At 40.3% G+C, this 72,089-nt stretch overlaps 2 protein-coding genes and 2 pseudogenes across 4 annotated transcripts; all 4 read left to right on the top strand.

The window, feature by feature from the left end:
- Positions 1 to 2,676: 2,676 nt before the first annotated feature.
- On the top strand, positions 2,677 to 3,542 carry LOC110308470 (putative vomeronasal receptor-like protein 4; annotated as a pseudogene).
- Positions 3,543 to 24,653: 21,111 nt separating this feature from the next.
- LOC110288697 (vomeronasal type-1 receptor 4-like) lies at positions 24,654 to 29,223 on the top strand. Of its 2 annotated transcripts, none has more exons than XM_085830788.1 (2): positions 24,654 to 24,676; positions 26,901 to 28,369. In XM_085830788.1, exon 2 carries the CDS (start codon positions 27,142 to 27,144, stop codon positions 28,078 to 28,080), a length of 939 nt encoding a protein of 312 aa, XP_085686914.1. In that variant the 5' UTR covers positions 24,654 to 24,676; positions 26,901 to 27,141; the 3' UTR covers positions 28,081 to 28,369. The 2 variants fall into 2 exon arrangements, with proteins under 2 accessions (XP_085686914.1, XP_085686913.1); XM_085830787.1 differs by lacking the exon at positions 24,654 to 24,676 and adding an exon at positions 28,986 to 29,223 and having other exon boundaries at positions 25,345 to 28,107.
- A 4,772-nt stretch (positions 29,224 to 33,995) lies between these two features.
- Positions 33,996 to 45,290, top strand: LOC110288696 (ATP-binding cassette sub-family F member 2-like; annotated as a pseudogene).
- Positions 45,291 to 50,800: 5,510 nt separating this feature from the next.
- On the top strand, positions 50,801 to 57,989 carry LOC110288698 (putative vomeronasal receptor-like protein 4). Of its 2 annotated transcripts, XM_085831244.1 has the most exons (3): positions 50,801 to 50,880; positions 53,026 to 54,358; positions 55,443 to 57,989. In XM_085831244.1, exons 2-3 carry the CDS (start codon positions 53,639 to 53,641, stop codon positions 55,725 to 55,727), a joined length of 1,005 nt encoding a protein of 334 aa, XP_085687370.1. In that variant the 5' UTR covers positions 50,801 to 50,880; positions 53,026 to 53,638; the 3' UTR covers positions 55,728 to 57,989. The 2 variants fall into 2 exon arrangements, with proteins under 2 accessions (XP_085687370.1, XP_085687371.1); XM_085831245.1 differs by having other exon boundaries at positions 53,026 to 57,989.
- The last annotated feature ends 14,100 nt before the right edge of the window (positions 57,990 to 72,089 follow it).

Here is a 72,089-nt window from a genome sequence, read left to right as displayed (position 1 = left end):
TTATACCACACCCCAAATTTTTGTGGGGGTTCTGGAAATGGAACTCAAGTTCTCATGATTCTACTTCAAGTATTTTACCAACTGATGCATCTACTTGGCATACTAAACTTTATACTTTTAAAGTTCAAGGTACTTCAGTGTATTTGTAATCCAATCCCATATTATTTGCTATAAAAAAAAAAAAACCTTGACTTCATTAGAGTCACACAGACTAAATTTATTGTTACATGCTGGAGATGAGAAGCATGTAAAAACTTACTAAAATATGAAGATAGCAGCCCTGACTTAGACATGTATATATAGACATTAAACTTGTAGTTCTTTCAGTCCAGAAGCAGCCCTGTTAAAGAAAGCAAGCTCTGTCATTATTACAAGTTCTAATACTGGTGGCTTCATGAACTGAGAAGTATATGTAAAACCTCACCAAATCATCAAATAATTACTAAAGAGATGTGGCAAGTAAAATTAAATCATTGTGAGTTTCTTAAATGATAATCCACATCATTAACTAGATTGGCGGAAGCCTGGAATTCATTTACCAAATGTGTCACCCAAACTAAATTGACTTTTTCAGGCTATTCAGTTTTTAAATATCATAAAGAAAGAGACCAACTCACGTGTCTCTCAAAAGTGGCTGCCAGCTTTTCTCTCTGCTTAGTGTAAGGTTTTGAGAAGAGCCTCATTTAATAACTCATTAATATACTATTTTTGAGTATGCATTAGCAGCAACGTAAATCATTGAGATTCTACAAACAAAAGCAGTTTCTCTGAGGCATGTTCACTATCCAGGGAGAAGGAAAGCAGATACACAGGCAACACAGACCGGAGTTCAGAGAAAGCCCCAAGGATGGAACCTGAGCTGATATGTGAATGATGGACAGCCACAACTCACGTGATCTGGCAAAGATCAACCAGGGTGTATGTGCATAGTCCTGTGGCAAGGGAAGCACCGATGTTACATTTGAGGCAGGGGTTGAGGTTGAATATAACTCAGAAATAACTTTGATAAGAAAAGGATAGTAATTATGAAGGACAAAGTCAGTTAAGGTTTACGTTTCTGAGTGTTTTGTTAGATGTGAAGTATATAGAATAGTTTGTTGTTTCAAAAGCATTGTAATTGTTGTGTGTATATGTCAAAGGGGTTTACATGTATATGTATGCAGATATGCACACGTGTGTATGTCAGCAGAGACCAGAGACAGCATTGCTATCTGCTTCAATAGCTCTGGCCTTAATTTTTTTCAATTAACGTCTCTTTCTGAACATAATGTTCATTGATCCTGCTAAGCTACCTTGCCAGTGGTCTCTAAAGACCCACCTCTCTTTACACCAAACCCCTTCCAAACAACATTCAGGTTTAAAAACCTGCACTTCTTTGGCCAGCTTTTATTTGGATGCTGGGCATCAGAATTTGGGTTCTCATACTTACAGAGCAAACCTTTTATAGACTCTGCCATAGTCCCAGCTATCTTATCTGCCTGATCAAGTTGACCTAGCTCTCTAGCTAAAAATATTTAGCTGTTGTTTTAAGTGTCTCAGCTCTAGAGCTGGCTTACCTGGAACTATCAGTTTAGACCTGGCTCACCATGACCTCATACCCTGAGTATATCAAGTCTCTTGCCTCAGCCTCCTGAGTAGCTTGGTTTAGGAATATCAGGAATGGGGCCTTGTCTTTCTCCCTAGTCTGGGTTCATTCTGTCCTGAGTTCAATGAGGATGAACTAGGGTGGAGCTCTACCAATTCAGTGAGGTGGCAGCCTGTGGTTGGCCAGTTTGGCTGCAAAGGGAAGGTGTGAAGGGAAGGGTGCATAAAAGGCTCAGGGAGTCAGAGAAGACTCTAGGAATCTTGAGGTTTCCTCCTCACCCTCCTGCTCTAGGAGACCTTTCACCAGTGTCTGTGTCAGGTAAGTTGGAGCAGAATTCTTAGTAGAAACAGACAAGGACAACAAGGTCTGTGGGAGGAAATGTAAATCACTTTCAACAAGATTTGACACATGTAGAAAACTGGAAACATGCCACAAATTGGATCAGACTTGCTCCCCACCTTGACAAGAAACGGAAGGACTTCTGGCCCTTATCTTCCATAAAAAATGTAAGCTTTGTGCCATAAATAAATATGGGAAGTCATTTACCCTGAAAAACAGATCCATTTGGCCAACCAGAATTTTCTGAGAAGCTGCGCGCTTTCTATGAGTTCAATATCATTTGAGTGATGGTTGGCTATGGGACAGTGAAGAGGATCAGGATGAAGCAAACAGCACTGTCCAGTAGCCTGAGGTCACAGTGGGTGAGATGAAGGAAAAGGCAGAAGCCTGCCAGGCTAATCCTCAGGACTGTGTTGACTTGAAAAGTGCCAAAGTGATGCCATGCATTTAGCTTTTGTTCTGGATAGAGCATGGTCATATGAACTTGAGGGATGAAGGATTGTCATGAAAGGCAGGAAACTATCAAATTTATGGCCTGATTGTACCTATCATTATTTTTATGGGAATGAAAGAAGAAAAAAACAGAAAACAGAAGACAATCAATCAAAATACCCAAAGAATATGATTAGACATTGTCCAAAAAGAACCATATACGTTTACATATTTGGAAACCATCCTTTTCATCAAAATAAAGAAAAATCTTAAATCTATTTCATAAATGATATTTCATAGTACTGCACATTAATCAGAAGATGAAGTTGAATAACATCATCCAGATCATAGTCTTTTTCTTACTGTACTTAGAATTGTAGGGAATATTCTAATATTTTTGAGATAATCTGCCTTTGGGACTGAGAAAAACCTGTAAATCTTATCCTGCTTCACTTGGTAATTATTAATATAATCATTATTTGCATTACAAGGAATAGAGATATAGCCACAGAGTTTAATTTCAGAAATAGGAGATATGGGCTGCAAAGCTGTGGTTTATCTGGCAAGGATAGAACAGAGCTTTTCTATCTGCACCATCTGTCTGCTGCCACCACCAGCCCCAGGTCCAGCCTTTGTAGAAAGCTCAGACCACAAACAGGATGGCAAATTCTTACCTACATCTTCCTCTTTGGGATCTTTAAAGTTCTCTCAAATCAAGCTTGTCATGATATCACAGCAGGCAGTGATTTGTACAGATTTGGAGCTGGAATGTACATTGGCTATTGCTATATGCTGCCTTCCAGGCACATAGTTAAGTGGCTTTTCCTCTTGCTCATGGCTGTTTATGATCTCATCTTCTAGAGTCTCATGGGCTGGAGCAGTGGATACATTTCTTTTCACCTGTATAAACATCACAAGCATATCCTCTCCCTTTATAGCTGCAGGTTTGTGAATAGTTTCAGTCCAGAAGTCAGAGCTGCACAGAGTCTTGTAATTATCATGAGCTGTATACCTTTCTTTTATTGGGCATACTTCATTTTATCCTTTTTATACAGGTTCCATGATGATTCATCATTCCATTTTAGTAAATATTAAAACATGTCTAATGCTCAGTTATGCTATTCTCAGTCCTTTTGTCCTGATGAACAGTGATGTCCCTATTGCTAAATTCTTGAGTTCTCATTGAGAAATGCTAGGATTCCATTCCTCTGTGACCTTAAGATACACATTGTCATTTATTTCCCTTAAAATTTAAGAGGGTATGTGGAGGGTGTGTAGTTTTGCTATGTCGCATCAGCTGTCCTAGATGCCACCTTATAGTCCAAGTCTTGGCCTGGTAATTGATCTGCCTGGACATTACCAGCACTTTCCACCTCACAACACTTATATATCCAATCATTAAGTCAGTTAAGCTTTTAATAATTCACATTAACAAATGAGACTAATACAAAACCATCTAAGGCTAGTTTAGGGTTTCTAGAAAGGTGGAAAGCATATTCTTACCGACTTCCCATTCCACCATCCTTATCATGTGACTTGTAGCTTCTCATTAGCACTGGTAAAAATGCTTCAGGAAACACTTTTGTCAGGAATCAGTATTTATTACCCCTCAAAGCCAGATAAGGAGAAAAGGATAGGGTAGGTGGAGGTGAAGACATCACCCTTTTCTGGGGTTGGTCTGCACAGCAGAGTGGAATGACAGTGAGACAAGTGACATCTTCATAACACAGCAGATTTTGTCACTAACTGATTGATGTTGCCAGATTCCAAACCTGCTTGGACACTATTGACAATGTGTGACAATTCTAACCATGTTAGATCTTAAATAATTACCATGAGAAGTTCTTGAGAACGGGCTCTCTCAAATGATGCATTGCAGATCTGATCAATCACAGGCTCCAGGACAGAGTCTCATGGGTATACTGATGATTAAATACCTCACTAACAGACTGTTAACACTGGAGCTCCCCCCTGACACCACCACCCCGACACACACGCAAAATGTGTCAGTCAAAGTGGCTGACACTGGACATTTGGTGTTAACTAAGCCACTTTGCCCATACCAGGCTCCTTTTTCCTGATGCTATACAGGAGCACACGGCTGAGCTGTGGGCTAGGAGACCTGGGCATGAAGGACACACTGGAGATCGTCTTGGTGATGGCCAAGGACTGCCTTGCCAAGTGGAAGGACATTGGTGGTGCTGAGAACTCACAGCCTGGGGCAGTTAATTCTCCAGTGTCTTGCTTGTCCATAGTTTGGGCAGGGTCCTGGCAGCAGGCAAGGCATGGGGCACTTCTTTAACAGCAGTTAGAGTTAATTAGGCAAAGTCACTTATACCCCATAGTCTTATACCCCAGAGATTACCAGATGGCAAAAGGTAAACGTAATAATCTTACTAACAGAAACCAAGACCACTCACCATCATCAGAACCCAGCACTCCCACTTCGCCCAGTCCAGGGCACCCCAACACACCGGAAAAGCTAGACACGGATCTAAAAGCATATCTCATGATGATGGTAGAGGACTTCAAGAAGGACTTTAATAACACACTTAAAGAAATACAAAGGAACACTGGTAAACAGGTAGAAGACAGTAAAGAGGAAGCACAAAAATCCCTTAAAGAATTGCAGGAGAACACTGCTAAAGAGTTACAAATCCTTAAAGAAAAACAGGATAACATATTCAAACGGGTAGAAGTCCTTACAGAAAAACAGGAAAACACATCCAAACAGATGATGGAAATGAACAAAACCATACTAGACCTAAAAAGGGAAGTAGACACAATAAAGAAAACCCAAAATGAGGCAACACTGGAGATAGAAACCCTAGGAAAGAAATCTGGAACCATAGATACCAGCATCAGCAACAGAATACAAGAGATGGAAGAGAGAATCTCAGGTGCAGAAGATTCCATAGAGAACATCGGCACAACAATCAAGGAAAATGTAAAATGCAAAAAGATCCTAACTCAAAACATCCAAGAAATACAGGACACAATGAGAAGACCAAACCTACGGATAATAGGAGTGGATGAGAATGAAGATTTTCAACTCAAAGGACCAGCAAACATCTTCAACAAAATTATAGAAGAAAACTTCCCAAATCTAAAGAAAGAGATGCCCATGAACATACAAGAAGCCTACAGAACTCCAAATACACTGGACCAGAAAAGAAATACCTCCCGACACATAATAATCAGAACAACAAATGCTCTAAATAAAGATAGAATACTAAAAGCAGTAAGAGAAAAAGGCCAAGTAACATATAAAGGCAAGCCTATCAGAATTACACCAGATTTTTCACCAGAGACTATGAAAGCCAGAAGATCCTGGACGGATGTTATACAGACACTAAAAGAACACAAATTCCAGCCCAGGCTACTATACCCAGCCAAACTCTCAATTAACATAGATGGAGAAACCAAAGTATTCCACGACAAAACCAAATTCACACATTATCTCTCCACGAATCCAGCCCTTCAAAGGGTAATAACAGAAAAAAACCAATACAAGGACAGGAACCACGCCCTAGAAACAACAAGAAGGTAATCCCTCAACAAACCTAAAAGAAGACAGCCACAAGAACAAAATGCCAACTTTAACAACAAAAATAACAGGAAACAACAATTACTTTTCCTTAATATCTCTTAATATCAATGGACTCAACTCCCCGATAAAAAGACATAGACTAACAAACTGGCTACACAAACACACCCAACATTTTGCTGCTTACAGGAAACTCATCTCAGAGAAAAGGATAGACACTACCTCAGAATGAAAGGCTGGAAAACAATTTTCCAAGCAAATGGCATGAAGAAACAAGCTGGAGTAGCCATTCTAATATCTGATAAGATTGACTTCCAACCCAAAGTCATTAAAAAAGACAGGGAGGGACACTTCATACTCATCAAAGGTAAAATCCTCCAAGAGGAACTATCAATCCTGAATATCTATGCTCCAAATACAAAGGCAGCCACATTCATTAAAGAAACTTTAGTAAATCTCAAAGCACACATTGCACCTCATACAATAATAGTGGGAGACTTCAACACACCACTTTCACCAATGGACAGATCATGGAAACAGAAACTAAACAGGGACACAGTGAAACTAACAGAAATTATGAATCAAATGGATCTGGCAGATATCTACAGAACATTCTATCCTAAAACAAAAGGATATACCTTCTTCTCAGCACCTCATGGTACCTTCTCCAAAATTGACCACATAATTGGTCACAAAGCAGGCCTCAACAGATACAAAAATATTGAAATTGTCCCATGCATCCTATCAGATCACCATGGACTAAGGCTGATCTTCAATAACAAAATAAATAATAGAAAGCCAACCTTCACGTGGAAACTGAACAACACTCTTCTCAATGATACCTTGGTCACGGAAGGAATAAAGAAAGAAATTAAGGACTTTTTAGAGTTCAATGAAAATGAAGCCACAACATACCCAAACTTATGGGACACAATGAAAGCATTTCTAAGAGGAAAACTCATAGCTCTGAGTGCCTCCAAAAGGAAACTAGAGAGAGCACACATTAGCAGCTTGACAACACACCTAAAAGCACTAGAACAAAAGGAAGCAAATTCACCCAAGAGGAGTAGACGGCAGGAAATAATCAAACTCAGGGGCGAAATCAACCAAGTGGAAACAAGAAAAACTATTCAAAGAATCAACCAATCAAGGAGCTGGTCCTTTGAGAAAATCAACAAGATAGATAAACCCTTAGCCAGACTCACTAGAGGGCACAGGGAAAGCATCCTAATTAACAAAATCAGAAATGAAAAAGGAGACATAACAACAGATCCTGAAGACATCCAAAACACCATCAGATCCTTCTACCAAAGGCTATACTCAACAAAACTGGAGAACCTGGATGAAATGGAGAAGTTCCTAGACAGATACCAGGTACCAAAGTTGAATCAAGATCAGGTTAATGATCTAAACAGCCCTATATCCCCCAAAGAAATAGAAGCAGTCATTAATAGTCTCCCAACTAAAAAAAGCCCAGGACCAGATGGGTTTAGTGCAGAGTTCTATCAGACCTTCAAAGAAGATCTAATCCCAGTTCTTCACAAACTATTCCACAAAATAGAAACAGAAGGTACTCTACCCAACTCATTCTATGAAGCCACAATTACTCTGATACCTAAACCACAAAAAGACCCAACAAAGATAGAAAACTTCAGACCAATATCCCTTATGAATATTGATGCAAAAATCCTCAATAAAGTTCTTGCTAACCGAATCCAAGAACACATCAAAACAATCATCCATCCTAACCAAGTAGGTTTCATCCCAGGGATGCAGGGATGGTTCAATATATGGAAATCCATCAACGTAATCCAGTATATAAACAAACTCAAAGACAAAAACCACATGGTCATCTCGTTAGATGCGGAAAAAGCATTTGACAAGATCCAACACCCATTCATGATAAAAGTCTTGGAAAGATCAGGAATTCAAGGCCCATACCTAAACATGATAAAAGCAATCTACAGCAAACCAGTAGCCAACATCAAAGTAAATGGTGAGAAGTTTGAAGCAATCCCTCTAAAATCAGGGACTAGACAAGGCTGTCCACTTTCTCCATACCTATTCAACATTGTACTTGAAGTCCTAGCCAGAGCAATTCGACAACAAAAGGAGATCAAAGGGATACAAATTGGAAAAGACGAAGTCAAAATATCACTTTTTGCAGATGATATGATAGTATATATAAGTGACCCTAAAAATTCCACCAGAGAACTCCTAAGCCTGATAAACAGCTTCGGTGAAGTAGCTGGATATAAAATTAACTCAAACAAATCAATGGCCTTTCTCTACACAAAGAATAAACAGGCTGAGAAAGAAATTAGGGAAACAACACCCTTCTCAATAGTCACAAATAATATAAAATATCTTGGCGTGACTCTAACTAAGGAAGTGAAAGATCTGTATAATAAAAACTTCAAGTCTCTGAAGAAAGAAATTATAGAAGATCTCAGAAGATGGAAAGATCTCCCATGCTCATGGATTGGCAGGATCAACATTGTAAAAATGGCTATCTTGCCAAAAGCAATCTACAGATTCAATGCAATCCCCATCAAAATTCCAAATCAATTCTTCAACAAATTAGAAAGTGCAATCTGCAAATTCATCTGGAATAACAAAAAACCTAGGATAGCAAAAACTCTTCTCAAGGATAAAAGAACCTCTGGTGGAATCACCATGCCGGACCTAAAGCTCTACTACAGAGCAATTGTGATAAAAACTGCATGGTACTGGTATAGTGACAGACAAATAGACCAATGGAATAGAATTGAAGACCCAGAAATGAACCCACACACCTATGGTCACTTGATCTTCGACAAGGGAGCTAAAAACATCCAGTGGAAGAAAGACAGCATTTTCAACAAATGGTGCTGGCACAACTGGTTGTTAACATGTAGAAGAATGCGAATCGATCCATTCCTATCTCCTTGTACTAAGATCAAGTCTAAGTGGATCAAGGAACTTCACATAAAACCAGCGACACTGAAACTTATAGAGGAGAAAGTGGGGAAAAGCCTTGAAGATATGGGCACAGGGGAAAAATTTCTGAATAGAACAGCAATGGCTTGTGCTGTAAGATCGAGAATTGACAAGTGGGACCTCATGAAACTACAAAGCTTCTGCAAGGCTAAAGACACCATCAATAAGACAAAAAAACCACCAACAGATTGGGAAAGGATCTTCACCTATCCTAAATCAGATAAGGGACTAATATCCAATATATATAAAGAACTCAAGAAGGTGGACTCCAGAAAGTCAAATAACCCCATTAAAAAATGGGGCTCAGAACTGAACAAAGAATTCTCACCTGAGGAATACCGAATGGCAGAGAAGCACCTGAAAAAATGTTCAACATCCTTAATCATCAGGGAAATGCAAATCAAAACAACCCTGAGATTCCACCTCACACCAGTCAGAATGGCTAAGATCAAAAATTCAGGTGACAGCAGATGCTGGCGAGGATGTGGAGAAAGTGGAACACTCCTCCATTGTTGGTGGGGTTGCAAGCTTGTACAACCACTCTGGAAATCAGTCTGGCGGTTCCTCAGAAAATTGGACATAGTACTACCGGAGGATCCAGCAATACCTCTCCTGGGCATATATCCAGAAGATGTCCCAACCGGTAAAAAGGACACATGCTCCACTATGTTCATAGCAGCCCTATTTATAATAGCCAGAAGCTGGAAAGAACCCAGATGTCCCTCAACAGAGGAATGGATACAGAAATTATGGTACATTTACACAATGGAGTACTACTCAGCTATTAAAAAGAATGAATTTATGAAATTCCTAGCCAAATGGATGGACCTGGAGGGCATCATCTTGAGTGAAGTAACACAATCACAAAAGAACTCACACAATATGTATTCATTGATAAGTGGATATTAGCCCAAAACTTAGGATACCCAAGATATAAGATACAATTTGATAAACGCATGAAACTCAAGACGAATGAAGACCAAAGTGTGGACACTGTGAAACCTTCTTAGAATTGGGAACAAAACACCCAGGGAAGGAGTTACAGAGACAAAGTTCGTAGCTGTGATGAAAGGATGGACCATTTAGAGACTGCTGTATCCAGGGATCCGTCCCATAATCAGCTTCTAAACGCTGACACCATTGCATACACTAGTAAGATCTTGCTGAAAGGACCCAAATATAGCTGTCTCTTGTGAGACGATGCCGGGGCCTAGCAAACACAGGAGTGGATGTTCACAGTCAGCTATTGGATGTATCACAGGGCTCCCAATGGAGAAGCTAGAGAAAGTACCCAAGGAGCTAAAGGGATCTGCAACCCTATTGTTGGAACAACAGGATGTACTAACCAGAACCCTGGAGCTCTTGTCTCTAGCTGCATATGTATCGAAAGATGGCCTAGTCGGCCATCAATGGAAAGAGAGGCCCATTGGACTTGCAAACTTTATATGCCCCAATATAGGGGAATGCCAGGGCCAAAAGAATGGGAATGGGTGGGTAGGGAAGTGGGGGGCGCTATGGGGGACTTTTGGGATAGTATTGGAAATGTAATTGAGGAAAATATGTAATAAAAAAAAAAAGAATTTATAACAATGTTCTAGTTACATTATCATTTGGATGGTGTGTTTATGGTAATTTCTACTGCCAATCCTAATTACCAGAAGTTAAATTCATTAAAGAATAATATTTTTCCAAAAAAAAAAGAGTCATTGACCCAGTTCCCTCGATTTTGAGACCAGAGAGGGTTATTAATAGGTTGTCTTTCTAGGGAATGTAGAAATGGTCATATTTCAAACAGGAAGGAAATAGCTAGAATTCATTGTATAGCCATAATCTCATTTGGTAGAAATCTTTATAATTGGTAGTAAGTTGAAGTCATAAGTTCTTATTTGGTACAGAATTTATTTTGATGCAAAATCAAGGTTATCATTGGTATATATTTCTTCTATTAATACTAAATATTTGAAAGTACAGGGTTTAGACCCAGTCCTTCTTTTGCTGTTATTATAAACTGATATGAGATGATTAAGCCTGTGAGTTAAGGGCCAAATAGCAAATTCATGGTTCTGAGTTTATTGTTAGGGTGTTTTCAGTTATTTTAATTAGAAATGGCTGAGAATAGGTAACAGAGAACAGTCCAGATTACTTCATATAGATAGTTGGTTTTCAAAAATGTCATAAGTCCACAGAACGTGACATTGAATGTTATCTATTCACTTGTTGTTGAGACTAGTCTGCTCCTGACCTCTTTCCACATCTTGGATTCAAAGAAGAAACTGAGCATCTTTGAGTTACTCCAGTTGTGGTGAAACAGCCACTAGGCAAGAATTGCCTCACTTCATCTACAGACGAAATACTGTTCGCAGAAAGGACACAATTATAGGTTAGAACAGCTAGCTTGATTCTGCTGAGACAGAGTAGGCTAGTCCTTAATATTCCTGTTTTCCTAAGTCTGTCAGATGACCCTGGTCTGTAGGTTGAAGACTGATGCTCCAATGTGTTAAAGTAAGGGACTGTCCAAGTTATCAGCAGTCTCTATATATTGGCTAAGTTTTAGAACGCGTGTTAGGCTTCCTGTATATTTTCAGGTAAATATCAGTCATTCCTGGATTTCTGGTGGGGTTGAAAAACTACATAGTCTGCTAGCCAACCAAGACTTTTTACTTTGAGAGGAACAGATCTGAGAGGATCATTTTTAGATGACATTCAATCTAAAGCAAAGACATAACCAGGTGCAGAACCATAATCTTTTAAAGTTAGGATAGGTGACAGAGTTTCTATTTAATTAACAAAGATGATAGACTGAGTGCTAGGTCTCTTTTACTTTATAAGTTACAAGATAGTAATAGTTGTGTTCAATTATATTTGAAATAAAATAGTCTTTTAATTGGACAGAAAGCGGTAAGTGTTGTTGATAGCCCTGGGCTAATTATATTTGATGTTAATTCTGTTCTTCTGTAGGGGGTTGTGAACAGGAATGAGTCAGCACTCAGGTGATTTCATGTAGACCTTCTTCCCACCTTAATTTCTGAATGAAGGATAGAGGTGGTGATTAGGTGGAGAAAGAGGAGAAGGTGGAGCTGAAGGTCTTGGGAGAGAAGGAGAGAGAGATAGGACAATGAAGGAAGAGGAGGAAGAAGGAAAGTGGAGCAGAAGCACCTGGCCTGGATAAACCACAAGTTATAAGGGGTCTTTTAAATGGGGAAGATGGTAGTGTAGTGGTAGCTTTGCCCAATCTAGGCACACAGCATGTACTCATATTAACTGAGTTGTGTTTTCATTGCCCAGGCTTATTTGGGTTAGAGATTTACTGCAACAAATAGGAGAGTGAAGATTCCCAATTCAAAGGGCCAGAAAACATCTTTAACAAAATCAAAGAAGAAAACTTCCCTAACCTAAAGAAGGTGATGGCCATAAATATACAAAAAGCCTACAGAACACCAAATAGATTGGACCAGAAAAGAAACTCTTCCATTCGCATAATAATCAAAAGACTGAATACAAAGAACAAGAATAATAGAAAAGGATATTATAATCTGTAAGGTAAAAAAAGGCCAAGTAACATATAAAGGCATACCTATCAAAACTATATCAATCTTCTCAACAGAAACACTAAAAGTCAGAAGATCTTGGACAGTTGTCATGCAGACTCTAAGAGAACACAAATGCCAACCCAGCATACTATACCCAGCAAAACACTAAATCACCATGGATGAAAAAACCAAATTTAAACAATATTTTTCCATTAATCCAGTCCCACAAAGGATAATAGAATAAAAACTCTAATACAAGAAGGAAAAATACCCACAAGAAAAACCAAGAAATTTATCACCTCACAATAAACTCAAGAGAATAGAACCACACAAACATAATACCACTTCTAACAACAAAAATAACAGGAACCAACAATCACTAGTCTTCAATATTTCTCAAAATCAATGGACAAAAATCCCCAATAAAAAGACATAGACTAACAAACTGGATGCACAAACGGGACCCAGCATTTTGTTTTATATAAGAAAGACACCTGAGTTAAAAAGAGAGACACTACCTCAAACTAACAGACTGAAAAAAAATTTCCAAGCAGATGGTCCCAAGAAACAAGCTGAAGTAGCCATTCTAATATAGAATAAAATAGACTTTCGATCAAATATTATCAAAAGAGATGGGGAAGGATAGTTCATATTCATCAAAGGAACTATCCACCAAGATGAACATCTATGCTCCATATGCAAGGGCACAAACACTTGTAAAAGAGACATTACTAAAGCTCAGAGCATACATTGAAACTCACACAATAAGAGTGAGTGACTTAAAAACCCCGCTCTCAGTAATGGACAAATCTGGAAATTGAAACTAAACAGAGACACAGCAAAACTAATAGAAATTATGAACCAAATGAATTTAACAGATATCTATACATGATTTCACCCTATAAGAAAAGAATAAACGTTTTTCTCAGCAATTCATGGTACCTTCTCTGAAATTGACCACGTAATCGGACAAAAAAAACTAGCCTCAACAGATGAAAGACGATTGAATTAATTACATGAATACTATCAAATCACCATGTACAAACAACAAAAACAACAGAAATCCCACATACACATAGAAACTGAATAACTCTACTCAATGATAACTTGGTCAGGGATTAAAGAAAGAAAGAAATTAAAGACATTCTAAACTTTAAAAAAAATGAAGGAACAGCATACCCAAACTTATGGGAATCAATGAAAGCAGTGTTAAGAGGAAAACTCCTAGAACTGAGTGCCTTCATAGAAAAATTGGAGAGGTCCCACAGTAGCAACTTAACAGCACATCTGAAAGCTGTAGAACAAAAAGAAGAAAACATAGCCAGGAGGAGTAGATGGCAATAAATAATTAAGTTTAGAGCTGGAATGAACCAACTACAAACAAAGAGAACTATACAAAGAATCAACAAAACTAAGAGCTGATTCTTTGACAAAACCAACCTGATAAATAAATCCTTAGCCAAACGTACTAAAGGGCAAAGATATAGTATCCAAATTAACAAAATCAGATATGGAAAAGGAGATATAAGAACAGAAACTGAGGAACTTCAAAACATCATCACATTCTACTACAAAAGCCTATGTTCAACAAAACTGGAAAATATAAATGAAATGGAAGAATTTTCTGAACAGATAAAAGTTTAGTAAGGACCAGATAAAATATCTAAATAGTCCAATAACCCCTCAGGAAATAAAAGTCTTTAATAAAAATCTCCCAACTAAAACAAGAGCCTACAGCCAGATGGTTTTAGTGCATAATTCTAGCAGACCTTCAAAAAAGACCTAACACCAAAACTACTCAAACAATCCCACAAAAGAGAAATAAAAGGGATACTACCTAATTCCTTCTATGAAGCCATAGTTATGCTGACTCCTAAACGACACAAAGACCCAACAAGGAAAAAGAACTTCAGACCCAACTCGCTTATGAATATCAATGCAAAATTGCTCAATTAAATTCCCACAAACTGAATCAAACTGAACACATCAAAACTATCATTCACCGTGATCAAGGATGGTTCACCCTAGAAAAGCAAGGATGGCTCAATATACAGAAATCCACCAATGTAGTACACTACATAAAGAAACTCAAAAAAAAAAATCACATTATCGTCTTGTTAGATATTGAAAATGCCTTTGATGAAATCCAACACCCTTCATTTTTAAAGTCTTGGGAAGATCAGGAATTCAAGGCACATGCCTAAACATAATAAAAGCAATATACAACAAACCAACAGCCAACATGAAATTGAATTGAGAGAAACCTGAAGCAATCCCATTAAAATCAGGGACGACACAAAACTATCCACTCTCTCTCTATTTATTCAATATAGGACTCAAAGTTCTAGCTAGAGCAATTAGACAACAAAATGAGGTCACTGGATACAAATTGGAAAGGAAGAAGTCAAAGTATGATCATTTACAGATGATATAATAATACACACAAGCGACCTCCAAAATTATACCAGAGAATTTCTACACCTGATTAAAAAAAAAAAAAAAACTTCAGCAAAGTGGTTGGATATAATATTACTTCAAACAAATCGGTAGACTTTCGTGACACAAAGGATAAACAGGCTGAGAAAGAAATTATGGAAACAATGCACTTAACAATAGTCACACCAGACACTATAAAAGCCAGAAGAGCATGGTCATGCAGATTCTAAGAGAACACAAATGCCAGCCCAGGCTACTGTTCTTAACAAAACTCTCAATCAACATTGATGGAGAAACCATAATATTCCGGGACAAAACCAAATTCAAACAGTATCTATACACCAATCTATCCCTAAAGAGAATCCTAAAAGGAAAGTTACAACACAAGGAAGATACCTGCACTGAAGAAAGGACAAGATATTAAGCATCTCACAACAAAGTCAAAAGGAGAGAACCACAAGCACATAAAGCCACCCACAAAAATGAGCATATCAGGAACTCTCTTTTTAATATCTCTGAATATTACTGGACTCAACTCACCTATAAAAAGACATAAGCTAATAGACTGGATTTGCGAACAAGAACCAGCATTGTGCTGCATACAAGAAACACACCTTAATAACAAAGACAGACACTATTTCAGGGTAAAAAGGATGGAAAAATGTCTTCCAAGCAAATGGTCCCAGGAAACAAGCAGGAGTTGCCATCCAAATATACAATAAAATAGATTTTCAAACAAAAGTTATCAGATGAAGAAGGATACTTCATATACATCAAGGGGAAAATCCACCAAGAAAAGTTTCAATTCTGAACATCTATGCCCTCAATGCAAGAGCACCCACATTCACAACAAAACAAAACAAAACAAAACAAAAACAAAACAAAACAACAAAAAAAAACTTTACTAAAGCTCAACAAACACATTGAACCCCACACAATAATAGTGGGAGACTTCAACACCCCACTGGACAGGTCATTGAAACAGAAACCAAACAGAGACACAGTAAAACCAAAAGAGCTTATGAACCAAATGGACTTAACAAATATCTACAGATTATTTCACCCTAAAACAGAAGAAGACACCTTCTTCTCAGTACCCCATGGTATTTTCTCCAAAATCGACCATATAATTGTTCACAAAATAATCCTCAACAGATATAAGAAAATTGAAATAATACTATGAATCCTATCAGATCACCATGACCTAAGGCTGATCTTCAATAACAGCAAAAACTACAGAAATTCCACATACACATGGAAACTGAACAATTCTCTACTCAGTGACAACTTGGTCAGGGAAGAAATAAAGAAAAAATTAAGGACTTCCAGGAATTTAGTGAAAATGTTAACACATCATACCCAAACTTATGGGACACAATGAAAGCAGTGCTAAGAGGAAAGTTCATAGCACTAAGTGCTCTGGTAAAGAAACTGGACAGATCTTACACTAACAACTTAGCAGCATACCCAAAAGCTCTAGAACAAAAAGAAGAAAACTCATTCAAGAGAAGTAGAAGGAAGGAAACAGTCAACCTCAGGGCTGAAATCAACCAAATAGAAACAAAGAAAACAATAAAAAGAATCAATAAAACCAGAAACTGGTTCCTTGAGAGAATCACCAAGATAGATAAACCCCTAGCCAAATTAACTAAAGGGCTGAGAGGTAGTATCCAAATTAACAAAATCAAAAATTAAAAGATAGATGTAACAACAGAAATGGAGGAAATTAAAAAAAAACCATCAGATCCTAGTATAAAAGTCTATACTCAACAAAACTGTAAAATCTAGATGAAATGGATGGTTTTCTAGACAGATAGTATATACCAAAGTTAAATCAAGAGCAGGTAAACTACCTAAACAGGCCCATATCACACGAGAAAATAGAAGAGTCATTAAAAACCTCCCAACCAAATATAGCCCAGGACCAGATAGATTTACTGCAGAATTCTACTAGATATTCAAAGAGGACCTGAGACCAATTTCCCCAAAACTATTCCATAAAATAAAATGAGAAGAAACACTACCTAACTTGTTCTGTGAAGCCAAAATTACTCTGATACCTAAATCACACAAGGATCCAGCCAAAAAGAACTTTAGACCAATCTTGATTATGAATATTGATGCCAAAATCCTCAATAAAATTCTAGCAAAATGAATCCAAGAACACATCAAACCTATCATTCACCACAACCAAGTAGGCTTCATCCCAGGGAAGCAAGGTTGTTTTAATACATGAAAATCCATTAACATAATCCACTATATAAGCAAACTTAGAGAGAACAATCACGTGATCATCTCCTTAAATGCAGAAAAATCACTTGACAAAATACAACACAACTACCTGTTAAAAACAATTGGAGAGATGAGGATTTCAAAGCCCATACCTAAACATACTAAAAGCAATTTACTACAAACCAGCATCAAACATCAAAATAAAAGGAGACATACTTGAAGCAATCCCACTGAAATCAGGGACAAGACAAGGGTGCCCACTCTCCCCATATCTATTCAATATAGTACTCAAAGTGCTAACTAGAACAATAAGACAAGAAAAAGAGATCAAGGGGATACGATACATATTGGTAAAGAAGAAATAAAGGTATCACTATTTGTAGATGATATGATAGAAAATTGGACATAGTTCTACCAGAAGATCCAGCAATATCACTCCTGGGCATATACCCAGAAGATGTTCCAACTTATAAGGACACATGCTCTACTATGTACATAGCAGCCTTATTTATAATAGCCAGAAGCTGGAAAGAACCCAGATGTCCCTCAACAGAGTAACTGATACAGAAAATGTGATACATTTACACAATGGAGTACTACACAGCTATTAAAAACAATGAATTTATGAAATTCTTAGGCAAATGGATTAATGTGGAGGACATCATCCTAAGTGAGGTAACCCAATCACAAAAGAACACCCATGATATGCACTCACTAATAAGTGGATATTAGCCCAGAAGCTTAGAATCCTTCTTAGAAGGGGAAACAAAATACCCATGGAAGGAGTTACAGAGGCAAAGTTCGGAGCAGAGACTGAAGGATCATCCATTCAGAGACTGCCCCATTTGGGGATCAATCCCATAAACAACCACCAAACTCAGACACTATGACAGATGCCAACAAGATTTTGCTGACCGGGGCCTGATATACCTGTATCCTGAGGGGCTCTGCCAGTACCTGGCAAATACAGAAGTGGATTCTCGCAATCATCCATTAGATGGAGTACAAGGTCCCCAATGAAGGAGCTAGAGAAAGTACTCAAGGAGCTGAAGGGGTTTGAAGCCTCATAGGAGGAACATCAATATGAAGTAACTAGTACCCCCAGAGCTCCTTGAAACTAAACCACCAATCAAAGAAAACACATGGTGGAACTTGTGGTTCTAGCTGTATATGTAGCAGAGGATGGCCTAGATAGTCATCAATGGGAGGAGAGGCCCTAGGTCCTGTGAAGGATCTATGCCCCAGTATAGGGGAATGCCAGGACCAGGAATAGGAGTGGGAGGGTTGGGGAGTGAGGAAGGGGATAGGGGATTTTTGGAGGGGAAACCAGGAAAGGGGATAACATTTGAAATGTAAATAAAGAAAATATCTAATAAAAATAAATTATAAAAGACAATAAAAAGAGATTAAGGGGATATAAATTGACAAAGAAGAAATAAAGCTATCACTATTTGCAGATGATATGATAGTATACATAAGTGACCCCAAAAATTCTACCAGAGAACTTCTCCAGCTGATAAACAACTTCAGCAAAGTGGCCAGATATAAAATTAACTCAAATAAATCAGTAGCCTTCCTTTATACAAATGATAAACAGGCTGAGAAAGAAATTACATAAAATATCTTGGGGTAACTAACCAAACAAGTGAATAACCTGTATGACAATAACTTCAAGTCTCTCAAGAAAGAAATCGAAGAAGGTCTCAGAAAATGGAAAGATCTCCCATACTTATGGTTTGGCAGAATTAACATAGTAAAAATGGCCATCCCACCAAAGGCAATCTACAGTTTCAATGCAATCCCTATCAAAATCCCATCACAATTCTTCAAAGACATGGAAAGAACAATTCTCAAATTCATCTGGAAAGGCAAAAAATCCAGAATAGCAAAAACAATTCTTAACAATAAAAAGAACATCTGGGGGAGTCACTATCCTTGACCTCAAGCTTTACTACATAGCACTGATAAAATCTGCATGATATTGGTACAGTCACAGACATGTTGATGAATGGAATAGAACTAAAGACCCAGAAATAAAACCACACACTTACACTTGATATTTGACAAAGAAGCCAAACATATACAATGGAAGAATGAAAGCATCTTCAGTAAATGGTGCTGGTCTAACTGGCTGTCTGTATGTAAAAAAAAAAAAATAATAATAATAATAAAGACCCATATTTGTCACCCTGCACAAAGCTCAAGTCCAAGTGGATCAAGGACCTCAACATGAAACCAGATATGCTGAATCTAATAGAAAAGAAAGTGGGAAAGAGCCTTGAACTCATTAGCACATGGGAAAATTTCCTAAACAGAACTCAAATGGCTCATACTCTAAGATCAAGAACTGATAAATGGGACCTCATGAAACTAGAAAGCTTCTGTAAGGCAAAGGACATAGTCGATAAGACAAATCAGCAACCTACAGATTGGAAAAAAAAAACTTCACTAACCCCAATAGAGGGCTGATACCCAAAATATATAAAGAACTCAAGAAGCTAATCACCAAAAAAAGCCAAAACAGCCCAATCAAAAATGGGGTATAGAACTAAACCGAGATTTCGCACCTGAGGAATCTGGAATGGCTGAGAAGCACGTAAAGAAATGTTCAACAATATGAACTAACCAGCACCCCCAGAGCTTGTGTCTCTAGCTGCATATGTAGCAGAAGATGGCCTAGTTGGCCATCATTGGGAAGAGAGGGCCCCTGGCCTTGCAAACTTTATATACCCCAGTACAAGGGAAACATCAGGGTCAAGAAGTGGGAGTGGGTAGGTAGGGGAGCAGGGGTGGGCGGAGGAAGGTATAGGGCACTTTCGGGATAGCATTTGAAACGTAAATGAAATAAATACCTAATAAAAAATTGGAAAAAAAGAAAGAAATGTTCAAATTCCTTAATGATCAGAGAAATGCAAATCAAAACAACCCTGAGATTCCACCTTACACCAATCAGAATGACTAAGAGCAAAACTACAGGTGACAACACATGTTGGAGAGGATGTGGAGAAAGAGGACCACTCCTCCATTGCTGGTGGGATTGCAAACTGGTACAACCACTCTGGAAATTAATCTGGAGTTTCCTCAAAAAATTGTAAATAGATCTACCTGAAGACCCAGCTATACCACTATTGGAAATATACCCCAAAAATGCCCTACCATGCCACAGAAGCTGGAAACAACCCAGATGTTCCACAACAGAAGAATGAATACAGAAAATGTGGTTTATTTACACAATGGAATACTACTCAGCTATCAGGAATAAAGGAGGACATCATGAGTTTTGCAGGCAAATGGATGGAACTAGAAAATATCATCCTGAGTGAGGTAACTCAGATCCCAAAGGACATGCACGGTATGTACTCACTAATAAGTGGATATTAGCTAGAAAAAAAAGTACAGAATACACAAGATACAATCCACTGAACTCAAAAGGTCAACAAGCTGAAGGGCCTAAGTGAGGATGTATCAGTCCCACTTGGGACAGAAAAGAAGCAAAGAAGGGTGGGAGGGAGTCACCTAGGATGGAAAGAGGGTAGGAAGGGGGGAGAGGGGAACATGATCTAGTATTGGATGGGTGAAAAGGACTCAACCCCAGAGGGCCAGCAGAAAAATGTAAACAGGCAACCTTGGGAGGTAGGAAATTGTGGGGACCCTCCAGAATGTACCAGAGACTGGAAAGTGAGAGACTCAAAGGGAGGCACCCTGGAGGAAATACCCTACAATGGGGAGAGGGAACTTGTACAGCCTAGCCTTCAGCAGAAAGACAGGGCATCAAGTAAAGGATGGAGTTGCTATCACAGAGTCAAAACTCTGACTCATAATTGTTCCTGTATGAAAGAACTGCAGTGATGTAAATGGAGAGGATCCTGAGGAATAGAAGGTCCAGTGACAGGCCCAAAGTGGGATCCAGCTCAAGGGGAGACCCCAAGTCCTGACACAATTACTGAGGCTATGGAGTGCTCACAAAAAGGGACCTAGCATCACCACACTCAGGAAGACCCAACAAGCAGCTGAACGAGTCAGATGCATATATTTACAATCAACCAATGGATAGATAGAAGCTGCTGACCCCTGTGGTTGAATTAGGGAAAAGCTGGAAGAAGCTGAGGAAGATGGCAACCCTGTAGGAGGACCAGCAGTCTCAAGTAACCTGGACCTCTGAGATCTCTCAGACACTGGATCACCAACCAAGCAGTATACACCAGCTAATATGAGGCCCCCAACACATATACAGCAGAGGATTCCTGGGTCTGGGTTCAGACAGAGATGAAGCACCTAACCCACAAGAGACTGGAGGCTCCAGGGAGTTTAGAGGTGTGATGGGGTGTTGGGGGTGGGGATATCCTGGTGAACAGAGTAGGGTGGGGAGAAGGTATGGGTTGTGCAACAGTTGGAGGATGGACTGGGAGGGGAAGAAAATCTGGAGTGTAAAAAAAGAGAACAACAATAATAAAGTGAAAATGGAAGCTAAAAAAAAAAATCCTCAGATTCCTATCAAAATTCCAACACAATTCTTTACAGACCTTTATGGGGAAAAAAATGAACAAACAAGAAAACCTCAGAATAGCTAAAACAATTCTGAACAATAGAAGAACGTCTGGAGGGAGTTTAGATAAAATTTAATGGAATCAAATTGAAGACCCTAAAATTTACCAATACACCTATGGACACTTAATTTTTGGCAAGAAAACAAACCTATACAATAGAAAAAAAGAAAGCATCTTTGACAAATGGTGCTGGTATAACTGGATGTCTGCATATAGTAGAAGGCAAATAGATCCATATTTATCATGCTGCACAAAACTCAGGTCCAAGTGGATCAAAGACCTCAACATAAAACTAGATACACTGAACCTGATAGAAGAGAAATTGGGAAATAGCCTTGAATTCACTGGCACAGGAAGTAACATCCTGAATAAAACACCAATAGCCCAGGTACTAAAATCAATAATTAATAAATGAGATCTCATGAAACTGAAAAGCTACTGTAATGCAAAGGACACAGTCAATCAAAGCAGAAGCTTATAGATTGGGAAAAGAATTTTACCACCTCCACATCCAATAGAAGACTAATATCCAAAATATATAAGGAACTTAAAACCTTAGATATCATAAAGCCAAATAATACAATTTTAAATGGTGTATAGATTTAAACATAAAAGTCTCAATAGGGAAAATTCAAAAGGTGGAGAAACACTTAAGGAAAGGTTAGACATCCTTAACCATCAGGTAAAGGCAAATTGAAAATCCTAGTAAGATATTCCATCTTATTCTCATCAGACTAGATCAATAAAACAGGAGACAGCTCATGATGGCAAGAATCTCTAGCAAGGGGAACTGTCCTTCATTGCTGGTGAAAGTGCAAGCTTGCACATTCACTAAGAAAATCAATATGTCATTTCCTCAGAAACTGTTCCTCAGAATCAATCTACCTCAAGACCTAGTTATACCACTCTTGAGCGTATACTCAAAGGGTGCTCCACCACACCACAAGGACACTTGATCAACCATGTTCACTGTGGCTTTATTCATAATAGCCAGAAGCTGGAAACAACACAGATATCTCTCAACAGGAAAATGGGGAAAAATCTGTGGGAGTATTTACTCAGCTATTAATAAAAATGAGAATGAAAGTTGCAATTGAGTTTAACTTTAAAAAAATCATGCTGAGTGAGGTAACTCAGATCCAGAAAGATAAATCTGCTACACATTCGCTTACAAGTGAATATTTGCCTTTAAATAAATGACAACCAAGCTACAACCTGTAGATTCAGAGAGGCTAGGAAAAGAGGAAGGGCCTGGGAAGGACACAGGATCTACCTGGGTGGACCAAATAGGTTAAATCTGGGAAGGGGTGCTGAAGAAATTACTCAGAGGTTAAGAGCACTGGCTGTTCTTCCAGAGGTCCCAACTTCAATTCTCAGCAAACACATGATTGCCCATACCCATCTATTATGAGTTCTGGTATCTCTTTCTGGCATGCAGGCATACATTCAGGCAGAACACTATACAAAACAAATAAATAAATCTTTTTAATAATTAGATTTTATGGATGTGCTGGGAGCATGAAGAATAGATATTATGGATGAACAGGCACAGGAACAGGTAAATCAGACTGAAGAAGAAATGAGGTGGAGTGAGAAAGTGTGGAAAGCGATGGATAGAATTCCGGAGTACTTGGGTTGTAAAGTGGACCCCCCCCTTTTGTAGCCAAGTGAGTCTTCTTCTTCTTCTTTTTTTTTTTTTTTCTTATTTGTTTTTTTGAGACAGGGTTTCTCTGTGTAGTCCTGGCTGTCCTGGAACTCACTCTGTAGACCAGGCTGGCCTCAAACTCAGAAATTTGCCTGCCTCTGCCTCCCAAGAGCTGGGATTAATGGCGAGTACCACCATTGCCTGGCTCAGGTGAGTCTTTTAGTGGTCGGATTAGGCTGCTTTCAGTTGATGTGTTTGACAAATGTGTCCCACAAAAATGCACAAAGAACAAAGGCTGTTGCTAAGGCAAATGGTTGTCCTCTGAAAAGTGACATCAGTGCCCTGTTGCCAAGGACAATGTGCATAACTCATTGAACACAATTGACATTGAGGTGGTGCCTGTATTGGAACCTTAACTCCACACTCTAAACTCTTTGGTATAAGAAGATACTCTTGCAGGCTTCAGAAATAAGAAAAATGGACATCAACCCAGCCAGAAAGCCTTTGACCTACAAACTTTCCTGCCTTAAAAATATACCAGGGCAAAGATGACACAGAACTTATAGGAATAGCCAATACAATATATAGATTTACTTACTGTCCCACTCCACAAGAATGAACACAACACTGTGTGAGAAAGAACCAGAGACCAATAGCACACAGACCTAGGGTAAAAGCAAACACTACTGACACTACTGTTCTTTTTTTTTTTTTTTTTTTAAGTATCAGTAAAATGACTCCTAATGATATTCTTCTATAACCATACATCAATGTGGTATTTAGGCATCATCAGAGAGGTTTCCTACAGCAGCAGAGAGAAACAGATGCAGAGACACACTATTACATTAGGCAGATAGGGAGTTTATCTGGGAAGTCTACATCAAACGCCTACTCACAGAGATGAGGGAATCTTTTGGAAGAGGAATCAGAAAGATTGTAAGACCCAGAAAGAATGGAGGACACCAATGGAAGAAGACCCTCTGAATGAATCAACTAAGCAAGGTACATATGAGCTCACAGAGACTCAAGCAGCAAGCACAGTGTCTAAATGAGTATAAGGAGGCTCTATGGAGATGTGGGAAACTCACTACACAGAAACTTGGTTAGTTGTTCATTTTCTCACCTCACACCCTTCCTCTCAAAATAATTAAACCCTAATGAAGCTGGAAATATCTTCTGAGCAAAACAGATGCTGTAACTGTATAAGACAGGGTAGCTGTACTTCAGGGACTAAGGCCCTGCAGTGGCCTTTCTTCCCCCTGATGCTGTGACAACATGAAACATGAAGTCTGCAGTATCTGGCAGCAGCCAAGATCCCCACAGATACAGACAGTACAAATATGACCAGGCAATTGTCACCTTCCCAGAGCTGCTTCAGAGACTGTCTTCACCAGAGAGGTCCAGGTGAGTATGTGGAGAGATGTTAGATGTTAGATGCCTTCATCTGTGCCTTGGAGAGCTTCATTAAAGTGGAAGTCTCTCTCTGATTAAGCCAGGAAGTAGTTGAGAGGCTCTGTGAGCCTTGAGCCTTCCACTCTCTTTCTGACCCTGATAAAGCTGGTTCATGAGTTCAGAAAGATCGAAGGAGACAAATTCCTGGAGATACAGAAATGGGACAGATATGATGATGACTATTGCTGTGCATCCTCATGAGAGAGTGCTGGGTGGATCGTTGAGTAATGTTTCCTTGTTTTTTCTTAAAAGAATCAGTAAGATAGAGAAGATTTTCAGATGTCTATTATATATTTGAGAGAGTAATGAAACACTCCATGAACATCAGCACTAGATAGACACGGGCAAAACAATTGGTTTTCAATGGTTTACAGAGTTAGACTGTGTCTCCAAAATAATAAGATAAAAAATTACAAATATAATTATATACAAATATGATTATATTACAAATATAATTACAAATATATAGTTTGCCAGCACTGTGACTCCAACATAGTCACTGCTGTTTGTAATGTTTGTACGTTTCACTTCTGATACATTTCCCACTTTTCAAGTATTGACACTTGTTTTCTTTTACAATAGCATTATAATTCCTCGGATGAAGTTTTTCCTTCTGGATTTATCCTTATAGTCTCTTGATTCTATCACCTAATATTATAAATATTTATCTCAACTTCAGTCATTGTATGCCTGGTGCATGTGGATAACTATAAACCACAAAGTGTAGCAGTTATCAAGACCATCTTGAGAAGTCTTGCTGCAAGGTTCCAGGTTATAAACTAGTACATCCTGAAACAGCTCACCTTAAATTTACCCCAGTGATAACTGCCAAAGGGCTACAATCATTTGTGGTTTGTTTGATTGTTTTCTGGCTTGCTTTAAGAAAAATCAGGATGAATGGATATAATCTATCTCAAGGTTTTAGAGCTTTAACCTATCATGGGAATATCCATCCATCTAAACATAAGTCCCTCCTGTTTTTTAAAATTAATTTCCTTTACCATTCCCAAATAATGGAGGAGAGGAGTCACTTCTCTGTCCTGCAATAGTCTATTTCAATAGAAATGAATGACTTATTAGAAGTACCAGCAGGAAGGAAAGCAGGGAACAAAGGCACTCCAAGTCCTCAGAACACAAAAACCTATGGAGCCACTGAAGCATCTTGATTCCTTTCATTCTAGAAATGGTGCCCAAAGCTTACTAAAAATATCTGAGATATGAAAATGGAGCTCCACAACCTGAACAATAACATCCTGCTGAGGTCTAAGTTCTAAAATCAGCTCAGACGGATACAGAACAAAGCAGCCTGCCTAACAAACAGGTTGGAAAAGAAACAAGAAGAGTAGCATGCTGTAAAGCAAACTGAAATATCTGCTGCTCACATGGCAAATGTTGCCATGAACTCTTAGATGAGAGAGTCCCTGCTCACAACTGTATACCTCAACCTACTGTGGTTATTCAGCCATATTGAGACCTCATAACTCATAAATGGCACTCATCAATTGGAATCAGATAACACTTCATTAATCTCCTCTCCCATCCCTCTCATCAATATGAAGCATCCCAGGGTTCTACAGGGCACTGTCCATGGCTACAACATGGTGGTTACATGAATTTTTCACTCAGGCTTTTAAGAACATCTTCCCATGATTCAGATTTTAATGTGGGACTTTACACAATTTGACATGACACTAAGGACTACTTTTCAAAAGTATCTAGTAAACATTCATACAGAGTGAAATCAATCAATGATCAATATAAAAAACCTAACATATTAAGATATAGAAATTGAAGTTATAAACCTTTGAATTCAAATGCCATTCTAGAAATTGTTGACTCTTCAAGATGCAGATAAGAAAGGAATATTGAACAAAGGAGGAGAGATGTTGCAGGTTTTGACTAGAAGGGTTTCTCAGGGTCTGTGTGTGTTGTGAGGAAGGTAGTCAGATTCAGCATGAGTCTCAGGCTTTGGGAAATGGGTGAGAAAATATGTTCAAAAAGATTTCAACATATATACAGGTGCTGGAATTCAATTCAACAACGCACAGAGGTAACAAAGATAATGCATACTTTTTACAAATGAATACATAAAAAAACATGAACACAGATGAAAAGAAACTTGAAGAAGTCAATGTTTCTAGAGGAAAGCTCAAAAATAATCTCCTTTAAATCTTAGCTTTGAATACCAGTTAACAATATCTTCTATGAGACCATGCAAAATATCCCACAGACCACAGGATAAAAGAGAAGTTTCAGAGACCTAAGCTGCAATATTACCTGTGTCTATGACTGCTTTTTGAACTCAAGAAAATGTTACTGTGCAAATTTGCTGTTCATACACATGTCTAGCATTAAGGAGGCTTTCTTCATAATGTGTTTGCATCTTGTATACAAGTTTTTCACCTCGGAAGGAAGACATGGTTTTGAAGTACATTGAGGAAATTATTTTCCCCTCCATGACAGTGCTTGGCACTCTGGGGAACATGTCTGTTTCTGTGAATTTTATGTTCAGTTGGTGGGGAAGCCCTGAGAAGAAGCCCATATACCTTATTCTCATCCACTTGGCCTTTACAAACATCATACTCCTTCTTACAAAAGGATTGCCCAAGGCAATAGAAACTTTTGGTATTAGAAATTTTCTAGATGACATAGCCTGCAAGATCATTGTTTACCTGGGGAGAGTGGCCCGGGGCCTCTCCCTCTGCACCAGCAGTTTCCTCACTGTGGTCCAGGCCATCAACATCAGTCCCAGAGCATCTGGGTGGAGGAGGTTCAGGCCAAAGTCTACATGGCACATCCTTCCATTCTTGCTTTTCTTTTGGATACTCAATGGTTTAATAAGTATGAACCTAATCCATTCTATCATAAGTACAGGTATGAATATATCACAGCATAAGAATAGTGACAACTATTGCTATTTTATGCAAGAAAGTCAGGAAATAAAATGGATTGTTCTCCCTCTCATGGTCCTGAGAGATGCAGTGTTTCAGGGCGCCATGGGAGGTGCCAGTGGCTACATGGTATTTCTTCTCCACAAGCACCACCAGCAAGTCCTCTACCTTCAGAACTCCAAGCTTCTCTACAGAACTCCCCCTGAGCTGAGAGCTGCTCAAAGTGTCCTCCTTCTGATGCTCTGTTTTGTTTTCTTCTACTGGACAGATTGTGCCTTTTCTTTAATTTCAAGTCTCTCTTCAAGGGACAATGCATTGATTGTAAATACTCTAGAATTTCTGAGCCTTGGCTATGCAACTTTTAGCCCCTTTGTGTTGATTCACAGGGATGGGCTTCTGGTTGATTTTTGGCATACTCAGATGGAGAAATTGAGAAAATGTCACTCTCATTTATTTGTCCAATAGGTGTCAGAAGATGTCAGAAGACTGTGGGTAAGATGAAATCCCAAAGCACCTTGTGCATGTAATTATTCTCAAACACTCTTTCTGGTGACTCACAGCCTTGAACTGAAAGAAAGACCTTAACAAATTACACTGATATAGACATCTCATTCTCTATTTGCCACTCTTGGAAGGATATTTAAAACTTTTCTATGTTTAAACTAAGGATTCTCTGCTTAATTTCTTAAATTTGATCCATGCAATAAGACAGTAGAATGATTCTCATAATCCAAAGAATACATTCTTAAAAATATTTTTTTTGTTTTTACTGTATATAATTATTTATTTTTTAAAATTAAGTCAAATAAATTATTTGAGGAATTTGATTCCTTTGCTGTCCATCCAGGTCACCAGAAGATTTGAGGATTTCTTCAATTTATTTTAGGGACCCTTCAAGTTATCTTTAAACCATTTTAGGGTAGGGTTCACTTGTGTCATCCAAACATCTCTTAGAGTCTTCTCATATCCATTCCTAGAGAACAACACATGACTTTTAAAAAGGCTATCGTTTCAGTTATAAAAACTGCCAAGTTACTATGATTTACCATCTGCAGCCAGTTCTGTCAGAGTTAATGTTAGTTCATGAAAATATTTCTTGATGTAATGATTTAACATGAAATTGATGGATTTTTAAAAGAATGTTTATGTCCTAATTACAAAAATTTCTCAGTCACATCTGACTAGACAGTTGGGTGCTTCATGGCTCTACTTTACAGTAGAATGAATAAGTATTAATATTTTGCTTGGCTGCACTTTACACAAAATATTTAAGTAAATAATATGTATTATTTTGTGCTATAGTCAATTAAATAGCATGATTATATATCTTTTTATTTATGTATATGTATATTTGTTAATGTATATCACAGGTATTTGTACAGGTGCACACATAGGTCTGAAGAGAACTTTAGGTCCCAAGGAGCTAGAGTGACCAGCTATCATGAGTCCTATCATGTGGGTGTTGAGTGAGGAAACAGAGTTCTCTGCAAGAGGATCATGTCTTTCCACCATCCTTTCAGCTCCTTGTCTTTCTGACGTAAATGAGACTTGTGTGTAGGTTACATCCATTGCTCATGTTATCCTCACAGTTCTTATGTTAAACCTTTTTCTAAGTATCTGAAATAAAGAACCAAACCAATAAAGCATCTTCTAAGTCAATCTTTGTCATTTGACTGAAAAGGACATGATATAAAAACATGGAGAAGGTGTGAATAAAGATGTGTTTAATCTGAGTGATGGAGTGGTTGTTCAACATTGAGAATAGACAGAGGACGTGAGAGATGACTCAGAGAGTAAAATCACCTGCTGACACCTAGACAGCCTGATCTATCTCTGAAGGAAAAAACTGACTCCTACATGCTGTCATCTGACATCCACATGCATGCTCACACACACACACACACACACACACACACACACATGAACACCCATGGGAACATACAAAATTAACTTTACATTTCATTTTACAAATTAAAAAAACAGTAGACAGAAGATGTAAAATCATTGATTCAGTATGAACAAGGATGACCTGGACTCTGAGTGGCACACAGAGTTGATATTTTTAATTTCTCTGTAAATTTAGAGTAGATTGGAAAACAATAAAATAGAATCTTGGTCAGAACATAATTTAAAATTTTAATACATGATAAAATAGTAACAATTCTGAATATGCATCAGAGAGTGAAGGCCACTTGGTAATGGAATTAAACTGTACCCTTCAGATACCTCCCCAGAGATTTGGCAATTGTATTAAACATCACCTCACATTTCATTTCTTCATGCTGGATGCATTGTGTGTCACTAGCTTTGAGCTGTGGGGCATTATGGTAAATATAATAACTCAGCTTCTCGTAGACAAATACCAGAAGGCTTATTCCTAATGTGTTTTCCTGAATTGAATGAGTATTTTAACTACTCCTAAGATTCTATTAGAGAACAATTCCTTGATAATATATATTCATGAGTTTGAGACCACAGGATATGCAGAGATGTCTAGAGATGGACATCAGGTAGAATTTCATCATGCACACTTGGAGACACAGACATTGAGAAATGTCTCCTTCATTTACATTGTTAACAATACATTTGAAAGAACTCTGAGTTCTGTGTGAAACAAAATCTCATCCCAGTATCATAATCAGATGATTTTCACTTTGAGCAGACCTAACATTCAGTCACTTAGAGTGACATGGACACCTCAATCTCCATTCTGTCTCATATGGAGTGATTTAATAAAGAAGTTGATATTGCATCTAGAATAATATGAAAGTTCAAAAAGATCAAGGGATTACACAAAGAAAATAAGAATTCAAAGTATATTCATCTGCAGGTGATATGTTTTTATGCATAAAAGACCTTATACCTCTACCAGAAAGCATCTATAACTGATAAACACATTTATTAAAGTAGTAGGATTAAAAAAAATTAACACACAAAATATTAGTCTAACAGGGAAACAGTACCTTTTACAATAGACTAAAAAGTATCTTGTGATAACTCTAATTATGGTAAAGATTTGGTTCTTTCCCTTCTTTTTTTTTTATTAGATATTTTCCTCAATTACATTTCCAATGCTATCCAAAAAGTCCCCAATACACTCCCCCCCAGTCCCCCACCCCCCACCCCCACCCCTTCGCCGTGGCATTCCCCTGTACTGGGGCATATAAAGTTGGCAAGTCCAATGGGCCTCTCTTTCCAGTGATGGCCGACTAGGCCATCTTTTGATACAAATGCAGCTAGAGTCAAGAGCTCTGGGGTACTGGTTAGTTCATAATAATGTTCCACCTATGGGGTTGCAGTTCCCTTTAGCTCCTTGGGTACTTTCTCTAGCTCCTCCATTGGGGGCCCTGTGATCCATCCAATAGCTGACTGTGAGCATCCACTTCTGTGTTTGCTAGGCCCCGGCATTGTCTCACAAGAGACAGCTATATCTGGGTCCTTTCAGCAAAATCTTGCTAGTGTATGCAGTAGTGTCAGAGTTTGGAAGCTGGTTATGGGATGGATCCCTGGATATGGCAGTCTTTAGATGGTCCATCCTTTCTTCACAGCTCCAAACTTTATCTCTGTAACTCTTTCCATGGGTGTTTTGCTCCCAATTCCAAGAAGGGGCACAGTGTCCACACTTTGATCTTCGTTCTTCTTGAGTTTCATGCGTTTAACAAATTGTATCTTATATCTTGGGTATCCTAAGTTTTTGGACTAATATCCACTTATCAGTGAGTACATATTGTGTGAGTTCCTTTGTGAATATGTTACCTCACTCAGGATGATGCCCTCCAGATCCATCCATTTGCCTAGGAATTTCATAAATTCATTCCTTTTAATAGCTGAATAGTACTCCATTGTGTAAATGTACCACATTTTCTGTATCCATTCCTCTGTTGAGGGGCATCTGGGTTCTTTCCAGCTTCTGGCTATTATAAATAAGGCTGCTATGAACATAGTGGAGCATGTGTCCTTCTTACCGGTTGGAACATCTTCTGGATATATGCCCAGGAGAGGTATTGCTGGATCCTCTGGTAGTATTATGTCCAATTTTCTGAGGAACCGCCAAACTGATTTCCAGAGTGGTTGTACCAGCTTGCAATCCCCCCAAAAATGAAGGAGTGTTCCTCTTTCTCCACATCCTCGCCAGCATCTGCTGTCACCTGAATTTTTGATCTTAGCCATTCTGACTGGTGTGAGGTGGAATCTCAGGGTTGTTTTGAGTTGCATTTCCCTGATGATTAAGGATGTTGAACATTTTTTCAGGTGCTTCTCTGCCATTCGGTATTCCTCAGTTGAGAATTTTTTGTTCAGTTCTGAGCCCCGTTTTTTAACGGGTTTATTTGATTTTCTGGAGTCCACCTTCATGAGTTCTTTATATATATTGGATATTAGTCCCCTATCTGATTTAGGATAGGTAAAGATCCTTTCCCAATCTGTTGGTGGTCTTTTTGTCTTATTGACGGTGTCTTTTGCCTTGCAGAAGCTTTGCAACTTTATGAGGTCCCATTTATCGATTCTCGATCTTACAGCACAAGCCTTTGCTGTTCTATTCAGGAATTTTTCCCCTGTACCCATATCTTCGAGGCTTTTCCCTACTTTCTCCTCTATAAGTTTCAGTGTCTCTGGCTTTATGTGGAGTTCCTTAATCCACTTAGATTTGACCTTGGTACAAGGAGATAGGAATGGATCAATTCACATTCTTCTACATGATAGTTGTGCCAGCACCATTTGTTGAAAATGCTGTCTTTTTTCCACTGGATGGTTTTTGCTCCCTTGTCAAAGATCAAGTGATCATAGGTATGTGGGTTGATCTCAGGGTCTTCAATTCTGTTTCATTGGTCTACTTGTCTGTCGTTATACCAGTACCATGCAGTTTTTATCACAGTTGCTCTGTAGTACAGCTTTAGGTCAGGCATGGTGATTCCACCAGAGGTTCTTTTATCCTTGAAAAGAGTTTTTGCTATCCTAGGTTTTTTGTTGTTCCAGATGAATTTGCAGATTGCCCTTTCTAATTCGTTGAAGAATTGAGTTGGAATTTTGATGGGGATTGCCAAAAAGTCATGTCAAAAAAGTTTGTTTTAAAGGAACTGAAAACTCTCCAGCCCTAAATGTTGCAAGATGTTCAACCCATGGAACTCCTGGACTAGAAAGCAATCATGTTTCTGATTTTCCAGTTCTAGACAGTCCCAACCCCTGGCAGTCTTCCTCCCTGGAGGCTTCTCCCGCAGTTGCTCCAGTCACATTTGCATCCATTGTAGAAGAAGAGTGGCAACAAGAAGCTTCCCTCATCAGAAGCCGGGAGAAACCCTTGGCTCTCATTCAGGTCGAGGAGCATGCAATACAAGACTTGTTGGTTTTCTATGAGGCATTTGGCAATCCCGAGGAGTTTGTAGTCATCGTTGAAAGGGCACCACAGGGGACTCTGGCAGTGCCTATGTGGAACAAGCATGGCTGCTAGCTCCCTGGAGAGGGTGCTGCTCCCCAGATGTGGTTGCTCCACCCACATGAAGAAAACGCATGTGCAAGCGTTCTTACAGACTTGTTAGCACATTGTTCTAGTCAGAGCAAGAATGGATATGATTTTTTCCTGTAGTTTATAATGTTTGTATGACTAATGAGAAATTTATCAGAATTGTGATTTTTAGAACTTTCATGTGAAAAATGTGTCAGAAAAAATGTTAGGCTAAGGTTGGTTGGATTGTTTCTTCTAAATTACCTAAGAAAAATGTGAGTGAAAGGTGAAGCTTAGGAATAAGTCATGAAACATAAATTTTTCACTTGAGACTGTGGGGTGATTTAGAAGAGCTTGCCGCATAAGATGTTATGTTAAATAAGACGTTGATGAGCTTAAGGCAGGAGCCTCAATCATTACTTCTGATCACTGATGGCCAGAATGTTGTGTTTGCCTGAGGAGATGTGTCTCTGTTGTTGCTTTGTCACTGGGCTGTTAATTTCTTAGGCTTCTTTACAGTTGCTGGACAGTTTATGATCATAGCTTCTGTGGGATATTTGGATTCATAGATTTTCTTTTTGTTGGGCTGGGAAGGTAGCAAGAGAGGACAGACATTTGAATGCCTAATTGTGAAAGAATCAGTTTCTTAAGGTGTTTTTTCTAAAAACAAGCATAAGATTACTGAATAGTTTACCAGAGTGGTTGTTTATAATTACTTTTTAGTCTCTGCAATCAGAATTTCTGTGAGCCTGGATTATATGTATACATGGAAATTTTGAATATTCCTCTATAGTATGCTGTTTGGTTTGATTTTGAATGTTTAAAATTAAAGGAAAAAATTTTAACATGTGTGTTTCAGTCTGTAGACCAAATGAGAATGTTAATGCTTAAGTTCTGGGAAAGAACCCCTGGAGATAGGTCGGCAGCTTGACTTGAGACGATGGGAAATTGGTTGAAAGTAACAAACTCAGTGTTTCAGTTCAGTTCCACCCACAAGCAGCAGACGTGTAAGCAAACGTGCAATAAAAGTAATGTCAATCCACTTCAATCTGTAGATTGCTTTTGATAAGATAGCCATTTTTACAATGTTGATCCTGCCAATCCATGAGCATGGGAGATCTTTCCATCTTCTGAGATCTTCTTTAATTTCTTTCTTCAGGGACTTGAAGTTCTTGTCATACAGATCTTTCACTTCCTTAGTTAGAGTCACGCCAAGGTATTTTATATTATTTGTGACTATTGAGAAGGGTGTTGTTTCCCTAATTTCCTTCTCTGCCTGTTTATCCTTTGTGTACAGAAAGGCCATTGACTTGCTTGAGTTAATTTTATATCCAGCTACTTCACCGAAGCTATTTATCAGGCTTAGGAGTTCTCTGGTGGAATTTTTAGGGTCATTTATGTATACTATCATATCATCTGCAAAAAGTGATATTTTGACTTCTTCTTTTCCGATTTGTATCCCCTTGATCTCCTTTTGTTGTCTAATTGCTCTGGCTAGGACTTCAAGTACAATGTTGAATAGGTATGGAGAGAGTGGACAGCCTTGTCTAGTCCCTGATTTTAGAGGGATTGCTTCAAGCTTCTCACCATTTAGTTTGATGTTGTCTACTGGTTTGCTGTAGATTGCTTTTATCATGTTTAGGTATGGGCTTTAGGTCAGGCATGGTGATTCCACCAGAGGTTCTTTTATCATTGAGAAGAGTTTTTGCTATCCTAGGTTTTTTGTTATTCCAGATGAATTTGCAGATTGCTCTTTCTAATTCGTTGAAGAATTGAGTTGGAATTTTGATGGGGATTGCATTGAATCTGTAGATTGCTTTTGGTAAGATAGCCATTTTTACAATGTTGATCCTGCCAATCCATGAGCATGGGAGGTTTTTCCATCTTCTGAGATCCTCTTTCCCTTCTTAAAAGCTTTAAGATTTTGAAGAAAAAACTGGAATAATATTGAAAGACTCTCCCATACTTATGGATGTATAGGATTAATATTATAAAAAGTGGGCATCCTGACAAAAGCAAGCTACAGATTCACTGCAATCTCCCTCAAAATTCCAACATAATTCTTCACATAAATTTCTTTTAAATCTTCAAATTTATGTGTAAATTCAAAAAAGACAGGTTAGTTTAAACAATCATAATTAACAAAAGAACTGATGGAGGTATCGCTATCTCAGATTTCAAGTTGTGTTACAGAGCTATAGTAACTTAAAAAATATCCACCCACAATAGTTTGGCATAAAGACAGACATGTTGATCAATGGAATCAACTAGAAGACTCAAATGTAAGGCTACTCATCTAAGGACAACTGATTTTTTTAAAAAATATATTTTCTTTATTTACATTTCAAATGTTAACCCCTTTCCAGGTTTCGCACCCCCTCCTGGTAACCTCCTATCCCATTCTCTCTTCCCCTGCTTCTATGAGGGTGTTCCTCCACCTACCTACCCATTCCCACCTTCTTGTGCTCAATTCCCCTACACTGTGGCATCTATAGAGCTTTCATAGGACCAAGGATCTCTCCTCCCATTGATGCGGGACAAGGCCATCTTCTACTACATATGCAGCTGGAGCCATGTGTTCTCCTTGGTTGATGGCTTAGTCCCTGCGAGTTCTGGGTGGAGGGGTGGGGTCGGGATGGTTGATATTGTTGTTCTTCCTATGGGGCTGAAAACACCTTCAACTCCTTCAGTCCTTTCTCTAACTCCTCTATTGGGGACCCCATGCTCAGTGCAATAGTTGGCTTTGAGCATCCACCTCTTTATTTGTAAGGCTCTGGCAGGGTGTCTCAAGAGACAGCCATATCAGACTCCTTTCAGCATGCACTTCTTGGCATCCACAATAGCATCTGGGTTTAGTAACTATATGGGATGAATCCCCTGGTGGGACAATCTCGGGATGGCTTTTCCTTCAGTCTTTGCTCTACACTTTATCTCCATATTTACTCCTGTGAGTATTTTGTTCCCCTTCTAAGAAGGGCTGAAGCACCCACATTTTGGTCTTCCTTCATCTTGAGCTCCATGTGGTCTGTGGATTATATCTTTGGTATTTGGAGCTTTTGGGCTAATATCCATTTATCAGTGATTGTATACTATTTGTGTTCTTTTGTGGTTGGGTTAACTCACACAGGATGATATTTTCTAGTTCCATCCAGTTTCCTAAGAATTTCAAGAAGCCACAACCTTTACTTTTTTTACTCATCCCCAAGATCTAAATAGTCTTTGCAAATTCTTTAAATTTCAATCCCTTTAAAATATCCAATCTCTTTTTAAAATTCAAAGTCTTTTTACAATTAAAAGTCTCTTAACTGTGGGCTCCACGAAAATACTTTTTTCCTTCAAGAGGGAAAATATCAGTGCATAGTCACAATCAAAAGCAAAATCAAACTCCAACTGTTCAATGTCTGGGATCCACTCATGATCTTCTGGATTCCTCCAAGGGCTTGGGTCAATTCTCCAGGTCACACCTTGTCTTCTAGGCTCCAGCTGCTTGTGCTCTATGGATGCTGCTGTTCTTGGTGATCATCTCATGGTATTGGCATCTAGAAAACACTGATGTCTTCTATTGTAATTAGGCTTCACCAATAGCCTCTCATAGGTTCTCTTCATGGTACCAAGCCTCAACTCCTCTGCATGACCCTTTCAGTCCTGGGCCATCAATTGCAACTGAGAATGAGAAGGCTGTCTTTTCACAGCCTTTCACAGTGTTCTTCATGACCCCTTCATGCCTTCAACCACCTGGGTGACTCTTACACATTACCAAGTCCAGACCCAATTCAAGCTACAACCTTGGCTATCTTTGGAACACAGCCTCTGTGTGCTCTTAGATAACACTTCCCAGAAGATTTTACCTCAATGATGCTTGTCTCTTCTTAATCACTGCTAACTTATTAGCTCCAGCTAACCAGCATCAATAGTCCAAGTAGTGCAAGGGTTTCACTTTAGTAGTTCTGGTATCCTGTTAATCACAGATGATTCTTCAGACCCAGCTAACCAAAACCACAGAATATTCACAATCAAAATAGCAACAGCCCTAATAAAAGTGTTTAATTTTCCCTCTGAAATTTCACAAGCCAAGCCTCCATCCTTTGCACTGTTCTAAACATTATCGTTCAAGAATCTAAAGAACATCCCACAGAGCTCTTAACATTCCAATGGCTCTTCTAGCTCAAAGTTCCAAAGTCCTTCCATGGTCCTCCCCAAAGCATGGTCAGGTTGTCACAGGAATACACCCCTCTGCTGGTACTGATTTGTCTTAGTCAGGGTTTCTATTCCTCCACAAACATCATGACCAAGGAGGAATTTGGGGAGGAAAGGTTTTATTCAGCTTCCACTTCCACACTGCTGTTCATCACCAAAGGAAGTCAGGACTTGAAGTCAAGCAGGTCAGGAAGCAGGAGCTGATCCAAAGGCCATGGAGGGGCTGATAATTCTACCCCTCCAGAAGCAAAGGCAGGTAGGAAAGAGAAGCCAGTTTAGTACTCAGAGCTAAGCTGGGAAGAACAAAGGGGAGCCCTGAGGGGCTGGTAGCATGGACACAGCTCCTAAGCTAAGGCAGTAGAACATTTTTAAAACTACACAACAGGTATGTTCTCCCGAGTACTCCACAGCTCAGGTGAAAGTACAAGTTCATCTAGAAGGGTACCAGGCAAACTTGAACCCTACTGGAAAGTTTTCACAGTATCTCTCTGTCAGTCTCTGGGCTGTGTATATTGACATAAGAGTAATATGAACGAACATTGTTTTATTACCTCTAACGTCCTGACATGGATAATGTCTCCTTTCACAGTTAATGGCATTATCATGTGACCTTCTTTAAACTACTGCTAGAAGGACTTGAGAGGTGAGTCAGGAGTAAAGTACACTTGTAACTCTTGCAGACGATGCTGGCTTTCATTTTTAACTTCAGCTCTTCTTCCACATTTATTTCCATTAGTTTGCATCTGGGAAAAGCAGGGCTTCCTAGGCACCTGAATAAAAACATATGGAAGAACACATACGTTTTAGAAGTTTTATAATAAGTAAGGATTGTTTTTAGAATAAGGCCAGGGATGGAAAGGCATGATATTTCAAGTCTGAAATGACATTTAATATATTCAATGATAAAAATAAGCAGTCAGTTATAGCAAAGACCCCCAATACCAATGGACACCGGTAGACAAGGGATGCTAAACTTGTCCTCATCCATGTCTGGCATTTGCTCAGGAAGCAGAATCCCAGAGTGCCAAGAATCACTTATTTTACTGCTGTCTAAAAAGGGATTTGAGAAGGAAAAGCAAGGCCTGTGTATCAGAAGCTGGTCCCCAGCTAGGACACAGCTTGGAATTTTGAGACAGTGAAAACAAGTCAGGAGATGTGGGAAGCTCAGTTCACAGACACTTAGTTAGTTGTTCATTTTGTTCACCTCAAATCCTTCCTCTCAAAATAACTAAACCCCAATTAAGCTGGAAATAACTGCTGAGCAAAACATGACAGAGTTCTGGGTGGGTCTTTGTCTGAGGTTACCTTCTTTTTTTTTTTTTTTAAGGAATCAGTAAGATAGGGAAGATTTTCAGATTTCTATCAAAAGCTTGAGACATTAATGACACACATCTACATCATCACCAGTGGAGAGACAGAGGCAATAAATGTTTTTCAAGGACTTCCATAGGGAGGCTCTTTCTCAACCATAATGTGACAAAACAAAAACAAACCAAAATCAGTGTTTGGGTCCAGGTTTGCTAACATTGTGACTTCAACAGTGTCACTGGTGTTTATAAAGTTTATACTTTTCACCTTTGCACATTTCCAGTTTTCAAATATTGTCACATGGTTTATTTTATAACTTTATAACTCCCAAAGTGAAGGGTTTCCTTCTGTATCTATCTTTAAAATCTATCCATTCTATCACATGATGTCATACACACTCATCTCAACTATACACATTGCATGTATAGCTGGAATGAAGAACTATAAACCACTTAGAGTTACAGTTAACATTACAGTCTTGAGAACTCCTGGTATAAGGATCCAGGCTGTGAACTAGTACATCCTGAAACAATTTATCCTAACTTTATCCCAGCACTAAGTAGCAAAAAGAAATAATCAGTTTTGTTTTGTTTGCTTTCTTGTTTCTCTTTTAGAAAACAAGGTTGGGTGATTGTAACCTACCTCAGCCTTTTGAAGGTTAGACTTAAACAAGGATCATCCATCTATCTAAACAGAAGTACATCCTATCTTTTAAATTAATTTCCTATAGCAGGTACCAAGATAATGTGGAAGATGAGTCACCTCTCCCTTCTATGACAGTCGACTTCAGTAAAAGGAATAACATATTCGAATATCAGAATCTGTTCTCAAGTATGATATGAGGTTTGAAGAATGGAAGAGAGGACTAGAAAAGTAGGAATCCCCAGGAAAGCAAGCATTAAACAAATAGAACAATGTTAATACTTTCCATCAGAATCTGGAGTGAAATGTTAGCAAGGGTTTTTACAGAGTTCAATCACTGACTGAACACTTAATTTTTATGCTAAATATGTTAATGAATGCTAATGTGCTTGGTATTAATATCTGGAGCATATTTCATTATATGCAGATATTTAGAATGATATTGTGATTTCTAGGAAGCACTGAAATAGGCAATAATTACTTCCTTGATCTAGGAACAGTTGAAAGGCAATGACTGACATTTCCAGAGCTGGACCCAAAGCTGTAAACAAAGCTAAGGTCATGTAGGTCACAGGGAACAGATGCACTCTAAGTGCTCAGAACACATAAATCCTTCGAGTCACTGAAGCATCTGAACTCTTCTTATTTTAGAAAAGGTGTCCAATGCTTATGATAAATCCCTAGGAAATGAGAGCGGAGCTCCCAAACAGGAAAAATAACACTCTGTGGAGGTGTAAGTTCCGAATTTACCTGGGATAGATGTAGAACAATGCAGTCTGCCTGTCAAAATAGCAGGTTTGAGGAAAAGCAGGCTCAGAGCCAAATGTCATAACTTCTGTTAAAGGCTGCACAGAGGAAAATGCAGGCAAGATCTCTTAGACATTGGAATCCCTCTTCACAGAAATAAGGTCCAAGTTACTGTGTTGCCTGGAGCTGACACTGAGGACTCATAATTCAATACCTTCGCTCGTCTCATTGCAGCACTTGACATGTCATTAGTCCTATGCTCCTGTTCACCTCACCATTGTCCCCTGATCGAGAGCTGCTCCTTGCTTCCTTAGATGGCTTGAAGTCACTCATTGGAGTCACAGATGCCCTGAAGTAATCTACTGGGATCACAGCTCCCTGCTACCCCTCTACAGGGATCACAGCTCTCTGCTATTCCCTCTCCTAAGAACCACCACAGGGTCCTACTAGACACCCACCCTGCTGCAACCAGGGGTAGTATGAATTCTTTAGCATACCTTTTGATGATTCAGACTTAACTGCAGGGTCCTATCGGGAAAAGTTATTCAATTTGACTTAACACTCAGGAATATGTTTAAGCAATAACTAGTGAAAATTCATATAGAGAGAAGTCAAAGAATGGTCATTATAAAAAATTAAATATTATGATGTAAAAATTGGAATTATTAAGCTTTGTAGCAAAACACAAACCTAGAAATTGTTATACTTGATAAAAATGAAAGTAAGAAAGAAGCCTCACACTTTGGGAACTGGATGGCCAATATAATAAAATACAGTAGAAAACACAGGAAGAAAATTTGGTTGGACATCCAGGTACCTTCCCCACCAGAGCAGAGGTGTCCACCAGGGCGGGCTCTTTTGGAGCACATGAGGGAGCCATCTTGGGTCTTGTGTCCCTCAGAGACCAGTCTGCACAGGTCAGCTCACTGACTGTGAAGGGTGAGCAAGTAGACTGCAGAAGCGACACAGCTTCTGGGACAGACCCCATTTAGTGCTCCAGATACCTGGGCATCTTCCTCACCAGAGCAGAGCTGTCTGCCCAGGAGGGCTCTGACCACCAGAGCAGGTGAGAGAGTCATCTTGTGTCCTGTATCCCTCAGAGACCAGTCTGTGCAGGTGAGCGTGCAGAATGCAGAGGCAACATATCTGAAACAGGCCCTGTTTCTCTGGGCTGGCAGTCTTGGGTTCTATAAGAGAGCAGGCTGAGCAAGCCAGGGGAAGCAAGCCAGCAAGGAACATCCCTCTATGGCCTCTGCATCAGCTCCTGCTTCCTGACCTGCTTGACTTCCAGTCCTGACTTCCTTTAGTGATGAACAGCAATGTGGATATGTAAGCTGATTAAACCCTTTCCTCCTCAGCTTGCTTCTTGGTCATGAAGTTTGTGCAGGAGTATAAACCCTGACTAAGACAAATGGAAAATGTAAGAATCTTACAAACAGAGACCAAGATGACTCACCATTATCAGAACCCAGCACTCCCACCTCAGCCAGTCCTGGATACCCTGACACACCCAAAGAGCAAGACTCAGATTTAAAATCATATCTCATGATTCTGATAGAGGACATCAAGAAGGTCTTTAATAACTCACTTAAAGAAATACAGGAGAACACTGCTAAAGAGTTAAAAGTTCTTTAAAAAAATACAAGAAAATACAACCAAACAGGTGATGGAATTGAGCAAAGCCATCTAAGACCAAAAAAAGGGATACAATAAAGAAAACCCAAAGAGAGAAAACGCTGGAGAGAGAAACCATAGGAAAGAAATCTGGAACCATAATGAGAGCATCAGCAAAAGAATACAAGAGATGGAAGAGAGAATCTCAGGTGCAGAAGATACCATAGAGAACATGGGCACAACAATCAAAGAAAATGCAAAATGCAAAAAGATCCTAACTCAAATCATCCATGAAATCCAGGACACAATGAGAAGACCAAACCTACAGATAATAGGAGTAGATGAGAATGAAGATTTTCAACTTAACGGGCCAGCAAATATCTTCAACAAAATTATAGAAGAAAGCTTCTTAAACCTAAAGAGATGCCCCTCCTTGTCTTTTCTGATAGCTTTTGGGTTGGAAGTCGATTTTATTCGATATAAGAATGGCCACTCCATCTTGTTTCTTCAGACCATTTGCTTGGAAAATTGTATTCCAGAAACATAGAACACCCAAGATACAATTTGCAAAACCCAAGAAAATCAAGAAGAGGGAAGACCAATGGGTGGATACATCATTCCTCCTTAGAAAAGGGAACAAAATGCCCATGGAAGTTGTTACAGAGTGGTTAGCTCATGAGTATGTAGACTGTGAAAAGTCTATGAAGAGCTGGACACTGACAATGCCAAGATGAGGGCCTCAAGCATCCTATACCAATTGGGTTTCACACCAGCCATGCAGTGCAAGAAGTTGAAAGACTTCAGTATCAGTTGACAGATGAGAGTTGCTTTTGCTAGAGTCTTCTTTTTTTTTCTGGATATTTTCTTTATTTATATTTACATTTCAAATGTTATCCCTGTTCCTGGTTTCTCTTCTGAAAAACACCCTCCACCATTCCCTCCAACCTTGCCCTGCATACCAACCCACCCATTCCTGCTTCCTGGCCCTGGCATTTCCCCACACTGGGGCATAGAGCATTCACAGGACCAATGGCCTCTCCTCCCATTGATGTCTAAATAGGCCATCCTCTGCTACATATGCAGCTGGACCCATGAATCCCATCATGTGTAATTGGTGGTTTAGTCTCTGGGAGCTCTGAGGGTACTGGTTAGTTTATATTGTTGTTCTTCCTATGGGGATGCAAACGCCTTCAGCTCCTTAGGTTCTTTCTCTTGCTCCTTCATTGGGGACCCTGTGTTCCATCCAAGTTATGACTGTTAGTATCCACCCTTGTATTTATCACGCTCTGGCAGAGCCTCTCAGGAGAAAGCTATATCAGGCTCCTGTCAGCAAAATATTGTTGGCATCTATAACAGTGTCTGGGTTTGGATGGATCCCCAGATGGGTAAGTCTCTGGATGGTTATTTCTTCAGTCTCTGCTCCACACTCTGTCTCTCTAACTCCTTCTATGGGTGTTTTGTTCCCCTTTCTAAAAAGAATTGAAGTATCTGCACTTTGGTCTTCCTTCTTCTTGAGTTTCATGTGGTTTGTGAATTGTATCTTGGGTATTCTGACTTTCTGGGCTAATGTCCATTTATCAGTGGCTGCATATCATGTGTGTTCTTCTGTGATTGGGTTACCTCAGTCAGGATGATATCCTCTAGATCCATCCATTTCCTAAGAATTTCATAAATTCATTGTTTTTAATAGCTGAGTAGTACTCCATTGTGTAAATGTACCACATTTTCTGTATCCATTCCTCTGTTGAGGGACATCTGGGTTCTTTCCAACTTCTGGCTATTATAAATAAGGCTGCTATGAATATAGTGGAGCATGTGTCCTTATTACACGTTGGAGCATCTTCTGGGTATATGCCCAGGAATGGTATAGCTGGGTCCTTAGGTAGTACTATGTCCAGTTTTCTAAGGAACCACCAAACTGATTTCCAGAGTGGTTGTACCAGTTTGCAATTCCCATCAGCAATGGAGGAGCTTTTTCAACAAATGGTGCTGGCTCGATTGGTGGTTAGCATGTAGATGAATGTAAATTGATCCATTTTTATTTCTTTGTACAAAACTCAAGTCCAAGTGGATCAAGGACCTTCACATAAAACCAGATATATTGAATTTTATAGAGTAGAAAGTAGGGAAGACCCTCGAACATATGGGCACAGGGGAAAAATTCCTGAATAGAACACCAATGGCTTGTGCTATAAGATCAAGAATGGACAAATGGGACCTCATAAAATTGCAAAGCTTCTGTAAGGCAAAGGACATGTCAATAAGACAAAAATGCAATCAACAGATTGGGAAAAGATCTTTTCCAACCCTACATCTGATAAAGGGATAATATCCAATATATACAAAGAACTCAAGAAGTTAGACTAGAGAGAAACAAATAACCCTATTAAAAATGGGGTACAGAGTTACACAAAAAATTCTCAACTGTGGAATAACAAATGTTTGAGAAGCACCTAAAAAATGTTCTACATGCTTAGTCATCATGGAAATGCAAATCAAAACAACCCTTAGATTACATCTCACACTAGTCAGAATGGCTAAGAACAAAAACTCAGATGACAACAGATGCTGGTAAGGATGTGGAGGAAGAGGAACACTCCTCCATTGCTAGAGCGTTATTTATTCAGTCCTTTATGTTGCACCTGGACAAGCCTACCAACCACCTGGACCTGGAGTCTAGCATGTGGCTGGTGATTTTCAGGTGCATCCTGGTCCTTGGGTCTCATTCTCAGGACTTCTTGAATGGTGTCTGAACTAATATCATCCACATGCACAACAAGAACTAAAGTATTGCCTAGTAATTATGATCAGTATATGAAGACACAGATGGAGCTGGAAGACAACCAGATAAAGAGGTTTCACTGAGAACAGGACAAGATACTACACATGAAGAACTACATTGCCAGGTTTGGCCATGGCAGTGCTAAGCTGGCCTTGCAGGTGCAACACAAAGAGAAATCACTACAGAAAATTATGGCATCTGGACTGACAGAAAGCATTGTGAATGATAAGACACTGACATATTATTTCCCTCCATGTGGTAAGATTGCACCAGCTGTCATTATGGGGCAGAATGCAATCTTCAAGTATGCAAAAGGCAGGCTTTACATCTATAAAAATCTATAATTGGCATTAACCTTGACAAATAAGTGGCTCTGGTAGGACCCAAGAGTACAAGGAAGTCCACTCTGTAGAAGCTGCTAACTGGAGAACTTCTGCCCACAGATGGAATGATCTGGATGCATTCTCCTGTACTTTTAACTATTAGAGTATAGAATAAATTACTACCTAGAGATAAAGTAGAAGATGAGAAAGATCATCGAGAGATATGGTCTCATTGGAAACAGTAGGTAAACCCAATCTGGAACCTGTAGGATAGCCAGAAGTGCCCAATGTGTCTGGCCTGGCTGGTCTGGCAGAAGCCTCACATGCTTTTCCTGGACAAGCCTACCAGTCACCTGGATATCAAGACCATTGTTGCTTGGCAGATGCCATCAATGAGTTTGAAGGTGACCTGATGCTACTCAGTCATGACCTCAGACTCATCCAGTAGGTTGCACAGGATATTTGGATTTGTGAAAAGCAGACAATCACCAAGAGGCTTGGAGACATCCTAGCCTACAAGAAACACCTCAAATCAAAGCTGATAGATGACAAACCCTAGCTCACCAACAGAACATGCAATGTGTGGGCTCTCAGCCAGGCTTGGGTCAATAATGCCACCTGATACTGCCAGTTGACACCTGACCAGCCACTCAGGGTAGGAAACTCGGGTTATGCTCCGACATTGCTGCAATACTGCCCCTATCTTCTCCACTCAGCCTGTCTTCACTGCATCATATCTCCAGCTGAACAGCACCTGTCCATGTCTGACCGTCCTTCCATTTGGGTATATCTGTGTGGGGCATTGGGCTATACACAGATAGTCTGGTCTCCAGTCGAGCTGAGATGCTGAATCCCGGACCCGGTGGTCATAGTTTACCCACATGGAACTGAAGGAGTTCTCTCATGTCTCCTGGAACTCTGGCTCCTGTCTAAATTACCATCCCCCCACAGCCCCCACTAGAGAAGCATGGCTAGAAATCAAGTAGGCAATGTCCCAAGCTTCAGGCTAAACTCCTCCCCAGTTACCTAGCAACAGAAAAGATAGCAGCTCACTTTAAAGGGGGTTGTTTTGCCTCTCCTTACTCTTTCATTTCTCTCATTCCTTTGTTCTCTTACCTCTCACTTCTCTCACTCCTCTCTCATCTCTCTTTGTCTTCTCCTCTCCTCTCTTCCTCTTCCTGTCTTTCTCTCCAGCTCGCTCTCTCTCTCTCTCTCTCTCTCTCTCTCTCTCTCTCTCTCTCTCCTTCTCTCTTTCTCCCTGCTTTTCTACAATAAAGTTTTAAAACCATAGACAGTCTCTGCTCATCAAGATCCGCTGTGCCCACTCTGTCAGGTGTGGGAACGTCTCTTCCCTCTCTCCCATAACCCTGGGGCTACAGGGTGTGGCCCCAGGGCCCCCAGGTTGGGTTGCCCCTTGTCTACCCACCCCCCATAGTGTGGGTCAGAGGCTTGGATGCCCACCCGAGGCTGAGTGGATAGTGTCTGGCAGGCCTCCCACATCCACCTGTTCAGAGCATAGGTGGAAATCTGGCAGGACGTGGGTTCTTCCTCCCCCTTCTTCCCTTTGGCCCCTTTTTAGTTCCTACATATCTGTATATCTGGATCTAGTTGGATGTTCCCTCTGTACTCTTGCTTGTTACTTTGCCCTGAAAGATGAAGCAAGAGGTACCTGGATTAACCCAAGGGCCCAAGCCCTGGCCTGGCCCTGGAAAGATTCAAGTGCCAAAGAAATCAAGAAGTTAGTCTCTAGAGAACCAAATAACCCTATTTTTAAAATGGGGTACAGTGCTAAACGAACAATTCTCAACTGAGGAATATCGAATGGCCTGAGAAGCTCCTAAAGAAATGTTCAACATCCTCATGGAAATGCAAATCAAAACAACCCTGAGATTCTACCCCACACCAGTCAGAATGCCTAAGAACAAAAACTCGAGTGACAGCAGATGTTGTCAAAGATGTGGAGAAAGAGGAACACCCCTTCATTCTTGGTGGCATTGCAAGCTGGTACAACTACTCTGGAAATTAGTCTGGTGGTTCCTCAGAAAATTGGGCAAAGTACTACCTGAGGACTCAGCTATACCACTCCTGAGCATATACCCAAAAGATGCTTTGACACATAACAAGAACACATACTCCAATATCTTCATAGAAGCCTTATTTATGATATCCAGAACCTAGAAAGAACCCAGATGTCCAACAGAGGAATTGATACAGAAAGTGTGGTACATTTACACAATGGATTACTACTGAGTTATTAAAAACAATGACTTCATGAAATTCTCAGGCAAATGGATGGAACTAGAAAATATCATCCTGAGTGAGGTAATGCAATCACAAAAGAACACAGGTGGTATGCATTTTCTAATAAGTGGATATTAGCCCAAAAGCTCAGAATACCCAAGATACAATCCACAGGCCACATGAAGCTCAAGAAGGAAGAGCAAAGTAGGATGCTTCAGTCCTTCTTAGATGGCGGAACAATATACTCATAGGATGTAGCAGGTGGTAGGGAATTGAGAGGGAGGAAAAGGGGTGACAGGATCAGGTATGGGAGGAGATGGGGATGATAAATAGAGGTCCAATAATTTGAACAGAGGTTTATAGCAATGGGAAACCTGTGGTAGCCACCAGAAAGTGCCATATGCCAGGAAAGCAAGAGGCACCCAGGACCCAACAGGAATGAGATTAGCTGAAATGCCTAACAAAGGGGAGGGAGAAACTCTAGAGACCATATCCATATTTTAGGCAAGGCCCCTGGTTGGGGAATGGGTCTACACACTCATTTCCAAATTTTTAACCCGAAAATGCTCCTACTCAAAAGAAATACAGGAACAATGTGAAGCAGAGAATGAAGGAAAGGCCATTCAGATACTGTCCCACCTGGGGATCCATCCCATACACAGACACCAAATCCAGACAGAATTGCAGATGCCAAGAAGTGCTTGCTGACAGGAACTTGATATAGCTGTCTCCTGAGAGGCTCTGCCAGAGCCTGACAAATACAGAGGCAGATGCACTCAGCCATCCATTGGACTGAGCACTGTAACCCTAATGGAGGAGTTAGAGAAAGAACTGGAGGAGCAGAAGGTGCTTCTAACCCCACAGGAAGAACAACAATATCAACCAACCAGACCCCTCAGAGTTCCCAGGGACTAAACCACCAACCAAAGAGTACACATGGAGGAACCCAGGGCTACAGCTGCATATTTAGCAAAGGATGGCCTTGTCTTTTATCAGTGCAAGAAGAGGCCCTTGGTCTTGTGAAGGCTCCATGCCCCAGTGTAGGGGAATGCCAGGGTGGTGAGATGGGAGCAGGTGGATGCATGGGGGATCACCCTCACATAAGCAGGGGTTGGGGGATGGGATAGGGGTTTTGCAAAGAGGAAACTGGGAAAGAGGATAACATTTGAAATGTAAAGAAATAAAATATCCAATAAAATAAAAAACCCTCCAAATCAAATATAAATAAATAAATCAAATAAAAATAAATAAACAAAAACAAAAAAATTGTGAATAAAATAATCCCTTTCTTCCCCATGTTGCTTTTGGTCATAGTGTTTCAGCACAGCTATTGTGACCCTAACTAAGATATACCTCATGTCCATAGATTACAAGACAATATTGCTATGATGTGAATGTTAATAAAGCCTATAGATTCGATGCAAGCCTTTCATATACCCTATGATGTCTTAGGAAAAAAACAGAAAGCTAAAATATAAAGTTCAAAAGGAACCAGTGAAAAATCCAAATGTAATTCATTGATAGAGATCAAACTTGCAGGAAATACACAGATTTTTAAAACATACTTCTAAGTGAGTCATCAAATCGTGAGATGTTTCTGTAATGACAGATGCTCAAAGGAGCATAATTTCATCTCTTCCTTTCTTGTTTTATCTCTCTGTTTTTGTCTTTATTACTTAGTCAAATAATCTAAGCACTATATTGATTATGAGCAAAGAGAGTGGCTACCTTGGTCTCATAGTGTTGAAGATTACATGATGTTACACATACATGAAATTTCTCAGATAAATACAAAACTTACAACAAAATAATAGGATATAAATTCAACGTACAAAAACAAATGCATTTTACATGCTCATGAAAACGACATTGAGATGAAATAAGCAAAACAATACTTGTGGAAATAGTCTCAAAAGAAAGTAAAAAAAAAACTTCAAAAATGCTGCTGGGAAAATTAGAAATTCAGATGTAAATAATGAATTTTGGACCCTACTTCTCATGTTATATAAGGGGCAGTTCTAGATAAATCACAGTCCTTTATGTGAAACCCTAAATTCCAAGTCTATAAGATAGAAATAAAAAGAAAACACTTCAAAACAGACACAGGCAAACATGTTCTGCACATACCATTCCTGTACCAAATCACAAGGGCACTGCTCAAAACTGCTTTTCTTTTTCCCAAGATCTAGCTAAAAAAAATTACAAAAATGATCTGTAAACAAATGTCAAATTTAAATAAAAACAATGCAGGAAAAATACATGGGATAACTTGTGAGTCAAATGAAGTAATTGTGGAGTGTGGAGATGAAATATCAGACACTAAGATTCTACAGAATCTTCCTTCTCCCTCAAATGGTGACAACTTTGAAAACTGAAGTTTTGCTAGTATTTTATGTTAACTGAGACATAAATACCACCAAGCAAACATCACTGGCTAGAATAACTTGGAGAGAGCTTGTCTGCTCTTCAGCCATGATGGAGAGTTGACCTGAGAGTTTATTGGTTCACTTCAATTTAGTTTTCCTCAAAAGCACAAGTGTTGGTCTCTGGATGATCAGAAAATGGGGAGCTTGAGAACCTTCCCTCCTTACCCGAGTGAGATAGGTGTGTACCTGGGCACAGAATGCTGACATTCCACTGACAGATGTCCCCAGCAGTCTTGAGCATCTGTCCCTGTGTTCAGGATCTCCTTTCATCCCAGCTCCAGAGCAGCTTTTGCATGAGGCCATCTCATGCTTCATCCAGAAATTTCATCAAGGTTTCTCAGGGAACTCACTTTTCTACAGTTTCTTCTGTGTCCTGCTTTATGCTGCCTGATATATCCTTGTAGTTTGGAAAGTCTATCTAGCTGATCTTAATGTGTTTCTGGGCAACAGTAGGTCACATTCTGCTTTATTATTTTATTGCTTCATCCCATGTGGATTTGATTTAAATGACTACATTCCTTTATAAATCCATACTATTCAATAAAATAATGAAATGCTTAAAATACTGAACAAAAACATAATCATTTCATTGTTTTCAAATAACCAGTGATATAAAGAGAATTTGGATAAACAGAATGGAAGAAAATACAGTAAATTCAGGACCAAGTCCAGAAAGTCAGCAGTCCATATTAGACATTCGGCAAGAAAAAATGAGATTTTGAAGAAAAAGCAACAAGTAAAAGGAGAAATGAAAAATCTCAGCAAAGAGGGCAGTAGACTCCTCTGCATAAAAGCAGTGGTCAGGGCAAATAGCAGACACAATTTCCAAAAGTCTCCCTGCTGCTCTGCCATGGACACCACACCATAAGACCAGACACTGATTCTGGCCTGTAAACATCTTTTGTTCTGGACATACTAAACTTATAAAAAAAAAAAAAAACCTTTATTTTTGCTAGATTTGTTCTTTTTAATGTGTGTTTTACTTTTATATATTTTGCCTGCATATATGTCTGTGCATCATGTGTGTACTTGATGCCCACGGAGGTCAGAAGACGGCATTGGGTCTCCTGGAGTTATATATGGTTGTAAACCACCATATGGGTGCTTGGAATTGAACCTCTGTAGGAGCAACAAGTGCTTAACTACCGAGTCATTGCTTGAACCCCAGTGCTATTTAGAAATCTTCTCAGTTTCTCAAAATTTTCCCACTGAAGTTCCTGGCTTTGGGAGAGGGAAGAGGAAAAAATCATATTCTCGAGGAAACTCAAGGTACTGTTTGTCTTCACAGCCCTCCTTGACAACACAGGCACCGTAATTAGGACCAGAAAGTTTCTGGCTCAGCAAATGATAGGGCACCAGGGAGAGCAGAGAGCTGACATCTAGAATGGAGATTGCAGAAGGAGCCATTTCCCCAGGAGAAGCCAAACTCCTGCTAGTGACATCCTATTAGCAGTGACAGTTGGTAGGAGCACAGAGCTTGAGGATGATAATAAACAGGGTCTGACTGTTCTCTGAAGACACTCCTGAGCTGCACAGGTTCCACAGGTGAGTGCCCCATCATGTCATAGTGGACTGAAATTGCCTTTTGCCTTCATACAGGTGCTGTGAGGTAGGGATGGCTAGGGAAAGTGGTTGAGAGGAAGGTGACAATTTCCAGGAAGAAAGCAGTCTCTCATTTCCCACCTGCCATTCAGAATTTTTTCCATGTCCATGAGGGAGCTGAGTGCAGCTGTGTGTGATGCACTGAGCCAGAGATGCTCATTACAGTTCATGCAGGTACAGGAGACATGGGCTGAAGTTTCAGCTTGAGTGTAGGGAAGCTTTTCTTTGCAGTTTCTCGAGTTTGTGTTTGTGCTCTCAGGATCGAGAGGTTCTCCTCAACAGTGTCTTATATCAGGTGCCCTTTAGCTTTCTCACAGTGAGGGACTTTGCCCTACTTTGTTGTGGTTTTATTGTCTCTGAAGTTTCTCTCTCCTGATTCAGATCATAGCACAATTGTGCAGGACATGGACATGACACAAAATCCTAGAGCAATGGCTATTAGAGCATGTTTAACACTGGGCAGACACTGTCCTAAGCACTATGTGCCTCTGCTCCATTGAATCTTCACCACACCTAAATGATACAAAGCACTTTATCTACATTAATGAGTCGTAAAGAGGCCAAGTCTGATGTTCAAAGCCCACCATACAACAACTAGAAAAGACAGCATTTAAGAGAGAGGTTACAAAGCTTAAACTTGTCAATTTTGCAATTTATCATTCTCTAGTTTACTGATTGTTCTCTCTCATGTTTCTGGATGTCACATTCTGCCTCTACATTCCAGGAACAATTTTTAAAAGAATATCCAGACTTGATTAGTTTCACAAAGATTGCTTTTGGTTATTTCTTACATTCTAGAAAAATGAGCGTTGAGAAAGCTTATGAAGTATCCATATAAATATCTCTTCCCAATAACCCTGGAATATGTGTGTGTGTGTGTGTGTGTGTGTGTGTGTGTGTGTGTGTGTGCATGTGTAGCTTTTCTAACATAAGTGTCACACTGGGAAACCAAAGGCAATTCCATCTACATTGACATTTCAGTGATCCCATAGAAACATCTGAAAAACTCAAATTGCAAGCAGAGGGATTCTGAGAGAAAAATGAAGGATTGTGAGTAAGTTTCTTGAAGAATATCCCATGCACTTCAGTAAGTTGGTTGAAGCCTGAAAGCTCACATCATTGCACAAGTAAGGAAGTGCTAAATACTTAGCAACTGTGCATCCCAAGTGAATTGACTTCTCTAGGATACTGAGCTGTATCAATATTCAGGAAAGAGCCCAACTCAAATGTTTCTCAAAATTGGTTTGTTAGTTAATCTCTGTGATTAAAGTGAAAATTTAAAACCAACGGCTTCCTTAAGCAACATGTAAACTTTTTGAGCAGGCATTAATTTAATTCTTACGTAAGATACACAAACCAGTGTCTCTGAGGCCTTCTCACTGTCCAGTGAAAAAAGGGAGCAAAAATAGGGACAGCATAGTCTTCTGATAGTAGGGTAAACATAAGAGATAAAGTTCTAAGCAGGAGCTATAAGGGAGAGTAGTTGAGCAAAGATTGGTCTTGGATATTCCATAATCCTGCGGAAAGCTAAGCTCCAATGTTGTATAATAAGAAGAGGTTCAAAGTAATTAAGAAATAATTTTAATGTGTAGAAGACACCAAATAGTAGAGGACAATTTGAATTTAAGGTTTTCATGTCAAGTGCTCTGTTTTAAAAATGAGCCTTCAAAGGCTCATTTTGCCTACAATATAAAAGGTAGAAAACAAACAAACAAAATACAAAACAAGAATAAAGATATCTTTCATAAAAGATGGAGTCACAGGGTGAGATATTGGGAAGTACTCAGAGGTTGGGACATTTCTGACAGAGAGCTTTAATAGATTGACCAACCTTTAAACAATCAGGAGAACATATGTTTGTTAAGACTCTATAACAATTTTCCTAGATTTTTGCTTGGGGAAGTGTTCCCTCAAGAAAGGGTAATAATAGAATTAATAAGAAGTCAAAAGGAAATAACCTTCAGAATAATTCAACTCATGAATATTGGAAATGCAATTTTTACCACACTTACTATCACTTTGAGGCCCTTAATCTAGATGTTTGTACCTTGACTAACTCACTAATCTTGGTATAATTTATGGTCAAAGGACTTAGGAAGAGGACATACCCTATCATCTCACCTGAGAACCTGGTCCACCTGACCAAGCACAACTTTCTGAGATGCTGCAAGCTTTTTATTTTTGTTTTTATTTAGCAACATTTTTAAAGTTCAACATTAACAATCATATGGCTGCATATGGGGCAGTGAAGAGGATCAAGATGAAGTACAACACAGTCCAGTAGCTTGTGCTCACACTGGGTGATATGAAGATAAAGGAAGGAGCCTGCCAGGCCAATGCTCAGGACTGTCCTGGCTTGAAAATGCCAAAGTGGTGCCATGCATTAAGCTTTGGTCTGGGAAGAGCATGGTCATGTGAACTTGAGGGATGAAGGATTGTTGTGAAAGGCAGGAAACTACCAAATTTATGACCTGATTGTGACTGTTGTCATTTCCATGGGAATGGGAAAAAAGGACAACCTGAAAACAAGCCAACAAACAAAATTTTAAAAAAGAACAATGAAGTATGGTCAGGTACCATAAAGTAATAAACCAGGTGTGTTTGCATAGTTGACACCTTTGTTTTTATCAGAATAAGCAGAGAAATTATTGTGTGTGATTCTTAGACGATTTTTTTCTAGTGCTGTCAATAAAATCAGAACATGAAGTGGAATAACATTACACTGGCAATAGTCTTCCTTTCTCTAGCTGGACCTGGAATTGTAGGAAATATCCGAGTGTTTGTGAGATATGTGCACAATTCTGCCTTGCGGACTGAGAAAAAGCCTGTCGACCTTATTCTCATCCACTTGGCATTTTCTAATCTGATCATTATTTGTAGCACAGGGATCAGAGATTTAGCCACGGTGTTTTCTTTCAGAAACTTCCTAGGAGATATTGGCTGTAAAGCTGCAGTTTATCTGGCAAGGATGGCACGGGGCCTTTCCATCTGCACCACCTGTCTCCTCAGTGTGGTCCAGGCTGTCACCATCAGTCTGAGGACAACCATTTGGACAAAGCTCAAACCACAGACATCATGCCAAGTTCTTCCCTTTCTCCTCATTTTCTGGATTGTTAATGTTCTCATAAGCTCCAACTTGCTCTCCTACATCAAAGCAGGTAGTGGCTTGAACAGGTCTGTAGTTGCAATGTACATTGGCCACTGCTATATGCTCCAATCAAGGCACATCATCAAGTGGCTTTTCCTCTCTCTCATGACTCTTCGTGATATCATCTTTCAGAGTCTCATGGGTTGGAGCAGTGGGTCCATGGCTCTCCATCTGTATAAGCACCACAAGCATGTCCTCTACCTTCAGAGCTCCAGGTCTGCAAACAGCTCCCCTCCTGAAATCAGAGCGACATGGAGTGTTCTCATTCTTATGGTCTGCTTCCTTTTCTTCTATTGGGTAGATTTTATTATCTCCTTCTACACAGGTTTCACGGTGGCACATGATTCTATTTTACTAAATATTAAAACATTTTTAGAACTTGGTTATGCTAGTTTCAGCCCCTATGTTCTGATCAGCAGAGATGTCTGTGTTCCTAATGCCTTACATCCTCATTAAGAAGTGTAGAAATTACATTCTATAGTTATGCTCTATGAGCTAAAAAATATGTACATTGTAAACAGTTTTACCTTCATGAATTTTAGAGTTGGGGGTATGTTTTCTAGGTAGCATTGGCAGACATGGTGGCCTGTAGGTAGCACAGTCTGACCTTGAGGTGCCTTGGAATGCCAAAGGATGCGATTACAGACATTTCCCTCAAAACTGACATTTGCCATAATGTTCTAATGTATCACAATATTAAATTAAACATTATAATGATACATTTTATTTTATTCAGAAATCTAGTATCCCATGCTCTTAAGTTCAGGTTTCTAGGGTGGTGGACAGCAGATTCTTATCATTTTCCCCCTCCACCATCCCTGCCATGTGACTTTTAGCCTGTTATTAGCACTGGGGATATCACTTTAGGTAATGCTACTGTCAGAAATCAGTATTTCAGTTTTTACTCCAAAGCCAGAGAAAGAAAGTGTAGGTGGATGCAAGGAGGTGACTTATCTGAGCTGAGCTTGCAGGGCAGAGTGAAAACAACAGTAAGACAAATGAAGTCACTAGAGCACTTGTAGTCAATAACTCCATGACAGAGCTAGGTTACAAAACTGCTATGAAACCTAGTGTTGATGCAGAAGGAAAATCATAACCAGGTAAGACCTTAAAGTAACACAACAGAGCCTGGGAAACAGCCTCTCTCACATGGTGGCATCGCAGCTCCTGGCCAGGCTTCACTGGCACAATGATGTGTAAATACCTCTTTGGCAGATAATTAACACTCCAGCATCTACTCTAGCTCCCAGTTACTCACAACCACCTGCCCTGAACATTCTAGTGCTCACTAGGCCTTTCTGCCCCCTAAATCCCAAACCCCATCTTTCTTTATGTTGTGTACCTTGTTGGCCCACAGGGAAGAGAACCACAGTACTTAGGGAGCACTGGGGATCTGCTTGGTGAAGCCAAGGTGATACATTCTTGTCAAGCAACAGTACATTTATGCTTCCAAGAACTCATAGCATCCAGCCATGGAGAACCCAGAGGGTCCAGAAATTGTATCAGCACTGCATCCTCAAGACTCTGTACTTTAATCAACCCGGGGAGGCTCCTGACTGCTCTGACAGATGTGAGTGCCACTCTTGAAGGGATGCAGAGCCCTGATGGGATGTTCACCAAAGCTGCCAATTTTAGCCTCTAGTTTCTCCCCAGGTTAAACTGAAAAATGCAAACAGATCTTGCAGGAAGTGGGTTGGAACTACTCTCTCTAAAGCTAAACACAGAGAGGAGCCAAGGTTGCCTGAGTTCCTTCCCTGGTCCAAGTGTGAAACTCTGTAGACTAAAGCAAGAGATAGGCCAGACTGTGGGTCTCTGAAATACTGCTTTTTGCTAACATAAAGTAGATTCTTAATATTTTACAATATAGATTGGAGACCACTCTTGTAGTTATATTCTCTATCAACTTGTCACAAATAAGAATCACCTTAGTGGGGCCCCTTACCTGAAGAATTGTTCATTTTGATTTAGTGGGAAGACACACCGGACTGTGGGTGGCCTCTAAATGAGAACATCCCAGGTTAAAAGTGTGTGTCAGCACTGAAATTTATAGAGGAGGAAGTGGGGAAACCCTTCCCAAACAGAACAGCAATGTCCTGTGCTGTAAGATCAAGAATCGACAAATGGAACCTCATAAAATTGCAAAGCTTCTGTAGGGCAAAAGATACTGTCAATAAGACAAAAAGGCCACCAACAGATTGGTAAAGAATTTTTACCCATCCTAAATTTGATAGAGGACTAATATTTAATATATACAAAGAGCTCAAGAAGCTGAACTCCAGAAATTCAAATAACCCCTTTTAAAATGGGGTACAGAGCTAGACAAAGAATTCTCAACTGAGGAATACCAAAGAGCTGAGAAGCACTTGCAAAAATGGTCAACATCCTTAATCATCAGGAAAATGCAAATCAAAACAACCCTGAGATTCCACCTCACACCAGTCAGAATGGCTAGGATCAAAAATTCAGGTGACAGCAGATGCTGGCAAGGATGTGGAGAAAGAGGAACACTCCTCCATTGCTGGTGGGATTGCAAGCTTGTACAACCACTCTGGAAATCAGTCTGACAGTTCCTCAGAAAAGTGGACATAGTACTAGTAGATCCAGCAATACCTCTCCTTGGCATATACCCAGAAGATATTCCAACATGTAATGAGGACACATGCTCCACTATGTTCATAGCAGCCCTATTTATAATATCAAGAAGCTGGAAAGAACCCAGATGTCCCCCAACAAAGGAATGGATACAGAAAATGTGGTACATTTACACAATGGATTACTACTCAGCTATTTAAAAACAATGAATTTATGAAATTCTTGGGCAAATGGATGTATCTGAATGATATAATCCTGAGTGAGGTAACCCAATCACAAGTCACTTGATATGCACTCCTTGATAAGTGGATATAAGTCCAGAAACCTAGAATACCAAGATACAACTTCCAAAACACAAGAAAATCAAGAAGGAAGACCAGCTCGTGGATACTTAATTCCTCTCTAGAATAGGGAATAAAATATCCATGCAAGGAGTTGCAGAGACAAAGTTTGGAGCTAAAATGAAAAGATGGACCATCCAGAGACTGCCCCACGTGGGGGTCCATCCTATAATCAGCCACCAAACGCAGATACTATTGCACAATGACAGAAAGATTTTGTTGAAAGGGTTCTGATATAGCTGTCTCCTGTTAGGCTTTGCCAGTGCCTGGCAAATACAGAAATGGATGCTCACAGTCATCTATAGGATGGAACACAGCGCCCCCAATGTAGGAGCTAGAGAAAGTAATCAAGGAGCTGAAGGGGTCTGCAACCCAATGGGTGGAACAACAATATGAACTAACCAGTACACTCAGAACTCCTGTCTCTAGCTGCATATGTAGCAGAAGATGGCCTAGTTGGCCATCATTGGGAAGAGAGGCCCCTTGGTCTAGCAAACTTTATATGCCCCAATACAGGGAAAAGCCAGGGCCAAGAAGTGGGAGTGAGTGGGTATAGGGTGGGAGGAAGGTATAGGGGACTTTTGGGATAGCATTTGAAATGTAAATGAAACATATCTAATAAAAAATAAAATAAATAAAAGTGTGTGTCAGAGGGAAGACCACCCTGCCTCATGCTTGTTTGCCTTCCCTCCTGTCTCTGAGTTGATTTGTTCTGTTCCTGCTGCTGGAGCCAATTCCTTTGCTGAGAGCGGAAGTAGGAATTAGGCTCTCTAGAAAACTTCCAGGCTTCTGGAGGTACATTGAGACTACTGAGGCACATGCCAGTTATGGCCTCCAGTGAGAGACAGCTATGGTGATACTATTCCATCCAGTGTGGCTCACAGGCTCAAGGACCAAATAAAATACTGAGGCTTACAGGCTCTTCTGTGATTTAGCTCATTACAACATAAAGCTGACTTAATAAATTATATCATTACATATGCATATATATATATATATATACACACACACACATATATATACACACACACACACACACACACACACATTTTTCACCCCCTTGCTTGTGTACTAAAATAGGCACTTTTTCCAGAGTTTCTGAGCCAAATGTACAACTAGGGAGGAGGGTTATCTCTGAAACATCGTGCCTTAACATAGTGTGTTCTGCCATCTTTCTTTTTTTTTTTTTTGATTTTTAATATTTTTATTACATATTTTCCTCAATTACATTTCCAATGCTATCCCAAAAGTCCCCCATAGCGCCCCCCACTTCCCTACCCACCCATTCCCATTCTTTTGGCCCTGGCATTCCCCTATATTGGGGCATATAAAGTTTGCAAGTCTAATGGGCCTCTCTTTCCATTGATGGCCGACTAGGCCATCTTTCGATACATATGCAGCTAGAGACAAGAGCTCCAGGGTTCTGGTTAGTACATCATGTTGTTCCAACAATAGGGCTGCAGATCCCTTTAGCTCCTTGGGTACTTTCTCTAGCTTCTCCATTGGGAGCCCTGTGATACATCCAATAGCTGACTGTGAACATCCACTCCTGTGTTTGCTAGGCCCCGGCATCGTCTCACAAGAGACAGCTATATTTGGGTCCTTTCAGCAAAATCTTGCTAGTGTATGCAATGGTGTCAGCCTTTAGAAGCTGATTATGGGATGGATCCCTGGATACGGCAGTCTCTAAATGGTCCATCCTTTCATCACAGCTACGAACTTTGTCTCTGTAACTCCTTCCCTGGGTGTTTTGTTCCCAATTCTAGGAAGGTGCACAGTGTCCACACTTTGGTCTTCATTCTTCTTGAGTTTCATGCGTTTATCAAATTGTATCTTATATCTTGGGTAACCTAAGTTTTGGGCTAATATCCACTTATCAGTGAATACATATTGTGTGAGTTCTTTTGTGATTGTGTTACTTCACTCAAGATGATGCCCTCCAGGTCCATCCATTTGGCTAGGAATTTCATAAATTCATTCTTTTTAATAGCTGAGTAGTACTCCATTGTGTAAATGTACCATAATTTCTGTATCCATTCCTCTGTTGAGGGACATCTGGGTTCTTTCCAGCTTCTGGCTATTATAAATAGGGCTGCTATGAACATAGTGGAGCATGTGTCCTTTTTACCGGTTGGGACATCTTCTGGATATATGCCCAGGAGAGGTATTGCTGGATCCTCCGGTAGTACTATGTCCAATTTTCTGAGGAACCGCCAGACTGATTTCCAGAGTGGTTGTACAAGCTTGCAATCCCACCAACAATGGAGGAGTGTTCCTCTTTCTCCACATCCTCGCCAGCATCTGCTGTCACCTGAATTTTTGATCTTAGCCATTCTGACTGGTGTGAGGTGGAATCTCAGGGTTGTTTTGATTTGCATTTCCCTGATGATTAAGGATGTTGAACATTTTTTCAGGTCTTTCTCTGCCATTCGGTATTCCTCAGGTGAGAATTCTTTGTTCAGTTCTGAGCCCCATTTTTTAATGGGGTTATTTGACTTTCTGGAGTCCACCTTCTTGAGTTCTTTATATATATTGGATATTAGTCCCTTATCTGATTTAGGATAGGTGAAGATCCTTTCCCAATCTGTTGGTGGTTTATTTGTCTTATTGATGGTGTCTTTAGCCTTGCAGAAGCTTTGTAGTTTCATGAGGTCCCACTTGTCAATTCTAGATCTTACAGCACAAGCCATTACTGTTCTATTCAGGAATTTTTCCCCTGTGCCCATATCTTCAAGGCTTTTCCCCACTTTCTCCTCTATAAGTTTCAGTGTCTCTGGTATTATGTGAAGTTCCTTGATCCACTTAGACTTGACCTTAGTACAAGGAGATAGGAATGGATCGATTCGCATTCTTCTACATGTTAACAACCAGTTGTGCCAGCACCATTTGTTGAAAATGCTGTCTTTCTTCCACTGGATGTTTTTAGCTCCCTTGTCGAAGATCAAGTGACCATAGGTGTGTGGGTTCATTTCTGGGTCTTCAATTCTATTCCATTGGTCTATTTGTCTGTCACTATACCAGTACCATGCAGTTTTTTATCACAATTGCTCTGTAGCAGAGCTTTAGGTCCGGCATGGTGATTCCACCAGAGGTTCTTTTATCCTTGAGAAGAGTTTTTGCTATCCTAGGTTTTTTGTTATTCCAGATGAATTTGCAGATTGCACTTTCTAATTCGTTGAAGAATTGATTTGGAATTTTGATGGGGATTGCATTGAATCTGTAGATTGCTTTTGGCAAGATAGCCATTTTTACAATGTTGATCCTGCCAATCCATGAGCATGGGAGATCTTTCCATCTTCTGAGATCTTCTAGAATTTCTTTCTTCAGAGACTTGAAGTTTTTATTATACAGATCTTTCACTTCCTTAGTTAGAGTCACACCAAGATATTTTATATTATTTGTGACTATTGAGAAGGGTGTTGTTTCCCTAATTTCTTTCTCAGCCTGTTTATTCTTTGTGTAGAGAAAGGCCATTGACTTGTTTGAATTAATTTTATATCCAGCTACTTCACCGAAGCTGTTTATCAGGCTTAGGAGTTCTCTGGTGGAATTTTTAGGGTCACTTATATATACTATCATATCATCTGCAAAGAGTGATATTTTGACTTCATCCTTTCCAATTTGTATCCCTTTGATCTCCTTTTGTTGTCGAATTGCTCTGGCTAGGACTTCAAGTACAATGTTGAATAGGTATGGAGAAAGTGGACAGCCTTGTCTAGTCCCTGATTTTAGAGGGATTGCTTCAAGCTTCTCACAATTTCCTTTGATGTTGGCTACTGGTTTGCTGTAGATTGCTTTTATCATGTTTAGGTATGGGCCTTGAATTCCTGATCTTTCCAAGACTTTTATCATGAATGGGTGTTGGATCTTGTCAAATGCTTTTTCCGCATCTAACGAGATGACCATGTGGTTTTTGTCTTTGAGTTTGTTTATATACTGGATTACGTTGATGGATTTCCGTATATTGAACCATCCCTGCATCCCTGGGATGAAACCTACTTGGTCAGGATGGATGATTGTTTTGATGTGTTCTTGGATTCGGTTAGCAAGAACTTTATTGAGGATTTTTGCATCAATATTCATAAGGGATATTGGTCTGAAGTTTTCTATCTTTGTTGGGTCTTTTTGTGGTTTAGGTATCAGAGTAATTGTGGCTTCATAGAATGAGTTGGGTAGAGTACCTTCTGTTTCTATTTTGTGGAATAGTTTGTGAAGAACTGGGATTAGATCTTCTTTGAAGGTCTGATAGAACTCTGCACTAAACCCATCTGGTCCTGGGCTTTTTTTAGTTGGGAGACTATTAATGACTGCTTCTATTTCTTTGGGGGATATAGGGCTGTTTAGATCATTAACCTGATCTTGATTCAACTTTGGTACCTGGTATCTGTCTAGGAACTTCTCCATTTCATCCAGGTTCTCCAGTTTTGTTGAGTATAGCCTTTGGTAGAAGGATCTGATGGTGTTTTGGATGTCTTCAGGATCTGTTGTTATGTCTCCTTTTTCATTTCTGATTTTGTTAATTAGGATGCTTTTCCTGTGCCCTCTAGTGAGTCTGGCTAAGGGTTTATCTATCTTGTTGATTTTCTCAAAGGACCAGCTCCTTGATTGGTTGATTCTTTGAATAGTTTTTCTTGTTTCCACTTGGTTGATTTCACCCCTGAGTTTGATTATTTCCTGCCGTCTACTCCTCTTGGGTGAATTTGCTTCCTTTTGTTCTAGTGCTTTTAGGTGTGTTGTCAAGCTGCTAATGTGTGCTCTCTCTAGTTTCCTTTTGGAGGCACTCAGAGCTATGAGTTTTCCTCTTAGAAATGCTTTCATTGCGTCCCATAAGTTTGGGTATGTTGTGGCTTCATTTTCATTGAACTCTAAAAAGTCCTTAATTTCTTTCTTTATTCCTTCCTTGACCAAGGTATCATTGAGAAGAGTGTTGTTCAGTTTCCACGTGAAGGTTGGCTTTCTATTATTTATTTTGTTATTGAAGATCAGCCTTAGTCCATGGGGATCTGATAGGATGCATGGGACAATTTCAATATTTTTGTATCTGTTGAGGCCTGCTTTGTGACCAATTATGTGGTCAATTTTGGAGAAGGTACCATGAGGTGCTGAGAAGAAGGTATATCCTTTTGTTTTAGGATAGAATGTTCTGTAGATATCTGCCAGATCCATTTGATTCATAATTTCTGTTAGTTTCACTGTGTCCCTGTTTAGTTTCTGTTTCCATGATCTGTCCATTGGTGAAAGTGGTGTGTTGAAGTCTCCCACTATTATTGTATGAGGTGCAATGTGTGCTTTGAGCTTTACTAAAGTTTCTTTAATGAATGTGGCTGCCTTTGTATTTGGAGCATAGATATTCAGGATTGATAGTTCCTCTTGGAGGATTTTACCTTTGATGAGTATGAAGTGTCCCTCCCTGTCTTTTTTGATGACTTTGGGTTGGATGTCAATCTTATCAGATATTAGAATGGCTACTCCAGCTTGTTTCTTCATGCCATTTGCTTGGAAAATTGTTTTCCATCCTTTCATTCTGAGGTAGTGTCTATCCTTTTCTCTGAGATGAGTTTCCTGTAAGCAGCAAAATGTTGGGTCTTGTTTGTGTAGCCAGTTTGTTAGTCTATGTCTTTTTATCGGGGAGTTGAGTCCATTGATATTAAGAGATATTAAGGAAAAGTAATTGTTGTTTCCAGTTATTATTGTTGTTAAAGTTGGCATTTTGTTCTTGTGGCTGTCTTCTTTTAGGTTTGTTGAGGGATTACCTTCTTGTTGTTTCTAGGGCGTGGTTCCTGTCCTTGTATTGTTTTTTTTCTGTTATTATCCTTTGAAGGGCTGGATTCGTGGAGAGATAATGTGTGAATTTGGTTTTGTCGTGGAATACTTTGGTTTCTCCATCTATGTTAATTGAGAGTTTGGCTGGGTATAGTAGCCTGGGCTGGAATTTGTGTTCTTTTAGTGTCTGTATAACATCCATCCAGGATCTTCTGGCTTTCATAGTCTCTGGTGAAAAATCTGGTGTAATTCTGATAGGCTTGCCTTTATATGTTACTTGGCCTTTTTCTCTTACTGCTTTTAGTATTCTATCTTTATTTAGAGCATTTGTTGTTCTGATTATAATGTGTCGGGAGGTATTTCTTTTCTGGTCCAGTCTATTTGGAGTTCTGTAGGCTTCTTGTATGTTCATGGGCATCTCTTTCTTTAGATTTGGGAAGTTTTCTTCTATAATTTTGTTGAAGATGTTTGCTGGTCCTTTGAGTTGAAAATCTTCATTCTCATCCACTCCTATTATCCGTAGGTTTGGTCTTCTCATTGTGTCCTGTATTTCTTGGATGTTTTGAGTTAGGATCTTTTTGCATTTTCCATTTTCCTTGATTGTTGTGCCGATGTTCTCTATGGAATCTTCTGCACCTGAGATTCTCTCTTCCATCTCTTGTATTCTGTTGCTGATGCTCGTATCTATGGTTCCAGATTTCTTTCCTAGGGTTTCTATCTCCAGTGTTGCCTCCTTTTGGGTTTTCTTTATTGTGTCTACTTCCCTTTTTAGGTCTAGTATGGTTTTGTTCATTTCCATCATCTGTTTGGATGTGTTTTCCTGTTTTTCTGTAAGGACTTCTACCTGTTTGATTATGTTATCCTGTTTTTCTTTAAGGATTTGTAACTCTTTAGCAGTGTTCTCCTGCAATTCTTTAAGGGATTTTTGTGCTTCCTCGTTATTGTCTTCTGCCTGTTTAGCAGTGTTCTCCTGCATTTCTTTAAGTGTGTTATTAAAGTCCTTCTTGAAGTCCTCTATCATCATCAGGAGATATGCTTTTAAATCCGTGTCTAGCTTTTCCGGTGTGTTGGGGTGCCCTGGACTGGGCGAAGTGGGGGTGCTGGGTTCTGATGATGGTGAGTGGTCTTGGTTTCTGTTAGTAAGATTATTACGTTTACCTTTCGCCATCTGGTAATCTCTGGGGTTAGTTGTTATCGTTGTCACTGTTTAAAGATTGGAGCAGAAGCTGTGTTCCACTCACCAGCAGTCCCAAAATCCTGTGGCGGGGGTCGTGGGTAGCTGGCGGGTGTCAGGCAACCCTGCTCTCCCGCTACCCTGGCGCTGATCCGGCCGGATGAGGCCTGTGGCCCTACTCAGGCTGGTTTCTGCTTCCCTAACTAATGCAGTCTCAGGTCCCGCGCAATTGGATTGGAGCAGAAGCTGTGCTCCACTCACCAGAAGTCTTAAGATCCTGTGGCGGGTGTTGTGGGTAGCTGGCGAGTGTCAGCAGACCCTGCGCCCCAGCTGCCCAGGTGCTTTTCTGACCGGAAGAGGGTTGTGGCCCTATGTAGGCCGGATTTCTCTCTCCCCAACCAGAGCAGTCTCAGGTCCCGCGTGATTGGACTGGAGCAGAAGCTGTGTTCCACTCACCAGCAGTCCCAAAATCCTGCGGCGGGGGTCGTGGGTAGCTGGCGGGTGTCAGGCAACCCTGCGCTCTCGCTACCCCTGCGCTGATCCGGCCGGATGAGGCCTGTGGCCCTACTCAGGCCGGTTTCTGCTTCCCTAACTAATGCAGTCTCAGGTCCCGAGCACTTGGATTGGAGCAGAAGCTGTGCTCCACTCACCAGAAGTCTTAAGATCCTGTGGCGGGTGTTGTGGGTAGCTGGCGAGTGTCAGCCGACCCTGCGCCCCAGCTGCCCCGGTGCTTTTCTGACCGGAAGAGGGTTGTGGCCCTATGTAGGCCGGATTTCTCTCTCCCCACCCAGAGCAGTCTCAGGACCCGCGTGATTGGACTGGAGCAGAAGCTGTGTTCCACTCACCAGCAGTCCCAAAATCCTGCGGCGGGGGTGGTGGGTAGCTGGCGGGTGTCAGGCAACCCTGTGCTCCCGCTACCCTGGCGCTGATCCGGCCTGATGAGGCCTGTGGCCCTCCATCTTTCTTATAGAGTGGGCAATGAGGGTGAGAATGAGAGGTCAGTGATTCATGGGACATTTCCAATGCCACTTTATTTTCTGTAATTTGTTTTGTAATATTGAAAATAAAAGCAATGTATAATTAGCATTAAATAGATGTAGTTTTGTTTTTTTATTCTAGCACGGAGATTTATTCCATAATTATTCAGATAATATCTTATAGGCATGAGATTACAAACATCATTTGTAAAATGATTGACATTTCAGAAGTCTTTATTGATTTATTTTTATTAATTATTTTATTTATTTACATTTCAAATGTTGTCCTCCTTCCCTATCTTCCTTCCACACCCCCCATCTCATCTGCCCTCCCCTTTCCTGATAAGAAGGTGATCCCCCACCCACTCATCCATTCCTAGCTCAACCACCAAGTACCCCTGTACACTGGGGCATCAAGCCTCCATAGGACGAAGGGCCTCCCCCCCATTGATGCCAGATAATGCAATCCTCTGCTACATATGTAGCAGGAGCCATGGACCCATCAATGTATACTCTTTGGCTGGTGGTTTAGTTCCTGGGAGCTCTTTGGTGTCCAGTTAGTTGATACTACTGTTTTGTTTTGTTTTGTTTTGTTTTGTTTTTATGGGGTTGCAATCCCCTTCAGCTCCTTCAGTCCTTCCCCTAACTCTTTCACTGGGGTTCCCATGCTCAGTCCAATGGTTGGCTGTGAGTATCTTTATCTGTCTCACTCAGGCACTGGTACATCCTCTTAGAGGACAGCCATATCAGGCTCCTGTCAACAAACATTTCTTTGTATCAGCAATAGTATCATGGTTTGGTGTCTGTGGAATAGGATGGATCCCAGAGTGGGATGGTCTTCTTTACTGATTTAAGTGTTCTGTCTGTCAACTTGGCATGGTCCAGGCTATCACCATCAGTCCCAGGACCATCCCTTGTAGAGAGCTTCAACCACAGAATACATGTCAAGTTCTTGCCTGTTTATTCCACTTCTCAATCTCTAACTTTCTAATAAGCTACAAGTCTGTTGACTTTATCACAGAAGTTAGTAACATGATCAGATCTGAAGTTGCAATGGATTATGGATATTGTACTGTGCTACAGTTACTGTTATAGAGTTTGTGATGCTTGGGAAAAGGCCATAGACTCAGTACAGACTATAATTTATTAAAGCTACTTCGAGAACAAGACTCTCTGAGCCAAACTTGAGGAAGACAGGTAAGAGAAGGATATGTAAATGTTGAAACAGAAGAAGACCTTGAACATCTTCACAAGTTAGGCAAGAGCTGCTCTGCTTTGCCAACTTGATGTAGTCAAGGCAACTTTAGAATATTCCTTGAATGCTGTTATGGGGGTCGCTGAGTCTGAGTACGGGGAACTTATTTTCCAGGGACTGAAGTTAGAGAAAAACTGTTAATGAGTACCATGGCCAATGCCTAGCATAAAATGGAGTTTCTTTAGTCATTACATGACTGTCTATGGGTCTTGATTGAGTTAATTTTCTCTGACAGTTAAAAAAAATGGAGAGGCAGGGGAACGAATATCCAACAAAGAGAGAAACAGTGGATAGAATGAAGAAAGTCTTTCATTAGGGATGAGGATACAGACACACACACACACCACACCACACCACACCACACACACACACATAAACATCCACACACACCACACCACACACACACACACACACACACACACACACACACACACACACACACACACACATACACACAGAGTGAGGTCACACACAGAGAAGGACCCTCTGCCAAGCAAACTGGGTCTTGGGAAGCCAAAGCCAAGTGTCTGCTTGAGAGCTGACTGTTCTAAATATCACTGAGGAGTCCTTCTGTTTTACTTTAATCTTGTTCAGTCTGAAGAAAGATAGGGAGACTGATAGCCTCTAGCTTCTGAGAACAGTCACAAGCAGAGGCCCCTCCTGACAGAAGAAAAAGCCTTCCAGGCCTTTAAGCCTTTGTCTCTGGACTGAATGTTTGCTTTCTCCATTGTCTATTACTGGCCCCTCATCTGTCTGCCAATCAGGGACCAAGCTCCATGACCTCAGTGCCATTTTTGCATATAGTGAGGCAAGGGTTTTCTTTCCCTCTCCTCCCCTCTCCCCTCCCCTCTCCCCTCCTCTCCCCTCCCCTCCCCTCTTTTTGCAACCTTTCCCCTTCCCTTCAAACTTTGCCCTCCTTCTCCCTCTTCACCCTCCCTCTCTCTTCTCTGTGACATAATCTTTCAGAGTCTCATGGGTTTCCACAGTGGGTTGATGGTATTGTGTACAGGCTCATATGAAGTTCAATGGTTTTCTTCCTATATAGATATCCTCTACCTTTACAGATGTACATTAGTGAACAGTTCTGACCCATCCTGCAGGTTCAGTTATTCAAGGGTCTTGAGGGGACCTTCTCCTAAGAACCAAATATGGGGAGGGAGAGATGAGAACCTTGTGAAATGAACGACACAGGCAATCAGTCTGAGTAGCATCAAGGTCTCACTCTATTAGCAAGGCTCAAGGCTTAAATGCACAAGCAAATGGGGAAGTACTTCTCAGCAGGAGGAATGGGGCAGTGGAAATGCACAAGAAAAGGAGGAAGCACTTCTCAGCAGGAGGGATGGGGCAGCAGAAATTTTTCTTTTGGCGACTACACGACTACACGGGGAAGCAGGAACTTGGTGGTATCAGGGTACATCTTGTGGTCAGGACATCCGGTGCTGACTTAGGGCTGGAACAATCTGTGGTTGTTCTCAGAGTGATGCGTTGGTGGCCCGCTTTTGACCCCCTTTTATTTTCGTGTGGAGAGGCCCAATTCAGAGATCAGGACAATAGTGTTGTCTTAATAGCTCCCAACACAGTTCCAGTTCAGATATCAGAGCTGTGCAGTGTTCACACTGTCATGATCTGTTTCCTTATCTTTTTATCAAGTAAGTTTCATTTCATCCTCTTACATGGGTTCTAACTGCTCAACATAGCTATCCCATTTTGTCATGCTCTTCCATTTTGGTGACAATTTCTATAGTGAGGTTCTAGAAATGAGGAAAATTATTTTTCAAGATTCTTCTGTACCTTCTCTGTGGACCCCAAGTAATTATTGACCCTGTTTAACTCTAACAATACCCAACCGAAACAAAGCAGGAAATTTCTCAGTCTCCTTTCTACGCATCTTCCTTAGAAAAACCTAAGAAGAGAGAGCACTCTACCCTCTGGGCCAGACCTCTCTTCAGAGACCCAGCATCCTGCTGTCTGTGCCTGCTATTATAGCACTTCTAGTAAACTTCTTACCATCAAAAGATAATCCACCTCAGTGTCACCCTTGATCCCTAAACCTAAAATGGTTCACTACCTTGATACATGTATCTATAGCACTAAATGATAAGATAATCCTAAACATTAAACAGCTTTGCTGTTCTCAGCCCCTTTGTCCTGATCAACAGGGATGTCAGTATTGCTAAAGAATGAGGAGCACACTGACAAATCATCAGTTACACTTTATACCCATTCTTTCATGAAAGAAAAAATATACACACACGTGTGTGTGTGCGTGCGTGCGTGCGTGCGTGCGTGTGTGTGTGTGTGTGTGTGTATCAGGGACTGGAGTGGCAGATCATCTCTGAATCTAGTGACATCACACATAGGCAACAGGGATCTGAACATCTGTTCCCATGGCAACTGCCATACATTCCCAGAATCCACTTGACTCACCTCTCACCTTTACCTGTGAGTGCCTACATCACAACCCAAATAAAAGACAGACCCTTCTGATTCCCCACTCTGTTTCCCCCTCATCTTTGTCACCACCTTTGCCCTCTTTCCTCACAATAAACCTCCCACTTGGAAATCTATTGGCCTGGAGTGGTCTTAGCAGATGGGAGTCTTGATTTTAACACAACATTGGTGCCCTGACTCTGGGAATCACTACCCAGGAGTGCTACGGAGTCTGGGTGGCCTCCACATGGCTGGCATAACCATTATGGATCTACTTTGACTGCACCACATGTACTGCAGCCACTGCTCCCATCACTGCTACCTGCCATCTCTGCCATACCACATGGACCATAGCTGCTGCCAACTCTGCACTGCATGGATTTCTACCACAGCTGCAGACCACCACCATATACCACTGCGGGACTCACAGACTTCTACTATGTGAGCTGTGACACCATGGTTTATCATGTAGGGCTCAGATGGACCCACACAAAACATACAGTTCCATGTTTCCTGCTACCATACCACAACCCCCTCAAACACACATAAGCATATTGGTAGGGTGTTTCCTCCAGTCAGCAGGAAGTACCCTAAATACCCACCCAAATAGAGCCTGGCCATCCATTTTTGGGCTAAGGGGTTAGTGTTTCATGGCCATGGTCCTTATGGTCAGCCTCTTAACTGGTGTACAAGATAAGACTTTATCCCTTGGGTACTTCCCTTCTCTAAAGCAATTCATAACCCCCTGGGGTCTTGTAGCCATTCACAAAATCCTTGATCGAGGTTGAATGCTTTCTGTTAAGTCCAGGACTTCCCCCTTATCCCCTAGATGTTCTCATGATGACCTTGACATCTGGCCTGGCTGTACATTTGTAACTCATTACTGGACTCTTCTTGGGAAACCAGTACGAATGGTTTAATTACATCCCCATCACTCTGGGTGCTTCAATATCTTGAAACATATCTTTAGGCTCCCCACTAGGACATCTCCTGGAGAATCTCAAATCTCTGAAGTTAACACCCACTTGAAGGTATCAAAACTAGTACACCTCTGCAATAATGTCTGGATTCAATACCCATTAGACAATGGCTCCAAATGGCCACTTAATGGCACACTAGATCCAGTAATTTTAAGGGATCTTTATGCATACTGCCAGTGGTCGGGTAAGTGGAAGGAGGTTCCCTATTCCCAAGCATTTGTCAATCTCTGCTCTAACCCCTCTATAGGTTTTTCTTGATCCCCAACCCAACCTCTCTTAGTCATGAAATCTATACTACCTACACCAGATGATGTCACAACCCTCGATCCAACTAATGATCCTCCTCCTTTCTGCTGCAGTTCTGTTTCCATACCTCTGAAAACCCAAACTTCTGCCTCGGTTTCTCCTTCTCACTAGGATACCCCAGAACCTACTAGCCTGCCTTCTCCAAACCACTCCCTTCTCCCATGCCAGCTTCAGGTCGTTCCAATTGGCTTTCAACCCTCCTATCACTTGCTCTAAGGCCACAGCCAAACCCCCCAAGTCCTCCAGGGACACCTGACCCAGCATCAACCTTTCCTTTAAGGGAAGTTGCTGGGGTAGGTGGCCTTGTCACAGTACATGTTCCTTTCTCACTGAGTGAACTTTCTCAAATAGAAAGCAGACTATGTTTCTATACATCTAAATCCTCTGCCTTTATTAAAGAGTTCCAATATATTACTCTTTCTTATAGCCTGACTTTCTATTATATATATATATATATATATATATATATATATATATATATATATATAAGAAACTCAGGATCATATTACTTCCTGGTGAATGCTGGTGAGTTTGGAGACAGGCAAGAATGCATGCAGACAAAATTCATCAAACAGATGGAACATATCAAATTGGATCTTGTCCTCAATGGATTTATAATCCACAGGTGGTATTTTAGCCAGAGATAGATTCATAACCTACCTCCAGGCTGATCTCCATTAGGGCAGCCTTAAAACCAGTAAATTTTGAAAAACTCCTACAGGTCATCCAGGACAAACAAGAAAACCCATCTCAATTTTTAGAACAACTCACAAAGGCTTTATTTCAATACACTAATCTGGACCCTGAAAAACTAGAAGGTATGCAACTTCTGATGACTTATTTTTTTCCTCAGAGCTACCAGGACATAAAAGCTAAATGTAGGCAGTTGGAGAAGGGGCCCCTAATTTCACAGGCAAAGTTTTGGCACTGGCCTTCAAGGTGTACCATGAGAGAGATGAGAAAGTGCACAAACAAAAATACCATACGCTGGCGAAGGCTGTCTGACCAGCTCCAGTCACTGCCCCAGACTACTGGTCTTCTAAGACTCAGAGACCACCATGTTCCTGCTATAGATGTGGTCAACAAGGTCACTGAGCACGGGCTTGCAGTAATCCCCGCAAGCCAAGGGGGGCATATCCTAGGTGCCATCAGGAAGGACATTGGGGCTGTTGATTGCCTCACATCATGCAAGACAGAGGAACATTACTCCCAGGTAACCCTCAAGCTTATCTCTTAGGCTTGGCTATGGGTGACTGAAGAGGCCTGAGCTTCCTTGACCTGACCACAGCCATCACTAGCAGGGAACCTCAAGTAGCCATCATGGCATGTGGGTGGCCTATCTTCTTCCTCTTGGACACTGGGTCAATTACACTGTCCTGATTGATTTTTTTTTCTATTTTTGGGATAGGAGGACAACCTTACGTTCCTTACCAGGCCCCACCACTTAGTTGCATTTTTAGGGGTGTACCTCACACCCATTCTTTTTTGGTAGTGCCAACATGTATTGTTCTCTTACTGGGAAAGGATCTTCTAGCTAATTTGGGAGCCTCTATTTCCTTTGCTCCTCCCATTCACTTAAACCATGCTCTCTAGCAGTGTCTCAGATCTTCTTCTAGCCAGTCAAACTACTAACACTAACATGTTGTTTCTTTTACCAGATTCTCAGGTGAACCCCAGAGTCTGAGATGTCCAGAACCCCTCTGTTTCTAAACAACATTCCCCTGCGGTCATCTAGTTACTGGACTCTACCAGGTTCATCACCCAAACTCAATACCCTCTTTCTCTTTCCAGAGCCTCAGGGGACTTAAGCTTATCATATCATTTCTTACTTCTTAAGGAAAAAACTCCTTTGCCCCACCTCTTCCTCCTTTAACACCCCTATACTAGAAGTTCAGAAAGCTAATGGTACCTATCACCTGGTTCAAGACCTTGGGTCCATTAATTCGGCAGTAGTTCCCCTCCATACTGTTGTTGCTAAAGCTTATACACTTCTTTTCACTATCTCCTCAGAGACTTCCCATTTCTCAGTCCTAGATCTCAAGGATGTATTTTTCTCTATCCCTCCAGACTCCTAGTCACAGAACATATATGCCTTTACACGGACAGATCCTGACACCCACTTCTCTACCCAACTTATCTGGATTGATTCAGGGACAGCCCACACCTATTTGGCTGGGCCCTGGCTT

This window comes from Mus caroli, unplaced genomic scaffold (genome assembly GCF_978045245.1).
Source record: "Mus caroli unplaced genomic scaffold, Mus_caroli_1 scaffold_15, whole genome shotgun sequence".
Lineage (NCBI taxonomy): Eukaryota > Metazoa > Chordata > Mammalia > Rodentia > Muridae > Mus > Mus caroli.
Note: the sequence above shows the minus strand (reverse complement) of the source record. Positions and strands in the feature narration are given on the sequence as shown.

Bases quoted from the DNA above. Each gene is read 5' to 3' on its own strand.
- LOC110288698 (XM_085831244.1), top strand. From the start codon at position 53,639: ATGAAGTGGAATAACATTACACTGGCAATAGTCTTCCTTTCTCTAGCT. The intron at 54,359-55,442 runs GTCTGCTTCCTT...GTTGGCCCACAG, and splicing joins GGAGTGTTCTCATTCTTATG to GGAAGAGAACCACAGTACTT.
- LOC110288697 (XM_085830787.1), top strand. From the start codon at position 27,142: ATGGTTTTGAAGTACATTGAGGAAATTATTTTCCCCTCCATGACAGTG.